At 49.5% G+C, this 71651-nt stretch overlaps 1 protein-coding gene across 2 annotated transcripts; it reads left to right on the top strand.

Annotated features, from left to right (window-relative positions):
* Positions 1-26943: 26943 nt before the first annotated feature.
* LOC147107217 (uncharacterized) lies at positions 26944-35672 on the top strand. 2 transcript variants are annotated; one of them, XM_086008424.1, is made up of 6 exons: positions 26944-27013; positions 29675-29768; positions 30802-30906; positions 31016-31153; positions 33251-33343; positions 35285-35672. In XM_086008424.1, exons 2-6 carry the CDS (start codon positions 29683-29685, stop codon positions 35412-35414), a joined length of 552 nt encoding a protein of 183 aa, XP_085864550.1. In that variant the 5' UTR covers positions 26944-27013; positions 29675-29682; the 3' UTR covers positions 35415-35672. The 2 variants fall into 2 exon arrangements, with proteins under 2 accessions (XP_085864550.1, XP_085864549.1); XM_086008423.1 differs by lacking the exon at positions 26944-27013 and having other exon boundaries at positions 29239-29768.
* Positions 35673-71651: the final 35979 nt, after the last annotated feature.

Raw genomic sequence — 71651 nt, 5'->3', positions numbered from 1 at the left:
CCACTGCAGGAGATGGAATGCCCTCCAGAAATAATGATGGAAATCGAGTCCACACGGGAAGTAAATATATTTTATAAAGAAAAATTCTTAATGTTTTGATTGTCTATGACTGTACCGACTGGTCCAGTCAGGGTGAAGCATTTGTTCAACTTTCAATCCTGTATCGAATCATTTTTGTATTTTTTGATTTTGAAATTAACATTAAATAAGCAGATTGTTGCTTATCACTCGCCCGAGCTGTACGGATATGAACAAGGTGTAATTAAACAATAACTTCTGTTTTCCTAGATCCGATGAGTCAACAGTCCACCTGAGCTGGCGGGACACTGAGGATACTTTCCAAGCTGTTTAATCAAATGATAAATCCCATTATTGAGAAAGGTTGCTTTGTTTTTTAAGAATTAACGACAATCAAAAACATATACTTCCTCCCCATCTTTCCTGAAGGTGTGGCTGAGATCGGGGGTGAGGGGGGAGGGGTGTGAGGGGGAGGGGTGTGAGGGGGAGGGGTGTGAGGGGAGGGGTGTGAGGGGGTATGAGGGGGGAGAGGGGTGTGAGGGGGACGGCTGTGAGGGGGGAGGGGTGTGAGGGGGAGGGGTGTGAGGGGGAGGGGTGTGAAGGGGAGGGGGGTGAGGGGGGTATGAGGGGGGAGGGGTGTGAGGGGGAGGGGTGTGAGGGGGAGGGGTGTGAGGGGGACGGCTGTGAGGGGGGAGGGGTGTGAGGGGGAGGGGTGTGAGGGGGACGGCTGTGAGGGGGGAGGGGTGTGAGGGGACGGCTGTGAGGGGGAGGGGTGTGAGGGGGACGGCTGTGAGGGGGGAGGGGTGTGAGGGGGAGGGGTGTGAGGGGGATGGCTGTGAGGGGGGAGGGGTGTGAGGGGAGGGTTGTGAGGGGGGTATGAGGGGGGAGGGGTGTGAGGGGGTGTGAGAGGGAGAGGGGTGTGAGGGGGAGGGAGTGTGAGGGGGAGGGGGTGTGAGGGGGAGGGGATCTAACTGACGGCACATTTCTTGTGGGAATGGGCTGGTTTCAGTTTCTTTATACAACGGCTTCTCTTCCCGCTCCCGCATTGTTACCTCTGGAGTCCCCCAAGGACCTATCCTTGGCCCCCTCCTATTTCTCATCTCCATGCTGCGGTTGTTCCCAAACTTACCGTCCTACTTGACCCTGAGCCTATCTTCCAAACCGCAAATCCCCTCCATCACCAAGACCGCCTACTTCCACCTCTGTAACATCGCCCGTCTCCGCCCCTGCCTCAGCTCATCTGCTGCTGAAACCCTCAGCCATGCATTTGCCACCTCCAGACTCGACTATTCCAACGCGCTCCTGCCCGGCCTCCCACCTTCCACCCTCTGTGAACTTCATAGAATCATAGAATGGTTACAGCACGGAAGGAGGCCATTCAGCCCGTCGAGCTTGTGCCGGCTCTCTGAAAGAGCACTTCAGCTAGTCCCACTCCCCCGCCCTTTCCCCGGAGTCCTGCCACTTTTTATCCTTCAGGTACTTATCCAACTCTCTTTTGAAAGCCACGATTGAATCTGCCTCCACCACCCTTTCAGGCAGCGCATTCCAGATCCTAACCACTCGCTGTGTAAAAAAGTTTTTCCTCATGTCGCCTTTGGTTCTTTTGTCAATCACCTTAAATCAGTGTCCTCTGGTTCTCGACCCTTCTGCCAATGGGAACAGTTTCTCTCTATCTACTCTGTCCAGACCCCTCATGATTTTGAACACCTCGATCAAATCTCCTCTCAACCTTCTCTGCTCCAAGGAGAACAACCCCAGCTTCTCCAGTCTATCCACATAACTGAAGTCCCTCATCCCTGGAATCATTCTTGTAAATCTTTTCTGCACCCTCTCGGGCCTTCACATCCTTCCTAAAGTGCGGTGCCCAGAATTGGACACAGTACTCCAGTTGAGGCCGGACCAGTGTTGCAGAGAGAATTGCAGACGGAGTGAATACACATGCTGAAGATGGGCTGCTGAGATTTTAGTGTTTTTAGTGTCTAAAGTGGGGAAAAAAAAAGTTTCATTTCATTTCAATTTTTAAAAAGGTTTTAAAATTAAATTTAGTTCTAGTTAAGTTAGTTTAGTTTAGGTTAGTTTAAGTTTAGATTAGTCTAGACAAAGTAGAGAAGGAAAAGACCGCCAGAAAGACTACCAAAGAAAAAAAAAACCCAGAGGAAAATAGAGGAAAAAAAAAAGCCAAAGCAAAAAAAAAAAAGAAACAAGAGAAGAACTACACAAACCAGTGAACGGCAGCCACACGGGGCTTCAGCAGCGGTGGTTGAGTCGGCGGCATCGGGACCGAGTTCGAGGAGGCGAGGTGACTCGGGCCGCAGCCCAGCGGTCCAGCAACCGGCACAGCCGAGGGGACTCGGGCCGCATCCCAGAAATCGGAACGCAGCCCGGCAACGGGCACAGCGGAGAGGACTCGGGCCGCATCCCAGAAATCGGCACAGCCGAGGAGATCCGGAACGCAGCCCGGCAATCGGCACAGCGGAGAGGACTCGGGCCGCATCGCAGAAATCGGCACAGCCGAGGAGATTCGGAACGCAGCCCGGAAATCCAGCAATCAGCACAGCCGAGGGGACTCGGGCCACAGCCCAACAATCCAGCATGGGAAAGGCCCGAGGAGCCAGGCCAGCAGGCACAGAGACCTCTGAGGAGAAGGAGAGCAACCAGAAGGCTCGCAACCAAGACCGTGAGTACAGGGCCCAGGGAGGGAGGCCCAGGGAAAGGCCCGAGGAGCCAGGCCGAAACAGAGGCCCAGAGACCTCTGAGGGGGAGGGGAACAGCCCGAAGGCACCGGGAAACAGTGGCTCACAGACTCAGACCTGAGAAGGGTGAACCCAGGAGCCGAGGCCCAGGGACCACGGGGTCGGAGAGGGGGACCGGGAAAGTTCGCGAACAGGGAGAGGGTAACACCAAACCCGGGGCCCCAGAAAAGCTTATTCTAAGATCAACAATACTTTACCAAAAATGAGCGAATCAGAAGATCCACAACAGCCCCGCTTCCAGATTCCCCCCAACACCACAAAAAAAGCTATAAAAACGATCAAGCATGCTCAGATGAGAGAAAAACCAGAAACTCTCTTTACTGACTGTTACAACAATGGGACAAAAAGTAACCTCATATTCTACTCAGATCAGCCAGCGGCTTGGATCAGAGCAATAAAATCACACTATACCAGTGTTAAGCTAAAAAATACCGCAAATGGGTCCATAATGAAAATTAACACACCAGGAGACAGTTCAATCACGACTGTCAACGCGTACAATACCGGAACAATATTAGTGCAAGGCAACCTTGACAAATTTGCAACGGCCTTCAGGACACTGAAAAGATCAACTACGAGGGGAATGAACAGCCCCAGAGTGGCCCGCACTCCCCCCAACATTGACAACTTACCAGGAGAAAATCTGCATGGTCAAGGGATGAACGAGCCACACAGTTCAAACCAGACACTAACCCCGGGGAACCACAGCCACACGATACAACTGACAAACCCCAGCATAACTACCACGGAGGAAGCCACACATAGTTCCCCCACCATTCCCAGCCCACCAAGAGAAGAGCAGCATAGCCAGGAAGTGAGTGAGCCTTCCAGGGCCGACCAGCTTAGCCAGGAAGTGAGTGAGCCTTCCAGGGCCGACCAGACACATACCCCGGGATCACACAGCCAGATACAACCAAAAGATAAATTTTATCAATTAGAGATAGAGATGGTTAAACTTAGAGAGGAGGTCCTCAAATTGAATGACAAACAAAAGCAGGAGAGGGAGAGACACAAGAGAGAGCTGAATAGACTTGATAACCAGGTGAATCTACTTAAGAATCAGGTGAAAGAGCTGCAGGAAAAAGAAGAGAGCCATAGAGGAGAGAAAACGCCATTAGACCAGCAACCAGAGACTAGAGATAAGACAAGACAGAGCCGGACGGAACGGCTGCACTCCCACACGGAACAAAAGCAACAGACACACAATACAAGGGGTGCCACACAGACCGACCAGCATGCTGACTCGCAATCTTCCCCCACCACCATGGAACCACAAGCGAGCCGCTCACAAGAGGTACGCACACACCAGACACCCCAGCCCAGCACACACACTATGAGTCCAGGCGAAAGCCACCAGACAGTAAACACAAACAAGGCTGACGTCGTAATACTCATAGACTCAAATGGGAAATTTCTATGGGAGAAAAAGCTCTTCCCTAGAAGTAAAGTAGAAAAGATTTGGTGCCCAACAACAGACAGAGCCATGGGATGGCTGACCAAAGCCAGATTAGGCTCCCCCCAACACATAATAATACACACGGGCACAAATGACCTAAAGGCCAAACAGAAAGAGGTAGCAACATCGCTCAGAGCAATGATTAGGAAGGCAAGCAGTACATTTCCAAACACTAGAATCACTGTTTCCACAATATTGCCGAGAACAGACTTCAACAACAACACAATTCATGAGATAAATGCCAGCATAGCAACAGAATGCGAATCAAACCACAACGTACACCTGGCCCAACACCCCACCCTCGATGAAGAATGTCTTTACGACCACGTCCACATCCAAAGGCAAAAAATATCGATCTTTGCTAAAGCCCTGAAGGATGTCGCTTTTAACCGGGTCCATACCCAGACTCCAAGAGGACCCCCCCCCGACCACCAGAGATCAGCGGGGTACATATCAGGAACACTACAAAGACCACCACCACACCAACCGAGACCGGAGAGGATCCCCATGCAAAACAACATTATCAGACCTGCACCACTCCTGTCCCACAGGGGAATAGGACCGCTACCAGCCAGACAGAGGGAGAGATGCACAGGACGTACGCAATACCTCAGACAGAAACAATCCATTAAGAGACAATAAGCAGATGTGCAGCAGCATCTACTTCCGCCTTATGGATCAAGGACTAATTAATAGAAAGAACTGTAACCAAATTGTATTAACTTTTGTAGACAACTGGGGTGATCTTTTTTTTTTCCCCACACTTAGACACGACAAACACGTACCACTCTTTAACCTATCATAGAAAAAGATAAAACTTAACATGAAATCCTTATATATTTCGACCTGGAATATCCAAGGTCTACGCTCTTCACTGCGAGAAGTGAAGAGTAGGACCCCAGAGTTCATAGAGGAAACTAAAGATCTAGATATTATCATTTTACAGGAAACTTGGTATAAAGGAAAAGGACACACCGGCTGTCCCCAAGGGTACACTGAGCTAGTGGTCCCCTCCAATAAATTACCAAGTGTAACCCAAGGCAGAGACTCCGGAGGCATACTGATCTGGTTTAAAACAGAACTTAAGAATTACATCAAATTTATAAAAAAGGGCGAAAACCATATGTGGCTCAAACTTGAGAGGGAGATTATCTCAAACACCCAAGATGTTTACATTTGCGCACTTTATATCCCTCCAATCGATTCCCCGTACTACAAAGAGGACACCTTCTCCAACATGGAGGGGGAAATTATCCAATACCAGGCCCAGGGGAACGTGTTGATCTGTGGGGACCTCAATTCAAGAACGGGCGAAGAACCAGACTTCACCAATAATCAGGGAAACAATTACGTATTCGGGAATAACCACTTTGACATCCCTTCCCTTCCATACAGGCATAACTGCGACAAGCAGTCAAATACCAACGGTAAACAGCTACTACAGCTCTGTCGAAACCTGGGTCTGTACATTGTCAATGGTAGGTTCATAGGAGACCTCCTAGGAAGATCGACCTACTGCTCACCTCTTGGCTGCAGCACAGTAGACTATATGATTACAGACTTGGACCCATCCTCTTTCAGAGCATTCACAGTCAAACCACAAACAACACTGTCAGATCACAGTCAAATTACTATGTTTCTCAAAAAGACAGAAACAAACAACATAGAAACACAACCCAGTAAACTGTACAACACCAAAAAATCGTACAGATGGGCCAAAAACGACACGGAAAAATACCAGAAAACAATTAGCAATGCATCAACTCAAGCTCTCTTAGACACCTTTCTGGATAACATATACACTCACAATAAAGAAGGCGTAAACCGGGCAGTTAGTAAACTAAACAATATTTTTGATAATTTGGCAACAAATGCAAACTTGAAAGCTCGCAAGAACAAACCCAAAACAAAAAACTATGAAAAATGGTTTGACCATGATTGCCATAACATGAGGAAAAAACTTAGAAAACTATCAAACCAAAAACACAGACATCCAGAAAACGAGGAATTACGCCTTACTTATTGTCAGACGCTAACACAATACAGAAACACACTCAGGACCAAAAAAGAGCAATTTATTAAGAATACACTCAGCTCCATGGAGGAATCCATTGAGTCGAATTGTTTCTGGGACAACTTGAAAACACTACACAAAAAACAACACGACGATTTGTCCATTCAAAATGGGGACACATGGGTAAACCACTTTGAAAAATTATACCAGAAAAACACACTAGGACCAGAGCAACACCAAATACGCAAAAAACTTGAAAAGCTTGAAATGGCCATAAAAGATAACCAAAACCCGCTAGACGCCATAATAACAGAAAAAGAACTTCTTGAAAAACTCAAGGACCTGCGACCAGGAAAAGCTTGCGGGACAGACGGCATACTAAACGAGATGATTAAACACGCAGACGACAAACTGAAACTGGCTATCCTAAAACTCTTCAACTTGGTTCTGAGTGTCGGTTATTTCCCTGACATCTGGAACAAAGGACTCATAACACCCATATACAAAAGTGGGGACAAAATCGACCCAAACAACTATCGAGGCATCTGTGTAAACAGTAACCTGGGGAAGGTATTCTGTAGCATCATAAACAAAAGACTTATAAACTTCCTTGAAGAGCACAATGTCTTGAGTAAAAGCCAAATTGGATTCCTGCCAAACTATAGAACATCCGATCATATCTTCACCCTACAGACCCTAATTGACAAACACGTTCACCATAACAAAAGCAAAATCTACGCATGCTTTGTAGATTTCCAGAAGGCTTTCGACTCCATCTGGCATGACGGTTTATTCCTGAAACTTATCGAAAGCGGGGTAGGAGGTAAAACATATGATGTAATTAAATCAATGTATACAAACAATAAATGTGCAGTTAAAATTGGAGACAAACAAACAAAATACTTCCCACAGGGGCGGGGGGTGACGCAGGGCTCGCCAATCTCACCGACACTCTTTAATATTTACATTAATGGATTGGCAAAACTACTTGAACAATCTACAGCACCCGGCCTCACCCTATATGAATCCAAGGTTAAATTCCTCCTCTATGCCGACGACCTGGTTCTGCTGTCACCAACTAAGGAGGGTCTACAGCAGAACCTGGACCTGCTGGAGTCGTACTGCCAGACTTGGGCCCTGACAATAAATCCCCAAAAAACCAAAGTCCTTGTGTTCCAGCAAAGATCCAAACAACATGGACCCACAATAAATTTCACAGTAGGAACAACCAAAATTGAACAAACCACTCACTACACATACTTGGGCTTAAAAATCAGTTCTACGGGAAATTTCAAACTGGCTGTGAATGAACTGAAAGAGAAAGCAAGAAGGGCTTTCTATGCCATCAAAAAATCAATCCAAATAGAAATCCCAATTAGCATTTGGCTCAAAATTTTCAAATCAGTAATTGAACCAATTGCACTCTATGGCAGTGAGGTCTGGGGACCACTAACACAACAAGATTTTGCAAAATGGGACAAACACCCAATTGAGATCCTACATGCGGAATTCTGTAAAAGTATCCTCCGGACTCAAAGGAAAACAGTAAACAACGCATGCAGGGCGGAACTAGGCCAATACCCATTAATAATCACTATCCAAAAAAGAGCCACCAAATTTTGGAATCACCTACAAATGAGCAACCTCCAATGCTATCACTACGACGCCCTGAAATGCCAAGAGCTGACCATAAAGAAGAATACCCTCAGTCAACTAGTCCTGGGACTCAATAAAGTAACTAATAACAATACTAACAATAACCAGCCCCAGGACAGTGACAGGGTAACACAAAGAATTCGACCCAACACAATCGTCGCTAAGCAAAAGGAAAAATATCTGTCATATTGGGCAGAAACAACAAAAACCCAAAGCAAACTCAATTGCTACTTGGCCCTAAACAGACAATACAACATAGCTGATTACCTGACCATGGTAAAGGATAACAAACTGAGAAGAACCTTGACAAGGTACAGACTTAGCGAACATAGCCTAGCGATCGAAAAAGGCAGACACAGGCAGACCAGGCTGCCAAGAGAAGACAGGATATGCTCTCACTGCAGTCAGGGAGTAGTTGAGACAGAGATGCACTTCCTCACAGCCTGTGGAAAATATCAGGGCATCAGAGAGAATTTCTATCAAAAATTCTCACAAATATGCCCTGAATTCAGAAATCTGACTGACAACCAAAAACTCCCATTCCTACTGGGGGAGGAGAGAAGCTGTGTAACACTGGCGGCACACTATGTTACAGCTTGCCATGAACAGAGGGACAACCAGTAAACTAAGACAAGAGTATATATAAACAAGGCGAAAATATATTTATAAACTCAGGGATATACCTGTTTATACACTGTATGAATGGAACCGCGTTTATGTGTTCAACCATAAATGTATTTTGATGCTTTGGCAACATAAGATGTACCTTATCATGCCAATAAAGCGATTTGTATTGTATTATTATTGTATTGTATTGTATTGTTTTATAAAGGTTCTTCTTAACTTCCTTGCTTTTGTACTCTCGGCCTCTATTTATGAAGCCCAGGATCCCGTATGTTTTTTTAACCACTTTCTCAACCTGCCACCCCCAGGTCTCTCTGTTCATGCACCCTCTTTAGGATTGTACCCTTTAGTTTATATTGTCTCTCCTCGTTCTTCCTACCAAAATGTATCACTTCGCACTTTTCTGCATTAAATTTCATCTGCCATGTGTCTGCCCAGTCCACCAGCCTGTCTATGTCCTCTTGAAGTCTATCACTATCCTCCTCACTGTTAACTATACCTCCAAGTTTTGTGTCATCTGCAAATTTTGAAACTGTGCCCTGAACACCCACATCCAAGTCATTAATATATGTTGTAGGAATTAACGAATTCCAACAAATAACGGAGATCGACACAAGAGAACAAGTAAACAGGTCTTTACTCAACGGAGATGCCACGAGGACAGCTCCGGCAGCCCCGTGGTTTGCGACGTGACGTCATCGCGTTTGCCCGCGTTTTCCTGCGCTCTTAAAGGGGCCACGCCCCATACATGCAAACTCTATATACAAAACACAGTAATGTCTAACACAATGGTACAGGTTTAGGCTGGTGTTAGAACATTGTTAAAGAGAATTATATAGTTAGCCAGAGTCATTCAGTGGTTCCGCCACATGCGCCCCCCCAGAAATCGCTTTAACGGACAAAGTCAAACGGTGAGGGGGTCTGACGAGCCTGTCAGAATGACTCCTGTACTCTCGAGGTGGAGGCTGCTGGGCGGCTGGCGGTCTGGCGGGCGGTCGCACTTGGTCTGCCGTAACGACGATGGGTGGCCGACCCCGTCTCGGCGGTTGTGCTTACCGGCCACGTGCTGTATATCCGTGGTGAATTCGGATATGTAGGTTAGTTGACGCTGCTGTCGGGCTGACCACGGTTCGGCAGTCTGGGCCATTGCAAAGGTTAGCGGCTTATGGTCCACAAAGGCGGTGAAAGGACGTCCTTCCAGCAGGAACCGAAAATGGCGGATGGCCAGAAAAAGGGCGAGCAACTCCCGGTCGAACGTGCTGTATGCTCTCTCGTTCTGCCGTAGTTGACGGCTGAAGAATGCCAATGGCTGCCACGTCCCATTCACCCACTGCTGTTGCACAGCACCGACTGCGTAGTCTGACGCGTCGGTGGTGAGGGTGATGGTGGCTCCTGGCAGCGGGTGCGCCAGCATAGTTGCGTTGGCTAAGGCGCTTTTGGTGTCGGCGAACGCTCGGGCCATGTCATCCGTCCAGTCTACCGGGTTCTTGCCAGTCTTGCCCTTGAGGGCCTCGTACAGGGGCTGCATGAGTAGTGCCGCCTTAGGCACGAAACGGTGGTAAAAGTTTACCATGCCTAGGAATTCCTGCAGGACCTATATGTTCTGCGGGTGTGGAAAGGATGTCACCGCCTCTACTTTCGAAGGTAAAGGAACCGCTCCCTCTGAGGTGATGCGATACCCCAGGAAGTCAATTTGGTGCAGGCCAAACTGACACTTGGCCGGGTTGATAATCAGGCCGTGTTGGCTGAGGCGTCGAAAAAGGGTGCGTAGGTGACAGGTATGTTCTTCCTTAGTAGGACTGGCAATTAGAATATCATCCAGGTAGACGAAGAGGAACTTGAGGTCCCGCAGTATGGAGTCCATCAGGCGTTGGAAAGCCTGGGCGGCGTTCTTTAACCCAAACGGCATTCGTAAAAACTTGAAAAGGCCGAATGGGGTGATGACTGCAGTCTTCTGGACGTCTTGTGGATGAACTGGGACCTGGTGGTAGCCCCGGACAAGGTCGACTTTTGAGAACACGGTGTTCCCTGCATGGACTTCAGTAAAGCTTTTGACAAAGTCTCACATAGGAGACTGGTCAAGAAGGTAAGAGCCCATGGGATCCAGGGGGCCTTGGCGCGTTGGATCCTAAACTGGCTGAGTGGCAGGAGGCAGAGGGTGATGGTCGAAGGTTGCTTTTGTGACTGGAAGCCTGTGTCCAGTGGGGTACCTCAGGGATCGGTGCTGGGTCCCTTGCTGTTTGTGATCTACATAAATGATTTGGATGAGAATGTAAAAGGTATGATCAGTAAGTTTGCAGATGACACGAAAATTGGTGGGGTGGTAAATTGCGAGGAGGAAAGCCTCAGGCTACAGGGCGATATAAATGGGTTGGTCAGATGGGCGGAAAAGTGGCAAATGGAATTTAACCCTGAAAAGTGCGAGGTGATGCATTTTGGACGGACAAATAAGGCAAGGGAATACACAATGAGTGGTAGGACCCTAGGAAGTACAGAGGGTCAGAGGGACCTTGGTGTACATGTACATAGATCCCTGAAGGCAGCGGAACAGGTAGATAAGGTGGTTAAAAAGGCATATGGGATACTTGCCTTCATTAGCCGTGGCATAGAATATAAGAGCAGGGAGGTTATGATGGAGCTGTACAAAACGCTGGTGAGGCCACAGCTGGAGTACTGTGTGCAGTTCTGGTCGCCTCACTATAGGAAGGATGTGATTGCTTTGGAGAGGGTGCAGAGAAGATTCACCAGGATGTTACCTGGGATGGAGTGCCTCAGCTATGAAGAAAGACTAAACAGGCTGGGGTTGTTTTCCTTGGAGCAAAGAAGGCTGAGGGGGGACCTGATTGAGGTGTACAAAATGATGAGGGGCATAGATAGGGTAGATAAAGAGGAACTTTTCCCCTTAGTAGGGGGGTCAATAACAAGGGGGCATAGATTCAAGGTAAGGGGCAGGAGGTTTAGAGGGGATTTGAGGAGGAACTTTTTCACCCAGAGGGTGGTTGGAATCTGGAACTCACTGCCTGAAAGGGTGGTAGAGGCAGGAACCCTCATAACATTCAAGAAGCATTTGGATGAGCACTTGAAATGCCATTGCATACAAGGCTATGGACCAAATGCTGGAAAATGGGATTAGACTGGACAGGGATTGATGGTCGGCGCAGACACGATGGGCCGAAGGGCCTCTTTCTGTGCTGTATAACTCTATGGAAAAAAAAAGTGGGCAGCACGGTGGCATAGTGGTTAGCACTGTTGCCTCACAGCGCCAGAGACCTGGGTTCGAATCCGGCCTCGGGCGACTGTCTGTGTGGAGTTTGCACATTCTCCCCGTGTTTGCGTGGGTTTTCTCCGGGTGCTCCGGTTTCCTCCCACAGTCCAAAGATGTGTGGGTTAGGTTGATTGGCTATGATAAATTGACCCTTAGTGTTAGGGGGATTAAATACGTGGGGTTACAGGGATAGGGTGGGATATGTGTTGGTGCAGGCTCGATGGGCCGAAATGGCCTCTATCTGCACTGTGGGGTTTCTGTGATTCTGTGATTCTGTGAAATGGGCAGAGAAATCCTGGATGTGGGGGATCGGGTACCGATCAGGAGTGGTGGCGTCGATAGTCGCCGCATGGCCGCCATCCGCCGCCAGGCTTCGGGACGATATGGAGTGGTGAAGACGAGGGACTATTCAACCGGTGAATAATCCCTAACCGTTCCATGGTTGCGAACTCCGCCTTTGTGACCACCAGCTTGCCAGGTTCCAGGCGCCGGGCCCGCGCGTAGACCGGGGGGGCCGTTGGTGGTGATGTGGTGTTCCACACCATGTTTCATGGCTGTGGAGGAGAACGTGGGTCTTGTCAGGTCGGGGAATTCGCCGAGCAGGCGAGCGAACTCATCAGGAGTCGGGAACGCACAGGAGACGGTGCGTGACGTAGTGTTACTGCGGTAACACGGAAGAGAATTAAAAGTTGCTGCGTTGATCAGCCGTCGGTTCCTGTCGTCGACCAGGAGGCTGTTGGCGCACAGGAAATCCGCGCCGAGGAGGGGCTGGGAAACTCTGGCTGTAACAAACTCCCAGTTAAAAGGTTGCCCCCCGAGGCACACCTCCACTCGCCGTCTGCCGAAGGTCCGAATTGTTCCACCATTGGCCGCTTCAAGGGTGGGGCCGTGATTCCCCGTCTGCACTTCGAGGGTGGACGCGGGTAAAATGCTGCACTGCGCTCCGGTGTCGCACAGAAAACGACGACCGGAGAGAGTATCAGCGATGAACAGCAATTTTCCCGCGTTGCCGATCGCCATTGCAGCCGCGGGGTGCCCGGTAGACCCATTCCTCGGTGGTCGCAGTGTCAGTTGTTGTTTGTTCTTTTGGGGAAAACTGCAGGGAGGGCGGCAACGCTTCGCCTTCGCGCCGAACTGCGCATGGTAGAAACACAGCCCAGCAGGCTGACGAGCTGGGGCGGCGTCCGCGGGGGATGGGTGCCTCATGGCGGTGCAGAACTGCCAAGTTACAGCAAAAATTTTGTCAGCCTCCACAGCGAGTGTTGCGCAGTCCTCAACTTCGGATCTGGCCAGGGCAGTTTGTACCTGTTCTGGGCCCAGGAGTGTGAGCATTTGGCTCATCAACTCTGAAGGCTTGGAGTCCCCGAGCCCGGGCATAGCGAGTAATTGACGGGCGCGCTCCGATTTTGTGAGCCCGAAAACCTGCAGTAACCGCGCTTTGAGGGTTTCATACTTGCGCTCCGTTGGGGGGTTTTCGAGGAGGCTGACGATCCGAGAGGCGGTAGAGCTGTTGAGTGCGGAGACCACATAAAGGTACTTGGTCTGATCCGCATCGATGTTCCTCAGGGCGAACTGGGCCTCGACCTGAATAAACCACGAGGGCGCTTGCTGCTCCCAGAACTGTGGTAGCTTTAGCGAAACGGCGTTCGCTTCCATGCTGTGCTCTTCTTCTGTGAAAACGTTCACAAAAAACGGGAATTAACAAATTCCAACAAATAACGGAGATCGACACAAGAGAACAAGTAAACAGGTCTTTACTCAACGGAGATGCCACGAGGACAGCTCCGGCAGCCCCGTGGTTTGCGACGTGACGTCATCGCGTTTGCCCGCGTTTTCCCGCGCTCTTAAAGGGGCCACGCCCCGTACATGCAAACTCTATATACAAAACACAGTAATGCCTAACACCATGGTACAGGTTTAGGCTGGTGTTAGAACATCGTTAAAGAGAATTATATACAGTTAGCCAGAGTCATTCAGTGGTTCCGCCACAATGTCATGAAAAGCAGTGGTCCGAGTACCGACCCCTGGGGAACACCACTGTATACCTTCCTCCAGTTCGAAAAACAACCGTTTTCCACTACTCTCTGTTTCCTGTCACTTAGCCAATTTCGTATCCATGCTGCCACTGTCCCTTTTATTCCATGGGCTTCAACTTTGCTGGCAATCCTATTATGTGGCACTTTGTCAAACGGCTTTTGGAAATCCATGTACACCACGTCAACCACATTGCCCTCATCAACCCTCTCTGTTACCTCATCAAAAAATTAAGTCATACTTGTCCAAGTGACTTATCTACTTTAAGTACAACCAGCCTTTTTAGTACTTTCTCCTTATCAATTTTTACCCCATCCAGTATCTCCACTCCTCCTCCTTCACTATGACTTTGGCAACATCTTCTTCCTTGGTGAAGACAGATGCAAAGTACTCATTTTGTACCTCAGCCATGGGCTCTGCCTCCATGCATTGGTCTCCTTTTTGGTCCCTAATCGGCCCCACCCCTCCTCTTACTGCCTGTTTACTATTTATATGCCTATAGAAGACTTTTGGAATCCCTTTTATATTGGCTGCCAATCTATTCTCATACTCTCTCTTTGCCCCTCTCATTTTTTTTTTACTTCTCCTCTGACCTTTCTATATATATATCCTGATTGGAGCGAGGCAGCACCGGAGGTAAATAAAAGCGGCGGCGAGGCTCGAGAGGCCCCATAGCGGACCCGACTGGAGCGAGGTAGCACCGGAGGTAAATAAAAGCGGCAGCGAGGCTCAAGAGGCCCCATAGCGGACCTGATTGGAGCGAGGCAGCACCGGAGGTAAATAAAAGCAGCGGCGAGGCTCGAGAGGCCCCATAGTAGACCTGATTGGAGCGAGGCAGCACCGGAGGTAAATAAAAGCGGCGGCGAGGCTCGAGAGGCCCCATAGCGGACCCGACTGGAGCGAGGCAGCACCGGAGGTAAATAAAAGCGGCGGCGAGGCTCGAGAGGCGTACCAGTCTCCGAGCTCAGAGGGAGGGAAGTAAAAAGTAATCAAAGTGTGACGTCACCAGGAAGCAGGTAAGTGATTTGTTGGTGAGTATTTCTCTCTTTTTAAACTTTAACTCTGTGGTTTATAGTTTTTAAGGTCTCTGTGGTGCAGCAGGGACTGTTGGTAAACCAGGCCCCTTAAGTATGTCATTTAATTGTAGTGTAATTGGTGGGATTGATTTGATTTAATTTAATTTCAGTTAATTAAAGGGTAAGTCATGACAGGAGAGCTCGGCCTCGTGGCATGCTCCTCCTGCACTATGTGGGAACTCAGGGACACTTCCTGTGTCCCTGACAACCATGTGTGCGGGAAGTGTATCCAGCTGCAACTACTGGCAGACCGCATTGCGGTGCCGGAGCTCCGATTGGATTCATACTGGACCATTCGCGATGCTGAGGAATTCGAGTTTGAGCAGTTGGTCACACCGCAGGCAAAGGTTGGACAGGCAGAAAGGGAAGAGGTGACCAACAGACAGAGTAGTAGGTGCAGGCAGGTAGTGCAGGGGTCCCCTGTGGACATCCCCCTCTCAAACAGATATAAAGCTTTGGATACTGATGGGGGGGGATAGCTTATCAGGGGAAGGCAGCAACAGCCAACTTCCTGGCACCAGGGGTGGCTCTGCTGCACAGGACGGGAGGAAAAAGAGCGGGAGAGCTATCGTAATAGGGGATTCTATTGTAAGGGGAATAGATAGGTGTTTCTGCGGCCACAAACGAGACTCCAGGATTGTGTGTTGCCTCCCTGGTGCAAGGGTCAAGGATGTCTCAGAGCGGCTGCAGAACATTTCGGAAGGGGAGGGTGAACAGCCAGTTGTCATGGTGCATATAGGTACTAACGATATAGGTAAAAAATGGGATGAGGTTCTAAAAGCTGAATATAGGGAGTTAGGAGGTAAATTAAAAAATAGGACCTCAAAGGTAGTAATCTCAGGATTGCTACCAGTGCCACGTGCTAGTCAGAGTAGAAATAGAAGGATATTTCAGATGAATACGTGGCTAGAGGAATGGTGCCAGGGGGAGGGATTCAAATTCCTGGGACATTGGAACCGGTTCTGGGGGAACTGGGACCAGTTCAAACCGAACGGTTTGCACCTGGGCAGGGCTGGGACCGATGTCCTAGGGGGAGTGTTTGCTAGTGCTCTGGGGGAGGGTTTAAACTAAAATGGCAGGGGGTTGGGAACCTGAACAGGGGGACAGAGGAAAGGGAAACAAGGATAAAAGCAAAAGATAGGAAGGAGAAAAACAAAAGTGGCAGTCAGAGAAATCAACGGTTTAAATCAAACATGGCCACAGTAAATAATAATTCTAATAGGTCTAAGAGCATTAAAAAAACAAGCCTGAAGACAGGGTGTCTTAATGCAAGGAGCATTCGGAATAAGGTGGACGAATTAGCTGCACAAATAGAGGTAAACGAATATGATTTGATTGGGATGACGGAAACATGGCTCCAGGGGGACCAAGGCTGGGATCTCAACATCCAGGGGTATTCAATATTCAGGAAAGATAGGCAAAAAGGAAAGGGAGGTGGGGTAGCGTTGCTGGTTAAAGAAGGGGTTAACACAATTGTAAGGAAAGATATTAGCTCTGATGATGTGGAATCTGTATGGGTAGAACTGAGAAATACCAAAGGGGCAGAAAACGTTAGTGGGAGTGGTATATAGACCTCCAAACAGTAATGCAGAGGTTGGGGATGGCATTAAAAGGGAAATTAGAGAAGTGTGCAATAAGGGCACAGCAGTCATCATGGGTGACTTTAATCTACATATAGATTGGGCTAACCAAATTAGTAACAATACTGTGGAGGAGGAATTCCTGGAGTGTTTACGGGATGGTTTCCTGGACCAATATGTCGAGGAACCAACCAGAGATCAGGCCATCTTAGACTGGGTATTATGTAATGAGAAAGAATTATTGTTGTACGAGGCCCCTTGGGTCAGAGCGATCATAATATGATAGAATTCTTCATTAAGATGGAGAATGAAGTAGTTGACTCAGAGACTAGGGTCCTGAATTTAAATAAAGGGAACTAAGATGGTCTGAGGTGCGAGTTGGGTAGGATTGATTGGGGAATGTCACTCAAAGGGTTGACGGTGGATAGGCAATGGCAAATATTCAAAGACCGCATGGATGAACTACAGAATTTGTTCATCCCAGTTTGGCATAAAAATAAAACAAAAAAGGTGACTCAACCATGGCTAACAAGGGAAATTAGGGATAGCATAAGATCCAAGGAGAGGACATATAAATTGGCCAGAAAAAGCAACAATCCTGAGGATTGGGAGCAGTTTGGGATTCAACAAAGGAGGATAAAGGGATTAATTAAGAAAGGGAAAATAGAATATGAGAGTAAGCTTGCAGGGAACATAAAAACTGACTGCAGAAGCTTTTATAGATATGTGAAGAGAAAAAGATTGGTGAAGTCCATCGTAGGTCCCTTGCAGTCAGAATCAGGGGAATTTATAATGGGGAACAAAGAAATGGCAGACCAATTAAATACATATTTTGGTTCTGTCTTCACAAAGGAGGACACAAATAACCTCCCAGAGATGCCGGGGAACATAGGGTCTGATGAAGGGGAGGAACTGAAAGAAATCAGTATTTGTAGGGAAATGGTGTTAGGGAAATTGATGGGACTGAGGGCCGATAAATCCCCAGGGCTTGATAATCTACATCCTAGGGTACTTAAGGAAGTGGCCCTAGAAATAGTAGATGCATTGCTGATCATCTTCCAACATTCGATGGAATCTGTAACTGTACCCATGGATTGGAGGGTAGCTAATGTTACCCCACTATTCAAAAAAGGTGGTAGGGAGAAAATGGGGAATTACAGACCGGTAAGCCTGACATCAGTAGTGGGGAAAATGCTAGAGTCCATTATAAAAGATGTAATAGCAGAGCACTTGGAAAACAGTGACAGGATCGGACAAAGTCAACATGGATTTACAAAAGGTAAATCGTGCTTGACTAATCTACTGGAATTTTTTGAGGATGTAACTGGTAAAATAGATAAGGGAGAACCAGTGGATGTGGTTCATTTGGACTTTCAGTAGGCTTTCGATAAGGTCCCGCATAAGAGGTTAGCGTGTAAAGTTAAAGCACATGGGATTGGGGGCAAGGTATTGACTTGGATAGAAAACTGGTTGGCAGACAGAAAGCAAAGAGTTGGAATAAACAGGTCTTTTTCCGAGTGGCAGGCAGTGACTAGTGGGGTACCGCAGGGATCGGTCCCTGGACCCCAGCTATTCACAATATATATTAATGATCTAGACGAGGGAACTAGATGTAATATCTCCAAATTTGCAGATGACACAAAGCTGGGTGGGCGTGTGTGCTGTGAGGAGGATGCCGAGAAACTCCAGTATGATTTGGACAGGTTGGGTGATTGGGCAGAAGCATGGCAGATGCAATATAATGTGGATAAATGTGAGGTTATCCACTTTGGTGGCAAAAACAGGAAGGCAGATTATTATCTGAATGACAATAGATTGGGAGAAGGGGAAGTGCAACGAGACCTGGGTGTTCTTGTGCACCAGTTGCTGAAGGTAAGCATGCAGGTGCAGCAGGCGGTTAAGAAGGCAAATGGTATGTTGGCCTTCGTAGCGAGAGGGTTTGAGTACAGGAACAAGGATGTCTTGCTGCAGTTGTACAGGGCCTTAGTGAGACCACATCTTGAGTATTGTGTGCAGTTTTGGTCGCCTTATCTGAGGAAGGATGTTCTTGCCATGGAAGGAGTTCAGCGAAGATTCACCAGGCTGATACCTGGGATGGCAGGTGTGATGTATGAGGAGAGATTGGGTCGATTGGGCTTGTACTCGCTGGAGCTTAGAAGAATGAGAGGGGATCTCATTGAAACTTATAAAATTCTGACAGGACTGGACAGACTAGATGCAGGAAGGATGTTCCCAATGGTCGGGGAGTCCAGAACCAGGGGTCACAGTCTAAGGATAAAGGGTATGCCATTTAGGACAGAAATGAGGAGGAATTTCTTCACCCAGAGAGTGGTGAACCTGTGGAATTCTCTACCACAGAAGGCAGTAGAGGCCAATTCATTAAATATATTCAAGAAGGAGTTGGATATATTTCTTAAGGCTAAAGGGATCAAGGGGTAGGGGGAGAAAGCAGGGACAGGGTACTGAATTTGGATGATCAGCCATGATCACATTGAATGGCGGAGCAGGCTTGAGGGGCCGAATGGCCTACTCCTGCTCCTATCTTCTATGTTTCTATGTATCCTGATTCTCAGATGTATTCTCAACCTGACATCTGTCATACGTGCCCTTTTTCTGCTTCATCTTACTCTCTATCTCTTTCGTCATCCAGGGAGCTCTAACTTTAGTTGCCCTCCCTTTCTCCCTCGTGGGAATGTACCTCGACTGTACCCGAGACATCTCCTCTTTAAAGGCAACCCATTGTTCCATTACAGTTTTGCCTGCCAATCTTTGATTGCAGTTTACCCGGGCTAGATCCATTCTCAACCCACTGAATTTGGCCTTCCTCCAGTTAAGTATTTTTACACTAGATTGCTCCCTGTCCTTTTCCATAGCTAATCTAAACCTTATGATACTATGATCACTGGTCCCTAAATGTTCACCTACTGACACTTGCTCTACTTGACCCACCTTATTCCCCAGAACCAGATCCAGCAATGCCTCCTCCCTCGTTGGGCTGGAAACGTACTGATCAGGAAAGTGTTAAATACGTGAATCTTAAGGTATGGTGTTCTTCAATAAATAGACGGAGACTGCAGATTAACAATCAACAGGTGTTTACTGGATGAGGGTAGTCTAAAGACTAACAGTACAGATCCCTACACAGGGTTTATATACCGGTGTGGTCACTGCCAGTACTACAGTATACAGGAGCTGTAAAAGTAGTTCTCTTTTAAAGGTACATACACTACAGAAAGTTCTCCTGAACACACTTCAGAAATTCTTCCCCCTCTCTGCCCTTTACACTATTACTATCCCAGTCTATATTAGAATAGTTGATGTCCCCCATTAGCACTACTCTATAGCATGTAATCACTCACCAGCAAGTAATCAAAAAAGCAAATGGAATGTTGGCCTTTATTGCAAGTGGGTTGGAATATAAAAGCAGGGAAGTCCTGCTACAACTGTACAGGGTGATGGTGAGACCACACCTGGAGTACTGCGTACAGTTTTGGTCTCCTTATTTAAGGAAGGATATACTTGCATTGGAGGCAGTTCAGAGACGATTCACTAGGTTAATTCCAGAGATATGAGGGTTGACTTATGAGGAAAGGTTGAGCAGGCTGGGCCTATACTCATTGGAATTTAGAAGAATGAGAGGTGATCTTATTGAAACATATCAGATACTGAGGGGGCTTGACAGGGTAGATGCAGAGAGGATGTTTCCCCTCGTGGGGAAATCTAGAACTCGGGGACACAGTTTTAGAATAAAGGGTCGCCCTTTTAGAACTGAGATGAGGAGGAATTTCTTCTCTCAGAGGGTCGTAAATCTGTGGAATTCTCTGCCCCAGAGAGCTGTGGAGGCTGGGTCATTAAATACATTTAAGGTGGAGATAGACAGATTTTTGCAAGATAAGGGAGTGAAGGGTTATGGGGAGCGGGCGGGGAAGTGGCTTTGAGCCCAAGATCAGCCATGATCTTATTGAATGGCGGAGCAGGCTCGAGGGGCCAAGTGGCCTATTCCTGCTCCTATTTCTTATGTTCTTATGTATAGTTCTTGCGTCTCTGTAATTTCCCTGCAAGTTTGCTCCTCTATATTTTTCCCACTAGTTGGTGGTCTATAGAATACACCTAGCAGTGTAATGGCACCTCTATTATTTCTTAACTGTAACCAAATAGATTCTGTCCTTGACCCCTCCAGGACACCCTCTCTCTCCAGCACTGTAACATTCTCCTTAACCAATACTGCCACCCCACCTCCTTTCTTTCCTTCCCTATCTTTCCTGAACACCTTATATCCAGGAATATTTAAAACCCAATCCTGCCCTTTTTTGAGCCAGGTCTCTGTTATCACCATGACATCATATTCCCATGTGGCTATCTGCACCTGCAGCTCACCAACCTTGTTTACCACGCTTCGTGCGTTTACACACACGCCCTGTAAACCTCTCTTAGACCTTCTTGTATTCTCTCTTAGTCTGACCCCACCTAATACCGCACTATTTCTTACTCTGGTGCTATCTGTTTCTCCCAATCCTTTGTGCACTTTGTTTCTCCTTTCCAATGCTACATCCTGGTGCCCATCCCCCTGCCAAATTAGTTTAAATCCTCCCCAACAGCACAAGCAAACCCCCCCGCGAGGACATTGGTCCCGGCTCTGTTGAGGTGCAATCTGTCTGGCCTGGACAGGTCCCACCTCCCCCAGAACCGGTCCCAGTGGCCCAGGAATCTGAAGCCCTCCCTCCTGCACCGTCTCTCCAGCCACGCATTTATCTGCTCTATCCTCCTATTTCCATACTCACTCGCTCGTGACTCCGGGAATAATCCGGAGATTAGTACCTTTGAGGTCCTGCTTTTTAATCTCTTTCCTAGCTCCCTAAAGTCTGCCTGCAGGACCTCATCCCTGTTTTTGCCTATGTCGTTGATACCGATGTGGATAACGACCTCTGACTGTTCACCCTCCCCCCTCAGAATGTTCTGTAGCCGTTCAGTGACATCCTTGACCTTAGCAGCAGGGAGGCAACATACCATCCTGGAGTCACATCTGAATATTGGTTGGAGAGTGAGATGCACTCAGGGGACTCCTGCACTACCTGCCTGGTCCTCCTTGTCTGTCGACACAAAAGTAGGAGGTTTGACAGCGAGGAGGGTAAAATACGGCCAGAAAATATAGTTAGTGGAAAGGGCAGACTGGTGGCAGATGCAGTTTAGTTGGAGAAGTGTGAGGTAATACAATTTGGGAGTAAAAACAAGCACAGGGAGTGAACACTAAATGGAAAGACACTGAAGGGTGAGGATGAACAGAGACACACTGGGGTTCAAATAAAGAATTCCCTGAAAGTACGAGTGCAGGGAGATAAAGTTATAAAAAGGCCAATAAAACTTTGGGTTTTAAAATTACAGGCACAGAATACAAATATAAATGCAATTTATACAAACCAATGTTTGGATCACAGTTGGAGACTGAGTGCAGTGTTGGATACCACATTATCGCAAAGACACAAATTCACTGCGAGCGGACAGAGTAGATGAATCTTCTGGCTCTCACTCAGATACAGTTACATGGACATCCCCTGGAGCCCGGATGGTGAGTGTTGGATATCTATTCACCTTGGATAGCATCACAGGCAAAATTGGTCAAATCCTCAGTTGACACTAACTCACATATTGGACAGTGATCAGGAGCTTTTCACAATCCCTAGACTATTGACTTTGAGGCCAGTTATCGCACTGTCAAGCCAACATTAATTCACAGAGTGCAGGCCTGGGAATAAGCTGGTCTGACTGGTTCAGTTGGCATAAGGCCATGCACTTACCTATCCAGATATTAAGTCTGGTCCATTTTCTGTTTTTCTAACAGTTATTTGCTTTCTCCGAAGCATTAGATAGAGTCAGCCGTGGATCAGTGGGTCTCTCTCTCGCCTTTGAGTCAGAAGGTTGTGGGTTTATTGTCCCACTCCAGGGACTTGAGCACAAAAAACTAGGCTGACACTCCAGTGCAGTATTGAGGGAGCGCCGCACTGTCGGAGGGGCAGTACTGAGGGAGCGCCGCACTGTCAGAGGGCAGAACTGAGGGAGTGCTGCACTGTCGGAGGGGCAGTACTGAGAGAGTGCTGCACTGTCGGAGGGGCAGTACTGAGGGAGTGCCGCACTGTCAGAGGGGCAGTACTGAGGGAGCACCGCACAGTTGGAGGGGTGGTACTGAGGGAGCGCTGCACTGTCGGAGGGGTGGTATTGAGGGAGCGCCGCACTGTTGGAGGGGCAGTACTGAGGGAGCGCTGCACTGTCGGAGGGGCAGTACTGAGGGAGCGCGGCACTGTCAGAGGGGCAGTACTCAGGGAGTGTGCACTGTTGGAGGGGCAGTACTGAGGGAGTGCAGCACTGTCGGAGGGGCGGTCCTGAGGGAGCGCCGGACTGTCGGAGGGTCAGTACTGAGGGAGAGCTGCACACTCGGTGGAGCAGTACTGAGGGAGCGCTACACTGTCGGATGGTCAGTACTGAGGGAGCACTGCACTGTCGGAGGGTCAGTACTGAGGGAGCGCTGCACTGTTGGAGGGGCGGTACTGAGGGAGCGCTACACTGTCGGATGGTCAGTACTGAGGGAGCGTTGCACTGTCGGAGGTGCAGTACTGAGGGAGCGCTGCACTGTCGTAGGAGCATTACTGAGGGAGTGCTGCACTGTCGGAAGGGCAGTACTGAGGAAGCGCTGCACTGTCGGAGGGGCAGTACTGAGGGGGTGCAGCACTGTCAGAGCGGCAGTACTGAGGGGGTGCTGCACTGTCAGGGGGGCAGTACTGAGGGGGCGCTGCACTGTCAGAGGGGCAGTACTGAGGGAGAGCTGCACTGTTGGTGGGTCAGTACTGAGGGAGCGCTGCACTGTCGGAGGGGCAGTACTGAGGGACAGCTGCACTGTCGGAGGGTGAGTACTGAGGGAGCGCCGCACTGTTGGAGGGGCAGTACTGAGGGAGAGCTGCACTGTCGGAGGGGCATTACTGAGGGAGCACCGCATTGTCGGAGGGGCAGTACTGCGTGAGCGCCACACTGTCGGAGGGGCAGTACTGAGGCAGCGCTGCACTGTCGGAGGGGCAGTACTGAGGGAGTGCCGCACTGTTGGAGGGCAGTACTGAGGGAGCGCTGCACTGTCGGAGGGGCAGTACTGAGGGGGCGCTGCACTGTCGGAGGGGCAGTACTGAGGGAGCGCTGCACTGTCGGATGGTCAGTACTGAGGGAGCACTGCACTGTTGGAGGGTCAGTACTGAGGGAGTGCTGCACTGTCGGAGGGGCGGTACTGAGGGCGCGCTACACTGTCGGATGGTCAGTACTGAGGGAGCGCTGCACTGTCAGAGGGGCAGTACTGAGGGGGCGCTGCACTGTCAGAGGGGCAGTACTGAGGGGGCGCTGCACTGCCAGAGGGGCAGTACTGAGGGAGAGCTGCACTGTCGTAGGGGCATTACTGAGGGAGTGCTGCATTGTCGGAGGGGCAGTACTGAGGAAGCGCTGCACTGTCGGAGGGGCAGTACTGAGGGGGCCGTGCACTGTCGGAGGGGCAGTACTGAGGGATCGCCGCACTGTCGGAGGGGCAGTACTGAGGGAGAGCTGCACTGTCGGAGGGGCAGCACTGAGGGAGCACCGCATTGTCGGAGGGGCGGTACTGAGGGAGCGCCGCACTGTCGGAGGGGCAGTACTGAGGGAGCGCTGCACTGTCGGAGGGGCAGTACTGAGGGAGTGCCGCACTGTTGGAGGGCAGTACTGAGGGAGCTCTGCACTGTCGGAGGGGCAGTACTGAGGGAGCGCTGCACTGTCGGAGGGGCAGTACTGAGGGAGTGCTGCACTGTCGGAGGGGCAGTACTGAGGAAGCGCTGCACTGTCGGAGGGGCAGTACTGAGGGGGTGCTGCACTGTCAGAGCGGCAGTACTGAGGGGGTGCTGCACTGTCAGGGGGGCAGTACTGAGGGGGTGCTGCACTGTCAGAGGGGCAGTACTGAGGGAGAGCTGCACTGTTGGTGGGTCAGTGCTGAGGGAGCGCCGCTCTGTTGGAGGGGCAGTACTGAGGGAGAGCTGCACTGTCGGAGGCGCATTACTGTGGGTGCACCGCATTGTCGGAGGGGCAGTACTGAGTGAGCGCCACACTGTCGGAGGGGCAGTACTGAGGGAGCGCTGCACTGTCGGAGGGGCAGTAGTGAGGGAGTGCCGCACTGTTGGAGGGCAGTACTGAGGGAGCGCTGCACTGTCGGAGGGGCAGTACTGAGGGAGCGCTGCACAGTCGGAGGGGCAGTACTGAGGGAGCGCTGCACTGTCAGAGAGGCATTACTGAGGGAGCGCTGCACTGTCGGAGGGGCAGTACTGAGGGAGAGCTGCACTGTCGGAGGGTCAGTACTGAGGGAGCGCTGCACTTTCGAGGGGAAGTACTGAGGGAGCGCTGCACTGTTGGAGGGCAGTACTGAGGGAGCGCTGCACTGTCGGAGGGGCAGTACTGATGGAGCACTGCACTGTCGGAGGGGCGGTATTGAGGGAACACTGCAGTGTCAGAGAGGCATTACTGAGGGAGCGCTGCACTTTCGGAGGGCAGTACTGAGGGAGCGCTGCACTGTCGGAGGGCAGTACTGAGGGAGTGCTGCACTGTCAGAGGGGCAGTACTGAGGGAGCACTGCACTGTTAGAGAGGCATTACTGAGGGAGCGCTGCACTGTCGGAGGGCAATACCGAGGGAGCGCGGCACTGTCGGAGGGGCAGTACTGAGGGAGCACTGCACTGTCAGAGTGGCATTACTGAGGGAGCGCTGCACTGTTGGAGGGCAGTACTGAGGGAGAGATGCACTGTTGGCGGGTGAGTACTGAGGGAGCGACGCACTGTTGGAGGGGCAGTACTGAGGGAGAGCTGCACTGTCGGAGGGGCAGTACTGAGGGAGCACCGCATTGTCGGAGGGGCGGTATTGAGGGAGCGCCGCACTGTTGGAGGGGCAGTACCGAGGGAGCGCTGCACTGTCGGAGGGGCAGTACTGAGGGAGTGCCGCACTGTTGGAGGGCAGTACTGAGGGAGCTCTGCACTGTCGGAGGGGCAGTACTGAGGGAGCGCTGCACTGTCGGAGGGGCAGTACTGAGGGAGCGCTGCACTGTCAGAGAGGCATTACTGAGGGAGCGCTGCACTGTCGGAGGATCAGTACTGAGGGAGCGCCGCACTGTCGGAGGGGCAGTACAGAGGGAGCGCTGCACCGTCGGAGGGGCAGTACTGAGGGAGCACCGCATTGTCGAAGGGGCAGTACTGAGGGATCACCGCACTGTCGGAGGGGCAGTACTGAGGGAGCGCTGCACTGTCGGAGGTGCAGCACTGCGGGAGTGCCGCACTGTTGGAGGGCAGTACTGAGGGAGCGCTGCACTGTCGGAGGTGCAGTGCTGAGGGGCACTGCACTGTCGGAGGGCAGTACTGAGGGAGCGCCGCACTGTCGGAGGGGCAGTACTGAGGCAGCGCCGCACTGTCAGAGGGTCAGTACTGAGGGAGCGCCGCACTGTCAGAGGGCAGTACTGAGGGAGCGCCGCACTGTCGGAGGTGCAGTAGTGAGGAGCACTGCACTGTCAGAGGGCAGTACTGAGGGAGCGCCGCACTGTCAGAGGGCAGTACTGAGGGAGTGCTGCACTTTCAGAGGTGTCGTCTTTTGGATGAGACGTTAAACCAACTGCTTTCTTAGGTGAAAGTAAAAGGTCCCACGATACTATTTGGAAGAAGAGCAGGGGAGATCTCCCCGGTGTCCTGGGGCCAATATTTCACCCTCAATCAACATCACTATAACAGATGATCCAGTCATTATCACATTGCTGTCTGTGGGATCTTGCTGTGCACAAATTGGCCGCCGTGTTTCCTACATTCCAACAGTGACTCCACTTCAAAAGTACTTCATTGGCTGTAAAACGCTTTGGGACGTCCGGTGGTCGTGACTGGCGCGGGAGAAATGTGAGTCATTTTGTTTTCTTTTTTTTAATCACTTCCGGATTTGGATTGTTCAGAGTTACCGTGACACAGACAATTATTAGTTTAGTTTCGGGGACACTGATGTAATTCAGTGAGTTAAGGGCGAGTCATCACCCATTCATAGTCATTAGGCTCGGTGCGGTCGTAGCTTTGGGTTTTGCAATAAACGCTAACATAATAGACACAAAATAATTTAATCATTTCCAATCTGGGATGATTTACATTTCAGAAATAAAAACATAAAAATTTGCAAGAAGGGAAATTAAAAAGTGTTGGGAGAAAACATTAGCCGAGGGGATCAGTGGTAGTCGGCAATGATTGATAATCAAACTCTGATCAGATTGCAATGCGACAATATTAACAATACTGAATAAACAACGTGTCCCACAAACTGTTAATGAAATAATACCAGTGACAAGATGATGTCAACAATTTGACTTAAGTAAATTTAAGCAGTTATGCTAACAAATACCGGCCTATCGCCATCTGTGTTCAAGATAAGAGAGAGTATTTAAGAGATGGGTTGGACCAAGAGTTTGCTGAGCTGTTAGAAAGAATATCTCTCACCTGAGGCCATTCATCACTGCAGACCAGGTGAGTGTCAGAGAGCGGGGAGTAATTTCAGGTGAGTGTGAGAGAGCGGGGAGTAATCACAGGTGAGTGTGAGAGAGCGGGGAGTAATCACAGGTGAGTGTGAGAGAGCGGGGAGTAATCACAGGTAAGTGTGAGAGAGCGGGGAGTAATCACAGGTGAGTGTGAGAGAGCGGGGAGTAATCACAGGTAAGTGTGAGAGAGCAGGGAGTAATCACAGGTGAGTGTGAGAGAGCGGGGAGCATTCACAGGTGAGTGTGAGAGAGCGGGGAGCATTCACAGGTGAGTGTGAGAGAGCGGGGAGTAATCACAGGTGAGTGTGAGAGAGTGGAGAGTAATCGCAGGTGAGTGTGAGAGAGCGGGGAGTAATCACAGGTGAGTGTGAGAGTGGAGAGTAATCACAGGTAAGTGTGAGAGAGCGGGAGTAATCACAGGTAAGTGTGAGAGAGTGGAGAATAATCACAGGTGAGTGTGAGAGAGCGGGGAGTAATCACAGGTGAGTGTGAGAGAGCGGGGAGTAATCACAGGTGAGTGTGAGAGAGCGGAGAGTAATCACAGGTGAGTGTGAGAGTGGAGAGTAATCACAGGTGAGTGTGAGAGAGCGGGGAGTAATCACAGGTGAGTGTGAGAGAGCGGGGAGTAATCACAGGTGAGTGTGAGAGAGCGGGGAGTAATCACAGGTGAGTGTGAGAGAGCGGGGAGTAATCACAGGTGAGTGTGAGAGTGGAGAGTGATCACAGGTAAGTGTGAGAGAGTGGAGAATAATCACAGGTGAGTGTGAGAGAGCGGGGAGTAATCACAGGTGAGTGTGAGAGTGGAGAGAAATCACAGGTAAGTGTGAGAGAGCGGGGAGTAATCACAGGTGAGTGTGAGAGAGCGGGGAGTAATCACAGGTGAGTGTGAGAGAGCGGGGAGTAATCACAGGTGAGTGTGAGAGAGCGGGGAGTAATCACAGGTGAGTGTGAGAGTGGAGAGTAATCACAGGTAAGTGTGAGAGAGTGGGGAGTAATCACAGGTAAGTGTGACAGAGTGGAGAATAATCACAGGTGAGTGTGAGAGAGCGGGGAGTAATCACAGGTGAGTGTGAGAGTGGAGAGAAATCACAGGTAAGTGTGAGAGAGCGGGGAGTAATCACAGGTGAGTGTGAGAGAGCGGGGAGTAATCACAGGTGAGTGTGAGAGAGCGGGGAGTAATCACAGGTGAGTGTGAGAGAGTGGGGAGTAATCACAGGTGAGTGAGAGAGAGCGGGGAGTGATCACAGGTGAGTGTGAGAGAGCGGGGAGTAATCACAGGTGAGTGTGAGGGAGCGGGGAGTAATCACAGGTGAGTGTGAGAGAGCGGGGAGTAATCACAGGTGAGTGTGAGAGAGCCGGGAGTAATCACAGGTGAGTGTGAGAGAGCGGGGAGTAATCACAGGTGAGTGTGAGAGCAAGGAGTAATCACAGGTGAGTGTGAGAGAGCGGGGAGTAATCACCGGTGAGTGTGAGAGCGAGGAGTAATCACAGGTGAGTGTGAGAGAGCGGGGAGTAATCACAGGTGAGTGTGAGAGAGCCGGGAGTAATCACAGGTGAGTGTGAGAGAGCGGGGAGTAATCACAGGTGAGTGTGAGAGCGAGGAGTAATCACAGGTGAGTGTGAGAGAGCGGGGAGTAATCACAGGTGAGTGTGAGAGCGAGGAGTAATCACAGGTGAGTGTGAGAGAGCGGGGAGTAATCACAGGTGAGTGTGAGAGAGCCGGGAGTAATCACAGGTGAGTGTGAGAGCGAGGAGTAATCACAGGTGAGTGTGAGAGAGCGGGGAGTAATCACAGGTGAGTGTGAGAGAGCGGGGAGTAATCACAGGTGAGTGTGAGAGAGCGGGGAGTAATCACAGGTGAGTGTGAGAGAGCGGGGAGTAATCACAGGTGAGTGTGAGAGAGCGGGGAGTAATCACAGGTGAGTGTGAGAGAGCGGGGAGTGATCACAGGTGAGTGTGAGAGAGCGGGGAGTGATCACAGGTGAGTGTGAGAGAGCGGGGAGTAATCACAGGTGAGTGTGAGAGAGCGGGGAGTAATCACAGGTGAGTGTGAGAGAGCCAGGAGTAACCACAGGTGAGTGTGAGAGAGCGGGGAGTGATCACAGGTGAGTGCGAGAGCGGGGAGTAATCACAGGTGAGTGCGAGAGAGCGGGGAGTGATCACAGGTGAGTGTGAGAGAGCGGGGAGTAATCACAGGTGAGTGTGAGAGAGCGGGGAGTAATCACAGGTGAGTGTGAGATTCTAGATCAATTGTTAATTTTAAATCTGAGATTGATAGATTTTTGCTAATCCATGGTATTAAGGGATATGGGCCAAAGGAGTTAGATCACAGATCAGCCATGATCTCATTGGATGGTGGCACAGGCTCGAGGGGCTGAATGGCCTCCTCCTGCTCCTATGAGATATCGGGGAGTAAGCACAGGTGACGATCAGGAATGGGATCCCTGGCTGATTTCTGACCCTCCTTCTCCTGGGGCTGTGAGATCTGCTCCAGCACTGCCCGGCTATCAGAGAGAGAGAGCAGTCCAGGGTCGAGTTGTGTGACGGGGCGACTAGTGTTTCTCCACCAGGAGGGTGGGAACCCAAGATTTACATTATAAAAGTACCTAAGTTCCCATGTGCCGTTACATATTAATTGTTCTTTATTTAGGAGGAAGGATGACGTGCATCGCTGCCCGAGCTGGACCCTGCATCTTAATACTCGCCGCTCTTGTAGGAACTGAAGCATTGGCACCATTGGACAGGTACCGTGTGGTAGGCCAGAGCCAGGAGCGGGGCTTTCCCTGATAGGCCCCGACAGTTTACCTCGATACTAAATATTACCGACTTAACCTGGTGTCAAAGTCACCCATCAGCGATCGTGAAAAGGCTTGTTCACAATCGGTAACACAGCAATAGTTGGCAAATGATCAGGGATCAGCTAGTACCATTGTGTCAGTGTCTCTCATTGGTTCCACTCGGAGTCCCTGAGGGGCTCGGGGCCATGTGTCCGCCGTGTCTCAGTGAGGAACACCCTCGTCTTTGAATCAGAAGGTCATGGGTTCTTAGTCCCACTCCAGAGACTTGAGCACAAGATCCAGGCTGACACTCCCTTTATTCAATTGTTGGAGCTCTGTATTCAGTGTCCACACTGAGCTCATCATCCAGCAGCATTAGAGACAGTTCGCAAAATGTTTAGTAACTGGCACCATTTCTGCAGCACACCCAACTATCCCAGCTCAGTCGTTACATCGCCGTCTGAGGGCATCTCGGGGTGGGCAACAGCATCACACACATCAAGCTCCCAAACTCAGGGCAGCCTCGAGTAGGATCGTATCCATCCCAGATGTTGGATGGAGTGTAATTTCATCCATCCCAGATGTTGGATGGAGTGGAATCGCTTCAATCCCAGATGTTGGATGGAGTGGAATCGCTTCAATCCCAGATGTTGGATGGAGTGGAATCGCTTCAATCCCAGATGTTGGATGGAGTGGAATCGCTTCAATCCCAGATGTTGGATGGAGTGGAATCGCTTCAATCCCAGATGTTGGATGGAGTGGAATCGCTTCAATCCCAGATGTTGGATGGAGTTAGAACCTCCTGTTATCCTCCTACTTGTGAGGACAATTATTTTTCACCTGGTTGACTAACCCATTAAAGACAGATAGCAACACAGTAAAGGGAGTATTTTTTTATTCGTTTACGGGATGTGGGATTCGCTGGCAAGGCCAGCATTTATTGCCCATCCCTAATTGCCCTTGAGAAGGTGGTAAATGTTTAAATATGTTGTTGTAACAGGAAGAAGAGACACATTGATGGATTCTTCAGCAGTGAGCTCAGCAAGGTGCGAGCAAACCTCGCTGCCAGAGACTTTATAAATTCACTCCTAATGTCTAGAAGAAGGTGAGAACCATTACTGTACAATACTGTAAAACTCTGGCAGAGCTGGCTGTTGGTGAGTGAACGAGACATCGACCAATCTGTCCTGACATTCTGTTACTTTCTCACCCAGTTTAGAGACTGATGAAATGAGAAATGCCCAACTGGGAGACACTGTGTTCACCTCCAGATACTCCGATTATCTCCGGACACAAGGCAAGGTGGAACAGCTGGCAGCTTTATTACAAAGGATTCAATCTGTCAAAAGAAGGTAATGTTAATGTCATTAATTGTCAAACTGTAGACGTACAGTCCTATACATTACAGGGGAAATTCTTATCGTCCATCTGAATTGTCTTAAAATATTATTAGAACCGTGTCACAGAAAATGATTTTGAAGAGGTACCAGAGAGAGTAGACAAGGGTAATGTAGTAGATGTAATTTATCTAGATTTTCAAAACGCCTTTGATAAGGTACCCCATAATCGACTGACGAACAAGGTCAGAGAATACGGAATCAAGGGAAAAGTAGCAGAATGGATTGCTGGCTGGGTTCAAGACAGAAAGCAGAGAGTAGGGGTAAAGGGTAGCTATTCAGAGTGGCAGAAGGTGGGTAATGGTGTTCCACAAAGATCAGTGCTGGGACCACTGTTGTTCACAATTTATATTAACGATTTAGACCTTGGAATCAAAAACACAATTTCTAAATTTGTGGATGATACCAAATTGGGGGGGATAGTCAATACTGAGGAGGACTGCAACAAATTACAGGAGGACATTAATAAACTTGCAGAATGGGCATATAATTGGCAAATGAAGTTCAACACAGATAAATGTGAGGTATTACATTTTGGTAGGAAGAATAGGCAGGTCACTTATCACTTGGAGGGTGTGAGTCTGGGTGGGGTAGAGGAACAAAGGGATCTCGGAGTACAAATACACAAATCACTAAAAGTTGCGACACAGGTTAACAAGGCCATAAAAAAAGCAAACCAAGCACTAGGGTTTATTTCTAGAGGGATAGAATTGAAAAGTAGGGAAGTTATGCTAAACCTGTATCGAACCTTGGTTAGACCACACTTGGAGCACTGCGTACAGTTCTGGTCGCCATATTATAAAAAGGATATAGAGACACTGGAGAGGGCGCAGAGAAGATTTACAAGGATGATACCAGAAATGCGAGGGTTTACATATCAGGAAAGGATGAACAGGCTGGGTCTCCTTTCTCTTTAAAAAAGAAGGCTGAGGGGTGACCTAATAGAGGTCTTTAAAATTATGAAAGGTTTTGATAGAGTGGATACAGAGAGAATGTTTCCACTTGTGGGGAAGAGCACAACTAGGGGCCATCAATATAAGATAGTCACCAAGAAATCCAATCAGGAATTCAGAATAAACTTCTTTACCCAGAGAGTGGTGAGAATGTGGAACTCGCTACCACAGGGAGTGGTTGAAGCGAATAGTATCGATACATTTAAGGGGAGGCTGGACAAGCACATGAGGGAGAAGGGAATAGAGGGTTATGCGGATAGGGTTAGATGATGAAAGACAGGAGGAGGCTCGAGTGGAGCATAAACGCCGGCATGGACTGGTTGGGCCGAACGGCCTGTTTCTGTGCCGTATATCCTTTGTAATCCTGTGTAAAATGTTTTGAGTTGATTGTTTTCCCGTATTCTGTGTCAGTGTTTCTGGTAACTCAATGAGGATAGTAATGACCCTCTCATTCCGTACTGAAGAATCGCCTAGTTCTGGGAGGAGACAAACTTTGCAGCCACAATATTTTTGTTCATTGTCCCGTATCCATCGCTACACAGACTGTACCTCTTCCATAAACCCATCGAGCCAATTCCCCGGCAAACTGGCAGTGTGCTGCATGATGGGGGAGGGGACGAGGACTCAACAGGGATCCACAGGTACCTGTGTGTGCAGGTTCTGGGCCTTATGCAGTTTGTGGGAGCTTGCTGTGCGCAAATTGGCTGCTGTGTTTCCTACATTACAACAGTGACGACACTTCAAAAGTACTTCATTGGCTGTAAAGCGCTTTGTTACGTCCTGGGGCCGTGAAAGGCGCGGGAGAAATGCAAGCCTTTCTTTATATGTGCAGCCCCTGAATCTGCCCACCCAGTATCATCTCTGCTACAAAGCATACATTTCACAAGGAAAAGCTATTTCATCCTTTAAACAGACCACTCCCTCCTATGGGACAATCTAATGTTTGATAATATCACCCATCTTTGCTTCTGTGACACTTAAACTCCACACAAATACAACTAACTCCAACTGAACCAGAGTCAATGTAAATATCGACAATTATTCCAACATAGTTTCATAATCAGTCAAACCACAAATAATTTATGCTCAATGTTTTCAGTGATGAAGAGAATCCCGCGGCTGTCGAATGGGCGGACACTGGAATGAACAAGTTTTGTATCAACTGGTTCCACAGATATTTGCTCAGCACAAGGTGTAACTTCTAAAACCATTTCACTTCTCTTCATAATGTACAATGATGTAATACAGTGTGTGGCTCGGTGAAGTAGAATTTTCATCAGTGACTAGCAGATATTCAGACACATGCTACATCCCAAAACCTCTTTCCCCAATTGTCCCAGATTTCCACAGCCGCTCCTCCAGTACTTCCACACTGGGCAACCATCCCTCAGTTCCCCAATCCCGTCAACCTTGTACCAATTGCCCCATATATCAGTGCCCCCTCCCAATAGTCCCATACCCACATAGTCTCTTGCCCAATGCTCCCAGTGTCCGGTCTTGAATGCTGCTCCTAAACTCCTCCGTCCACCTTCCACTGGTTCCAGCACCCAACAGACTCTTCACCCGCTGCTCCCATACCTAACAACCCCCTTCCCAACACTTCCACGCTCCGAATGCACCACTCGCAGAGACCCCACACCCTGGCATTCCCTCTCCTGCTACTTCCAGATGTAAGAACCCCATTCCCCAATATGTTTTTGTCTTATTTTCCAGACACAAAAGAGAGACTGAAGTGGCCCCACTGCCTCCTGATTGCAGTCGCTCTCCCTCTGTTTTGCTGGAGAGCAAGAAAAGGAGAGGGAGCAGAAAGGAAAGGAGGCTGAATGCCAGCTCACACAACATCCCAGAGCAGTGTAGATTGGGAATGGAGACACAAGGAGCGACATAGCTGGCAAGGGCTCCAGAGGAACAGGAGCTCGAACACAAACTGTTATCAGAGCCACTGACCCACCGGAGATTCACAGTAGATGACTGAGGGTCAGAAGGTCGATTAACTGTAGACAGGCAGAATATCCAGTGATGAAGGTGCTAAGATGATCAAATTAAATCGGACACACTGAGCACTGGTGCACATATTCCCGCCTCAGAGTGAGGAGGTGAAGGGTTCGAGCCCCACTTCAGACAGCCACAGCAAGTGGAGACTGGGATGCGGTCTCTAAATACTGGGTGGACATCCAGCGGGGGTACTCGCATCTGGACAGACTCGCATCTGGCTCAGGGGTCATATTCCCACCTCGGAGTCAGAAGGGTTGGGTTTGAGCCCCACTCCAGACAGCCCCAGCAAGCGAGACCGGAGCAGTCGTTCTGAAAACTGGGCTGACATCTAACGGGGATACTGGTGTCGGATGGGAGCGGGCAGTGTGGTCAAGGCTAGGTGGGGCTCTTTATCCTTGGTTGCAGCCCACCTAGAGGACGATACTCTGAAGGTGAAAACCATGAGGGAGGCAATGGGGAACCACCTCAGCTACTCTTCCCCATTGAGTGGCTCATTAAAAGCAGTCCAGAGAAGGTTTACTAGACTAATACCTGGAATGGGCAGGTTGTCTTATGAGGAAAGGTTGGACAGGCTAGGCTTGTATCCGCTGGAGTTTAGAAGAGTAAGAGGTGACTTGATTGAAACATATAAGATCCTGAGGGATCTGGACAGGGTGGATGTGGAGCGGATGTTTCCTCTTGTGGGAGAATCTAGAACTAGGGGTCACTGTTTAAAAATAAGGGGTCGCCCATTTAAGACAGAGATGAGGAGAAATTTTTTCTCACAGAGGGTCGTGAGTCTTTGGAACTCTCTTCCTCAGAGGGTGGTGGAAGCAGAGTCTTTGAATATTTTTAAAGCAGAGGTAGATAGATTCTTGGTAACCAAGGGGGTGAAAGATTACCGGGGTAGGCGGGAATGTGGAGTAATCGGATCAGCCATGATCTTATTGAATGGTGGAGCAGGCTCGAGGGGCCGAGTGGCCGACTCCTGCTCCTAATTTGTATGTTCGTATGTATGTTCAAGGATCTCATGTGTTGAGTTAGGACCTGCCCTAGGGGCAGAACCCCACGGTTGGACACAGATTGTCAAACAGTGTCCGCATTTATGATACATGGATATTACCAAGGTGATAACTCTAAAATATTTTCGTTTCTACAGTCTGTCCGAGGTGGAAGCGAGGGAAATGGACCATCTGACTGGCGAGTTTCTGTGCCCAGTTTTCACCCAGATGATTGGTGATATGAGACCAGATACCGTCCCAATAACTCCCAATCTGTCAAAGAAATAGTTGTGATTAACCTCAGCTGAAGCTGGTGCTGGAGTTGCTTATTTCTCTGTCTATGTCAAGCTCAATCATTCACTCTTTGTCATTTTCTTTGTTAGAATGCAGACCAATAGGTCATGGCTCACGTGTTGCTTAGTGGTGCCTCTTATTTGACTCTTTCAAACTCGGTTTATATTCACCTTCAGATGGAGGTTTCTGTATTTCAGGATTTTTTTTCTGTTACTGAACTCAGACATGTAATAATAAATATAAAACTATTCTTAGCAACATTCGATTGGTTTCTGATTTATTGGGCCCTGCTTATAGCAGGTAATGAGCGTAGAATCTATCCTGATATATTAAACACCATGGGATGAAAATAAGTCTGGGCCCGTTTCTGGGCTCGTATTTCCACAAGCTTTGCAGAAGGACCCTTGTTTGCATATCTCGATTGAGCCCCCCGGACCTCGCCCCCAGGACCTCGCCCCCCGGACCTCGTCCCCAGGGACCTCGCGCACAGGGACCTCGCGCACAGGGACCTCACCCTCAGGGCCTCACCCCAAGGACCTCGCCCCCAGGAACCTCGCCCCCAGGACGTCGCCGCCAGGACCTCGCCCCCAGAACCTCGCGCACAGGGACATTGCCCCCAGGAACCTCACCCCCAGGACCTCGCCCTAGGGACCTCGCCCCCAGGACCTCGCCCCCAGGAACCTCGCCCCCAGGACCTCGCCCTAGGGACCTTGCCTCCAGGACCTCATGCACAGGGACCTCGCTCACAGGGACCTCGCCCCCAGGACCTCGCGCACAGGGATACCGCCCCCAGGAACCTTGCCCCCAGGACCTCGCCCTAGGGACCTTGCCCCCAGGACCTCGCGCACAGGGACCTCGCTCACAGGGACCTCGCCCCCAGGGACCTCGCCCCCAGGACCTCGCCCCCAGGACCTCGCCCCCAGGACCTCGCGCACAGGGATACCGCCCCCAGGAACCTCGCCCCCAGGACCTCGCCCAAGGGACCTCGCCCCCAGGACCTCATGCACAGGGACCTCACTCATAGGGACCTCGCCCCCAGGAGCTCGCGCACAGGGACCTCGCTCACAGGGACCTCGCCCCCAGGACCTCGCCCCAATAGGGACCTCGCCCCCAGGGACCTCGCCCCCAGGATCCCGCCCCCAGTACCTCGCCACCAGGGCCCTCGCCCCCAGGACCTCGCCCCCAGGACCTCACCCCCAGGGACCTTGCGGACAGGACCTCGCCCCCAGGATCTCGCCCCCAGGGACCTCGCGCCCAGGGACCTCGCCCCCAGGACCTCGTCCTAGGGACCTCGCCCCCAGGACCTCGCCCCTATAGGGACCTCGCCCCAGGGACCTCGCGCACAGGACCCCGCCCCCAGGGACCTTGCGCACAGGACCTCGCCCCCAGGACCTCGCCACCAGGGACCTCGCACCCAGAGAACTCGCCCCCAGGGACCTCGCCCCCCAGGACCTCGCGCACAGGGACATCGCCCCCAGGAACCTCACCCCCAGGACCTCGCTCTAGGGACCTCACCCCAGGACCTCGCCCTAGGGACCTCGCCCTAGGGACCTCGCCCCCAGGGCCTCGCCCCTAGGACCTCGCCCTCAGGACCTCGCCCCCAGGGACCTCGCGCACAGGACCTCACCACCAGGGACCTCGCGCCCAGGGACCTTGCCCCCAGGGACCTCACCCCCAGGACCTCGCTCTAGGGACCTCGCCCCAGGACCTCGCCCTAGGGACCTCGCCCCCAGGACCTCGCCCTTGGGAACTCGCCCCCAGGACCTCGCCCCCAAGACCTCGCCCTCAGGACCTCGCCCCCAGGGACCTCGCGCCCAGGGACCTCGCGCCCAGGGACCTCGCCCCCAGGAACCTCGCCTCCAGGAATTCGCCCTAGGGACCTCGCCCTAGAGACCTCGCCCTAGAGACCTCGCCCCCAGGACGTTGCCCTAGGGACCTCGCCCCCCAGTGTAATGATATCAGCAAATAGTGATGATATTTGTCTGTGTTTGATTACTTATGCCTTACAGCATATTTGTCTGTGTTTTTGATTACTTGTGCCTGACCAGTAGAGGTCATGTGAGAGACAAGCAGTCCAGAGGAGTTTTACTTTCAGTTTCATTCTAGATGCATCACAGCATAGTGTGTTCTGTAAAAAGCTGTAGAAAGTCTTGAACAAGACTTTAGATTAAACAACATTCTCTTTCAGAAATGAGTCTTTATTGAACCCAAAAAGAAATCAAAACACCCAGGACCTCGCCCTCCAGGGACCTCGCCCCCAGGAGCTCACCCCCAGGGACCTCGCCCCCTGGACCTCGCCCCCTGGACCTCATCCCCAGGGACCTCACCCCCAGGACCTCGCCCTCCAGGGACCTCACTCACAGGGACCTCGCCCCCAGGAACCTCGCCCCCTGACCTCGTCCCCAGGACCTCGCCCCCAGGGACCTCGCACCCAGGGACCTCGCACCCAGGGACCTCGCCCCCAGGAGCTCACCTCCAGGGACCTCGCCCCCTGGACCTCGCCCCCAGGACCTCATCCCCAGGGACCTCACCCCCAGGACCTCGCGCACAGGACCTCGCCTCCTGGACCTCGCTCTAGGGACCTCGTCCCCAGGACCTCGCCCCCAGGAACTTCGCCCCCAGGACCTCGCCCCCAGGACCTTGTCCCCAGGACCTCATCCCCAGGGACCTCGCCCCCAGGACCTCACGCACAGGACCTCACCCCCAGGACCTCACCCCCCAGGAGTCTTGCAAATAAGGTGGATGAACTGAAGGTGTTGATAAACACATGGGAGTATGATATTGTTGCTATCATGGAGACATGGTTGAGGGAGGGGCAAGACTGGCAGCTCAATATTCCGGGGTACAGAATCTTCAGGCGAGACAGAGGGGGAGGTATAAGAGGAGGGGGTGTCGCAATATTAATTAAGGAGTCAATTACTGCAGTAAGGAGGGATGATATAGTAGCAGGTTCCTCTAATGAGGCCATATGGGTGGAGCTTAAAAACAAAAAGGGGGCAAGCACTTTGCTGGGAGTGTACTATAGGCCTCCAAACAGTCAGGGGGAGATAGAGGAACAGATATGTAGGCAAATCTCAGAGAAATGTGCAAATAATAGGGTAATAATAATGGGGGATTTCAACTTCCCCAATATTAACTGGGATAGTCAGAGTGTGAAAGGCTCAGAGGGTGTAGAATTCGTAAAGTGCATCCAGGAGAGCTTTTTGAGCCAGCATGTAGAAAGTCCTACAAGAGAGGGGGCGGTACTGGACCTAATTCTAGGGAATGTGGCCAGCCAAGTGGAAAAAGTGCTCGTTGGTGAGTACTTTGGTGATAGTGACCATAATATGGTAAGATTTAAGGTGGTCATGGAAAAGGACAGGGATGGGCCGGAAATAAAGGTTCTAAATTGGGGGAAGGCCGATTTTAATAGGATAAGGCAGGATCTGGCCAAAATGGACTGGGATCAGCTACTTGTAGGAAAATCCGCATCGGAGCAATGGGAGGCTTTCTGAAGGGAGATTGAGATCATACAATGGCAACATGTTCCCGTAAAGGTCAAGAGTGGTTCCAAAAACCACAGGAAACCTTGGATGTCAGGGGATATACAAGAATGGATTAGGAAAAAAAGGAGGGCTTTTGGTAGATACAAAAGGCTAAAGACGGAGGAAGCCCTAGAGGAGTACAAAAAGTGCAGGGGGATACTTAAAAAAGAAATTAGGAGATCAAGGAGGGGCCATGAAATAACACTGGCGAGCAAAATAAAGGAAAATCCTAAGATGTTTTATAAGTATATTAAGGGTAAGAGGATAACTAGGGAAAAAATAGGGCCCATTAGGGACAAAAGTGGCAATCTGTGTGTGGAGCCGGAAGATGTAGGAGGGGTTCTAAATGAATTTTTTGCATCTGTTTTCACTATGGAGAAGGACGATGTAGACATAGAAATAGGGCGGGGGGACTGTGATATGCTCGAACATATTAACATCGAGAGGGAGGAGGTATTGGCGGTTTTAGCTGGCCTAAAAATGGATAAATCCCCAGGCCCGGATGAAATGTATCCCAGGCTGCTGTGTGAGGCAAAGGAAGAGATTGCGGGGGCTCTAACACATATATTCAGGACCTCTCTGGCCACAGGGGATGTGCCAGAGGACTGGAGAACTGCTAATGTAGTACCATTATTCAAGAAGGGTAGTAAGGAAAAACCGGGGAACTACAGGCCAGTGAGCCTAACATCAGTGGTAGGAAAATTATTGGAAAAAATTCTGAGGGACAAAATTTGTCTCCACTTGGAGAGGCAAGGATTAATCAGGGATAGTCAACATGGCTTTGTCAAGGGAAGATCATGTCTGACTAATTTGATTGAATTTTTTGAGGGGGTGACTAGGTGTGTGGATGAGGGTAACGCAGTGGATGTGGTATACATGGATTTCAGTAAGGCCTTCGATAAAGTCCCGCACAGGAGACTGGTCAAGAAGGTAAGAGCCCATGGAATCCAGGGTGCCTTGGCACATTGGATACAAAACTGGCTTAGTGGCAGAAGGCAGAGGGTGATGGTCGAAGGTTGTTTTTGTGACTGGAAGCCTGTGGCCAGTGGGGTACCACAGGGATCGGTGCTGGGTCCCTTGCTGTTTGTGGTCTACATTAATGACTTGGATATGAATGTAAAAGGTATGATCAGTAAGTTCGCGGATGATACAAAAATTGGTAGGGTGGTAAATAGCGAGCAGGGTAGCCTCAGTCTGCAGGATGATATAGATGGGTTGGTCAGATGGGCGGAACAGTGGCAAATGGAATTTAACCCGGAAAAGTGCGAGGTGATGCACTTTGGGGGGACTAACAAGGCAAGGGAATACACAATGAATGGAAAGACCCTAGGCAAGACGGAGGGTCAGAGGGATCTGGATGTGCAAGAACACAGATCCCTGAAGGCGGCGGAACAGGTGGATAAGGTGGTAAAAAAGGCATATGGGATACTTGCCTTCATTAGCCGAGGCATTGAATATAAGAGCAAGGAGGTTATGATGGAGCTGTATAAAACACTGGTTAGGCCACAGCTGGAATACTGTGTGCAGTTCTGGTCGCCACACTACAGGAAGGATGTGATCGCGTTAGAGAGGGTGCAGAGGAGGTTCACCAGGATGTTACCAGGGCTGGAGCGCTTCAGCTATGAAGAGAGACTGGGCAGATTGGGTTTGTTTTCCTTGGAGCAGAGGAGGCTGAGGGGGGACATGATTGAGGTGTACAAAATTATGAGGGGCATAGATAGGATGGATGCTGAGGAGCTTTTTCCCTTAGTAGAGGGGTCAATAACTAGGGGGCATAGATTCAAGGTAAAGGGCGGGAGGTTTAGAGGGGATTTGAGAAAGAACTTTTTCACCCAGAGGGTGGTTGGAGTCTGGAACTCACTGCCTGAAAGGGTTGTGGAGGCAGAAACCCTCACAACATTTAAGAAGCATTTGGATGAGCACTTGAAATGCCATAGCATACAAGGCTACGGACCAAATGCTGGAATATGGGATTAGACAGGGCTTGATGGCCGGCGCGGACACGATGGGCCTCTATCCGTGCTGTATTACTCTATGACTCTATGACCTTGCCCCCAGGGACCTCGCCCCCAGGACCTCGCGCACAGGGACCTCGCCCCCCGGACCTCTCGCAAAGGGACCTTGTACCCAGGGGCCTCGCTCACAGGGACCTCGCCCCCAGGACCTCGCCCCCAGGGGCCTCGCTCACAGGGACCTCGCCCCCCGGACCTCGCGCACAGGGACCTCGCCCCCAGGGGCCTCGCTCACAGGGACCTCGCCCCCCGGACCTCGCGCAAAGGGACCTTGTACCCAGGGGCCTCGCTCACAGGGACCTCGCCCCCAGGACCTCATGCACAGGGACCTCGCCCCCAGGGGCCTCGCTCACAGGACCTCGTAAATCCATGTTGACTTTGTCCGATCCAGTCACTGTTTTCCAAGTGCTCTTCTATTACATCTTTTATAATGGACTCTAGCATTTTCCCCACTACCGATGTCAGGCTTAATTAAGTATAATTCCCCGTTTTCTCTCTACAGGAAACTTTTTTTTATCCGGCACGGACGGGACCGATGTGGTGCCGGTTCATCAAAAATTCCGGATAACCGAAAGCTATTGTAAAAGATACGGGGCTGAGAGCTCCGTATAAAGCAACAAACCCTGTTGCTTAGCAACAGGTTCAGAACAATGGCCACAAGTTGTAAGTGTCTCTGTAGCTTAGCAACAGCTGCAGCCACACCCTTGCACAGCAACACATGGAGGAAGACAAGTCATAAAAGTTACTTGAATCTACTCCTGAATTTTGCCGGTTAACCGAGATTTCTGGTTATTTAGGTGCCGGTAAATCGAAAGTTTCCTGTACCACCTTTTTTGAATAGTGGGGTAACATTAGCTACCCTCCAGTCCATGGGAACTGTTCCAGAATCTATAGAAGTTTGGAAGATGACCAGCAATGCATCTACTAATTCTAGGGCCACTTCCTTAAGTACCCTAGGATGTAGATTATCAGGCCACGGGGATTTATCGCCCTTCAATCCCGCCAATTTCCCTAACACCATTTCCCTACAAATACTGATTTCATTCAGTTCCTCCCTCTCATTAGGCCCTATGGCCTAGAAATTCGGTGGCGCGCCGGGGCGCTGGAAGTACCACCCCAGAAGTAGTCACGAGCGCCCGCCGGAAATTCAGTTTGAGCGCCCCAAACAGAAGCGCGGTGCTACTTGAGGCGCCCCGCATCCGTCTTGGGGCGCTGCAACTGAAGTTTGCAGCGCAACGTGCCGCAGTGCCACATTCTGCGGCACAGCGCGCTGCGGTACTGCAGGCCTTCCTCCCCTTCTTAAAGGGGAGGGGCCTGCTGCAGCGCGATCTAAGATCGCGAGTGCCGGCAAAAGAGCCCGGCACTTCTCCTCGGTGCTGGGCTCTTGGGAGACAGCCGGCACAACGCGGGGGGGTGGTGCTCAGGAGGCTGGGGACGGCTGCGTGAAGAGGTGCTGGCAGGCGGCCATCAAAAAAAATGGCCGCCCCGGACCTCAGCGCCTCTACCGCAGCAGGGTGCGCTACCAAATTTGGCGATCGGGGCGGTAGTGGGGTGCTGCGCACACCGATGATGTCATCTGTGGCGGCGCAGCGCAAACGGCTAGCGCCGCCATTAGCGCCCCGCTAAATTTCGCGGGAGGCATGGCCAGTGGCGCTGAACCCACTAAGTGCCCTCTTTGGGTGCTAACTGGTGGTGCAGCCCACCGAATTTCTAGGCCTATGTTCCCCGACATCTCTGGGAAGTTATTTGTGTCCTCCTTTGTGAAGACAGAACCAAAGTGTGTATTTAATTGGTCTGCCATTTCTTTGTTCCCCATTATAAATTCCCCTGATTCTGACTGCAAGGGACCTACGCTTGACTTCACCAATCTTTTTCTCTTCACATATCTATAGAAGCTTTTACAGTCAGTTTTTATGTTCCCTGAAAGCTTACTCTCATACTCTATTTTCCCCCTCTTAATTAATCCCTTTGTCCTCCTTTGCGGAATCCTGATCTGCTCCCAATCCTCAGGTTTACTGCTTTTTCTGGCCAATTTATATGTCCTCTCCTTGGATCTTATGCTATCCCTAATTTCCCTTGTTAGCCACGGCTGAGTCACCTTTTTTGTTTTATTTTTATGCCAAACAGGGATGAACAAATTCTGTAGTTCATCCATGCGATATTTAAATGTTTGCCATTGCCTATCCACCGTCAACCCTATGAGTAACATTCCCCAATCAATCCTACCCAACTCATGCCTCATACCATTGTAATTTTCTTTATGTAAATTCAGGACCCTAGTCTCTGAGTCAACTCCTTCACTTTCCATCTTAATGAAGAATTCTATCATATTATGATCGCTCCGCACCAAGGGGCCTCGCACAACAAGATTGGTAATTAATCCTTTCTCATTACATAATACCCAGTCTAAGATGGCCGGATCTCTAGTTGGTTCCTCAACATATTGGTCCAGGAAACCATCTCGTATACACTCCAGGAATTCCTCCTCCACAGTATTGTTACTAATTTGGTTAGTCCAATCTATATGTAGATCACTAATTTGGTTAGCCCAATCTATATGTAGATCACTAATTTGGTTAGCCCAATCTATATGTAGATCACTAATTTGGTTAGCCCAATCTATATGTAGATAAAATAAACTAATCCAACTCAGGATAAAACCCTTGGTCCAGATGGATTGCATCCACACATTTTAAAAGAATCTAGGGAGGAGATAGCAGTGGCATTACTACACATATTTAATAATTTGTTAGAAAAAGGTGTAGTGCCAGAAGACTGGTGAATAGCTAACGTAATACCGATATTTAAGAAGGGATATAGAACATGTTCAGGGAATTATAGACCAGTCAGCTTAACATCGGTGGTAGGAAAAATAATTGAATCCCTACTAAAGGAAGAAATAGAAGAAATCTAGAAACCAAAAACATAGTAATGAATAGTCAACATGGATTTCAAAAGGGAAAGTCTTGCTTTCCCAACCGTATAGAATTTTTTGAAGAGGTAAGAGAGAGATTAGACAAGGGTAATGCAGTAGATATAATTTATCTAGATTTTCAAAAAGCCTTCAATAAGATACCCCATAATAGACTAATGAATAAGGTCAGAGAATGCGGAGTCAGGAGACAAGTAGCAGAATGGATTGCTGGCTGGCTTCAAGACAGAAAGCAGAGAGTGGGAGTAAGGGGTAGCTATTCTGAGTGGCAGAAGGTGGGTAGTGGTGTTCCACAAGGATCAGTACTGGGACCACTGCTGTTCACAATTTATATTAATTTAGACTTTGGAATCAAAAACACAGTTTCTAAATTTGTGGATGACACCAAATTGGGGGGGATAGTCAATACTGAGGAGGACTGCAACAAGTTACAGGAGGACATTAATAAACTTGCAGAATGGGCAAATGAAGATCAACACATATAATTGTGAGGTATTACATTTTGGTAGGAAGAATAGGGAGGTCACTTATTACTTGGAGGGTGCGAGTCTGGGTGGGGTAGAGGAACAAAGGGATCTCGGAGTACAAATACACAAATCACTAAAAGTTGTGACACAGGTTAGCAAGGCCATAAAAAATGCAAACCAAGCACTAGGGTTTATTTCTAGAGGGATAGAATTGAAAAGTAGGGAAGTTATGCTAAACCTGTATCGAACCTTGGTTAGACCACACTTGGAGTACTGCGTACAGTTCTGGTCACCATATTATAAAAAGGATATAGAGACACTGGAGAGGGTGCAGAGAAGATTTAAAAGGATGATACCAGAAATGTGAGGGTCTACATATCAGGAAAGGATGAACAGGCTGGATCTCTTTTCTCTTGAAAAAAGAGGTCTTTAAAATTATGAAAGGTTTTGATAGAGTGGATACAGAGAGAGTGTTTCCACTTGTGGGGAAGAGCATAACTAGAGGCCATCAATATAAGATAGTCACCAAGAAATCCAATAGTGAATTCAGAAGAAACTTCTTTACCCAGAGAGTGGTGAGAATGCGGAACTCGCTACCACAGGGAGTGGTTGAAGCGAATAGTATAGATGCATTTAAGGGGAGGCTGGACAAGCACACGAGGGAGAAGGGAATAGAGGGTTACGCTGATAGAGTTAGATGGGGAAAGACGGGAGGAGGCTCGAGTGGAGCATAAACACCGGCATGGACTGGTTGGGCCGAATGGCCTGTTTCTTTGCCATGTAATCCTATGTATATTTATAAGTTTGTGTCTATTTGCAACACCAAAGTTCTGATTGGTCCCCTTGGATGACAAGACCTGATTGCTGATTGGTTCCTTTGGATGTCAAGCACACCAAGCAGTTCCTCTGGAATGTGTAATTAGATCCTCCCTGCCTCAGTAATCAGTTACTTTGCAAAGAGGAATTCAAGCCATTGTGACTGCCGACTCCAGACAGAACAGAGCTCACTTGGAAGAGACAGGGCTCACCCTCGTGGGCTAAGACCTTCCCCCACCCTCCAAACAAGTTTCTGACCTTCCCCCACCCCTCCCCCGGCCATAGATGGGTCATTGTGTGTGGGTCACGGATTGTCAACAGGTTTATGGTGTATGAAGTGAATAGTGACAGTGTCATCATTTCCGGATATCGTCCAGTCCAATTATGTCACTTGCCACACACGCACCGAGAAATCAACCAGGTCTAGGGGGAGGAGAGAGGGAACATGGGCGGGTGTAAAGGGGGTGGGGTTGGAAGAACGTGATCCTTCTTACCATCTGGATCACATTGTTCCACCATCCCCACTGTGCTCTTTACCCACCCATCCCCCCAAGTTCCTGACCTCCTCTCTCACCCCGCCCCCCTCTCCACCCTCCTCTCTCTCTCCCCTCCTCTCTCTCTCCACCCTCCTCTCTCTCTCCACCCTCCTCTCTCTCTCCCCTCCTCTCTCTCTCCACCCTCCTCTCTCTCTCCACCCTCCTCTCTCTCCCCTCCTCTCTCTCTCCACCCTCCTCTCTCTCCACCCTCCTCTCTCTCTCCACCCTCCTCTCTCTCTCTCTCCACCCTCCTCTCTCTCTCCAGCCTCCTCTCTCAATTTTCAATTCAATTCAATTCAAATCGCTTTATTGGCATGATAAGGTACATCTTATGTTGCCAAAGCATCAAAATACATTTATGGTTGAACACATAAACGCAGTTCTATTCATACAGTGTATAAACAGGTATATCCCTGAGTGTATAAATATACATTCGCATTATTTATATATACTCTTTTCTTAGGTTTACTGGTTGTCCCTCTGTTCATGGCAAGCTGTAACATAGTGTGCCGCCAGTGCTACACAGCTTCTCTCCTCCCCCAGTAGGTATGGGAGTTTTTGGTCGTCATTCAGATTTCTGAATTCAGGGCATATTTGTGAGAATTTTTGGTAGAAATTCTCCCTGATGCCCTGATATTTTCCACAGGCTGTGAGGAAGTGCATCTCTGTCTCCACTACTCCCTGACTGCAGTGAGAGCATATCCTGTCCTCTCTTGGCAGCCTGGTCGGCCTGTGTCTGCCTTTTTCGATCGCTAGGCTATGTTCGCTAAGTCTGTACCTTGTCAAGGTTTTTCTCAGTTTGTTATCCTTTACCATGGTCAGGTACTCAGCCATGTTGTATTGTCTGTTTAGGGCCAAGTAGCAATTGAGTTTGCTTTGGGTTTTTGTTGTTTCTGCCCAATATGACAGGTATTTTTCCTTTTGTTTAGTGACAATTGTGTTGGGTCGAATTCTCTCTGCTACGATGTCACTGTCCTGGGGCTGGTTATTGTTAGTAGTGTTAGTGGTTGCTTCACTGAGTCCCAGGACTAGTTGACCACCCTCCTCTCTCTCTCCTCCCTCCTCTCTCTCTCTCCACCCTCCTCTCTCTCTCCACCCTCTCCTCTCTCTCTCCACCCTCCTCTCTCTCTCCACCCTCCTCTCTCTCTCTCCCCCTCCTCTCTCTCTCCACCCTCTCCTCTCTCTCCACCCTCCTCTCTCTCTCCACCCTCTCCTCTCTCTCTCCACCCTCCTCTCTCTCTCTCCACCCTCTCCTCTCTCTCCACCCTCCTCTCTCTCTCCTCTCCTCTCTCTCTCCACCCTCCTCTCTCTCTCCACCCTCTCCTCTCTCTCTCCACCCTCCTCTCTCTCTCTCCCCTCCTCTCTCTCTCCAAGAGAGCTTGGACCTGTGGGAGAGCAGCAGCGCGACCGGCGGCACTTAAAACCGGTGGATTCAGCAGAGGCGAGGTCAGAGAGCTTGGACCTGTGGGAGAGCAGCAGCGCGACCGGCGGCACTTAAAACCGACGGATTCAGCGAGGCGTACCAAATCAACAGCAGAGGAGAGAGGTAAAAAGTAATCAGAGTGTGACGTCACCAGGGAGCAGGTAAGTGATTGGTTGGTGAGTATTTCTCTTTTTTAAACTTTAACTCTGTAGTTTATAGTTACTAGGGTCTTTTCTGGTGTAGCAGGGACTGTTGGTAGACTATACAAGCGCCTTAGAGATATTTTTAATTGGTGACAGTAAATTAATTTAAATTAATTAAAGGGAAGGTCATGCTAGGTGAGCCCAGCCCCGTGATATGCTCCTCTTGCTCTATGTGGGAATTCAGGGACCCCGGTGCCCCTGATGACCATGTGTGCCAGAGATGCATCCATCTGCAGCTACTAGCAAACCGCATTGAGGCGCTGGAGCTGCGGGTGGATGGGTTGTTGAGCATTCACGATGCTGAGAGGGTCGTGGATAGCACGTTTAGTGAGTTGGTCACACCGCAGGGAAGGGCTGCACAGGAAGAAAGGAAATGGGTGACCACCAGGCGGAGCAATAGAAGCAGGCAGGTAGTGCAGGAGACCCCTGTGACCATTCCCCTCTCAAACAAGTATACCGATTTGGATACTGTTGAGGGGGATGACTCACCAGGGGAAGGCAGCAGCAGCCAACTTCCTGGCACTGGGGGTGCTCCTGCTGCCCAGGAAGGGGGGAAAAAGAGTGGGAGAGCAATAGTGGTAGGGGATTCTATAGTAAGGGGAACAGATAGGCGTTTCTGTGGCCGTAGACGTGAATCCAGGATGGTTTGTTGCCTCCCTGGTGCCAGGGTCAAGGATATCACTGAGCGGCTGCAGGGCATTCTGGAGGGGGAGGGTGAACAGCCAGAGGTCGTGGTCCACATTGGTACCAACGACATAGGTAAAAAGAGGGATGAGGTCCTGCAGCAAGAATTTAGGGAGCTAGGTGAAGGATTAAAGAGCAGGACCTCAAAGGTTGTAATCTCTGGATTACTCCCGGTGCCACGTGCTAGTGGGTATAGGAATAGGAAGATAGAACAGATGAATGCGTGGCTAAAGGGATGGTGCAGGGGGGAGGGCTTTAGTTTCCTGGATCACTGGGTCTGCTTCTGGGAAAGGTGGGACTTGTACAAGTCGGACGGTTTACACCTGAACCAGAGGGGAACCAATATCCTTGCGGGGAGGTTTGCTAGCACTGCTGGGGGTGGTTTAAACTAACTTGGTAGGGGGATGGGGTACAGAGTGGAGCTATAGTAGGGGGTGATTTACAGCCAAATACAGAGGAAAAAACAAGTCGGCTGGGAAGGCAGAGCAAATATGTGAAGGCAAAAGGGAATATGGCAGGGCTGGAAGGCATTTATTTTAATGCAAGGAGTCTTGCAAATAAGGTGGATGAACTGAAGTTGTTGTTGAACACATGGGAGTACGATATTGTTGCTATCACGGAGACATGGTTGAGGGAGGGTCAGGACTGGCAGCTCAATATTCCGGGGTATAGAATCTTCAGGCGAGACAGAGGGGGGTGTAAAAGGGGAGGGGGTGTTGCAATATTAATTAAGGAGTCAATTACTGCTGTAAGGAGGGATGATATATTAGCGGGTTCCTCTAATGAGGCCATATGGGTAGAACTTAAAAACAAAAAGGGGGCAAGCACTTTGCTGGGAGTGTACTATAGGCCCCCAAACAGTCAGGGGGAGATAGAGGAACAGATATGTAGGCAAATCTCAGAGAAGTGTGAAAATAATAGGGTAGTAATAGTGGAGGATTTCAACTTCCCCAATATAAATTGGGATAGTCAGAGTGTGAAAGGCTTAGAGGGTGCAGAATTCTTAAAGTGCATCCAGGAGAGCTTTTTGAGCCAACATGTAGAAAGTCCTACAAGAGAGGGGGCGGTACTGGACCTAATTCTGGGGAATGTAGCCAGGCAAGTGGTGGAAGTATCAGTAGGAGAGCATTTTGGCGACAGTGACCATAATTCAGTGAGATTTAAGGTGGTCATGGAAAAAGACAAAGACGGCCCGGAAATAAGGGTTCTAAATTGGGGGAAGGCCGATTTTAATATGATAAGGCAGGATCTGGCCAAAGAGGACTGGGAGCAGCTACTTATAGGAAAATCCACATCAAAACAGTGGGAGACTTTCAGAAGGGAAATAGAGAGAGTACAACGCCAACATGTTCCTGTAAAGGTCAAGGGTGGGACCAACAAGCAAAGGGAACCTTGGATGACAAGGGATATACAAAAATGCATTAGAAATAAAAGGGGGGCTTTTGGCAGTTACAAAAGACTAAAGACGGAAGAAGCCCTAGAGGAGTATAAAAAGTGCAGGGGCATACTTAAAAAAGAAATTAGGAGGGCGAGGAGGGGCCATGAAATAACACTGGCGAGCAAAATAAAGGAAAATCCTAAGATGTTTTATAAGTATATTAAGGGCAAGAGGATAACCAGGGAAAGGGTAGGGCCCATTAGGGACCAAAGTGGCAATCTGTGTGTAGAGCCAGATGATGTAGGCAGGGTTTTAAATGAATTTTTTGCATCTGTGTTCACTATGGAGAAAGACGATGCAGACATAGAAATCAGGCAAGGGGACTGTGACATACTTGAACATATTAGCATCGAGAGGGAGGAGGTGCTAGCGGTTTTAGCAGGCCAAAAAGTGGATAAATCCCCAGGCCCGGACGAGATGTATCCCAGGCTGCTGTGGGAGGCAAAGGAGGAGATTGCAGGGGCTCTGACACAAATTTTCAGAACCTCTCTGGCCACAGGGGATGTACCAGAGGACTGGAGAACAGCTAATGTAGTACCATTATACAAGAAGGGTAGCAGGGATTGTTAAGTATGTGTATTGTATTGAACAATTAACACAAAGACTTAAACGTATAACTCAAACAGGTCTTTACTGGTTGGAGGTAGGGACTGCACGTAGGTTTTTACTTCATGCCCACAGGCGGGAACTGAGGGGAGATCAGTACCCACAGTACTATTTATACCCCTATGGCCAGGAGTGGTACTGCGTATCACTACGCCCTACAAGTAGTGCAGTCCTGTCCATAGGTTCAAAGTAGCACACATATTACATACACAACATTCCTCCCTTCTTAGCTTTACAGTCATCTCCCCATTTAACATAACGTAATAACATATATACATATATAACTTCAGGTTTACATAACAGAATAACATAGATACATAGATAACTTCATGTCAAAACAGATCACAGATTCAGTCTCTGCGGAAAACAGTTCACAGATTCAATCTCTGTTGTAGTCGGTTCACGTTGCTGGAGTGACTCATTCAATAGTCCTTCCATGGATTTAACAGTTTGAACTTCCGAACTGAATTGGCTCCGTTCGGAGGGACCACGTGTGTGATCTGGTAGAGGTAATAATGGTTCAGATGGGTCATCTTCTGTTTCGACTTTTCCTTTTCTGCTTCTTGGAGACTCTCTGGGCTCCACTGTCAGCTGCCAGCTGCATGCGCAGTTCCTCCTTCTCTTCCTCCTTTTTCCATAGTAGAGCCACCTTCTCCCGATGTTCCGTAGACTTTCGGTGCTCCTCCATGATTTCTGTATGGTGGGAGTCGAAGTTACAAGTTGGGCAGGACAGGACATAGTAATATTCGGTGTCGTCCTGATCTAGGCCAGCGAGAGGGTCTTCTATTTCCTCCATACCCAGCTGGGCGTTAGCCAGCTTTTGTTCCAAGTCCAGACATCTTTCCTGAAGAGACTTCTTCATGCGTACCTCTTCATCCAGCTTTTTCTGGGCTTTCAGCAAGTCGTTTACTAATGACCTCATTTGAGATTTTACTACTTCAACTTCTTTTGGAGATTGATTGATCGGACTATTCAATCCCTCTACCGGAGCAGCTGTTTCAGCGGTCTGTTGTTCTACGTTGACGTGAGTCAGCGTACTTTTGGCATCCAAGGGCTGCTCTGTTGCAGTCATCTCAGTCTGTGTTGCCACCTCAGCTCTTCCAATAACCTTTGAGAGCTCCGAACCCCTTTTGTTTGAATATTGAAGTTCGTGTTCAAGTTTTTCCCATTTCAGAGTCCTGTCCTTCAGCATATGCAGGAGTTGGCTGACCGTTAACTCCTCTGACATCAGACGTTTTGTGTGCTCCTGCTCCATTTGCTCCAGCAGCTGCTTCTGTTGTCTTTCCAGATGTTCCCACTCTATATCAAAGAACTCTTTCGTCGCATTCATCTCTTGCTCAAAACGGCGAATCATTTGTTCTAATTGCTGTTGCAGTTTGAAATGGAGTTGAGTTCGAGCCCGGTGTCCCTCAGAAATGTGCATGTCAGTAGACTGGACAGACTCAGAATTCTCTATCTCAGTGGAATTCCGTGCTGAAACTTTGTCTTTTGCACACGGGTTGGTCTTACCATCATCAGTTCCAGAGTCTGGGTTGATTATGTTCACCGAGTTCTCACTCGTTATTGTTTGTAGGAAATGCCAGTCGATATTCATTTTCCTAATCCACTCCCGTCCTAGTAGTGGAGGACCTCCTTCAGATAGCACATATAAGTCCATTATTTGACTTTCTTCGCCCTTGTGGACCACTGTGACCTCAATTTTCCCGATGGGGTACACTCTTTGCCCCGTGTATGTTTTCAATATGAGCTCCGTATCCTGTAGGGGAATATGTTGGAATAACCTTCCATAATCTTTCTTATTTATGACCGTCAATGCCGATCCAGTGTCCAATTCCAGTTTTACTTGGACTCCTTCTATCTGAAGAGTGACCCAAATTGTCTGGAGGTCTGCATCCTTACCAACGTTGAGTACCCTTAAGCTAGCCAGTTCAATACTGCTTAAGCCAGCCAGTTCATTACTGCTAGCGTCTGAATCGGACTCCTGTTCGGCCACCTTGTGTACTTTTGCGTATTTTCCTTGCGGTGACTTCTTGTTGCTGGTCTTCTTCCCTGACCTGCATACTCTAGCTATGTGTCCAAGCCTACCACAAGTTCTACATTCTTGGTTTTTAAACCAACACTGGTTCTGATCATGCGTTGTCTTTCCACAATGATAACATTTGCCAGAACTCACACCCAATTTGTGTGCACTGAGCTCCGGTGACCGTAGCTGCATTACTGCCGTGCCTCTCGCTGCGGCTTCGTGTGCTGCTGCCATAGTGACCGCCTTCTCAAGCGTCAGCTCATTCTCCTCGAGCAGTCGCTTTTGTGTATCCTGTTTAAATAAACCACACACAAATTTGTCTCGTAGTGCATCTGTCAGTCCCGTTCCAAACTGGCAATATTTCGCTAATTTACGCAATTCCAGCAAATATTCAGCATTGCTTTCATGCTGTAGCTGCCTTCTGTCGTAAAATTTAAATCGTTCCGCTAGCATCAGCGGCGTGGGGTTTAGATGATCTTTCAGGACAGTAACAATCTCATCGAACGTCTTATCCGCCGGTTCATCTGGTGATAACAGGTGTTTCAATTGCCCGTATGTCTTCGCACCCATTAAATTTAATAATGTTAGAGCTTTATCTTGGTCACGAATTTTATTGGCCTTACAATAATTTTTTACTCTTTCAACATATATGGCCCAATCTTCGAGGTCACTATCAAAGGTGCTAATATTCCCGTGTTTAGGCATTGTAGATTTGCAATTTCTCAGATTTTATTTTCTTTACTTGTTATCAAAGATGGCGGCTTCCCGCTCTTGCCGTCGTCCTCCGCCCACAAAATGGCGGTTTTCCCGCGCTTGGCGGTCTTCACCCGTCCCCTGACGCCGTCTCCCTTCAGCCCCCGAGTGCGGCCCTTATCTTCGCCGCGATCGCCCGAGTGCGGCCCTTATCAGCGGATGCGATCGCTGGATCGCGAAGTGGCTCCCAACCGAAGCGGCTCTCGGCCTTATCTTCTGTGCGATCGATAGCCCGCGCTGTGCACCGCGGCTCTCGCACCTTGAGATTCTGCAGCCGCTGCGCCTTTCAGTCCGAGTGCGGCCCTTATCTTTGGTCCCGATCGCTGGCCCGCGCTGCGCCTCGCACTTGAAGGCGGCCCGGCCTTATCTCCGATCGCGATCGATGTCCCTTATCTGCTCCGACTTCCCCAGCCCTGTCTTTGCAGCCAACGCTGCACGGCTTACCCCACCACCTAGGTTGAACAAGGAAACTGCAGAAAGACTTCTGTCAGTCGCTGGAAGCTGTCAGGATGGCTGCTGCACTCCAGTGCTCAGTCGCTGATGGAGGCTTCAGAGTCCTAAGCCTGTCGCTTCTAGTGGGGTGGTGAGGTTTGAAACCTCTCTTCAACTGCCGCAGGGTAAGAACCTGACTCGTCGCCAGTGTTAAGTATGTGTATTGTATTGAACAATTAACACAAAGACTTAAACGTATAACTCAAACAGGTCTTTACTGGTTGGAGGTAGGGACTACACGTAGGTTTTTACTTCATGCCCACAGGCGGGAACTGAGGGGAGATCAGTACCCACAGTACTATTTATACCCCTATGGCCAGGAGTGCTACTGCGTATCACTACGCCCTACAAGTAGTGCAGTCCTGTCCAAAGGTTCAAAGTAGCACACATATTACATACACAACAGGGATAAACCAGGGAATTACAGGCCAGTGAGCCTAACATCTGTGGTAGGGAAATTATTGGAAAAAATTCTGATGGACAAAATTAGTCTCCACTTGGAGAGGCAAGGATTAATCGGGGATAGTCAGCATGGCTTTGTCAAGGGTAAATCATGTCTGACAAATCTGATTGAATTTTTCAAGGGGGTGACTAGGGGGGTGGATGAGGGAAATGCTGTGGATGTGGTTTACATGGACTTCAGTAAAGCTTTTGACAAAGTCCCGCATAGGAGACTGGTCAAGAAGGTAAGAGCCCATGGGATCCAGGGTGCCTTGGCGCGTTGGATCCTAAACTGGCTGAGTGGCAGGAGGCAGAGGGTGATGGTCGAAGGTTGCTTTTGTGACTGGAAGCCTGTGTCCAGTGGGGTACCTCAGGGATCGGTGCTGGGTCCCTTGTTGTTTGTGATCTACATAAATGATTTGGATGAGAATGTAAAAGGTATGATCAGTAAGTTCGCAGATGACACGAAAATTGGTGGGGTGGTAAATTGCGAGGAGGAAAGCCTCAGGCTACAGGACGATATAAACGGGTTGGTCAGATGGGCGGAAAAGTGGCAAATGGAATTTAACCCTGAAAAGTGCGAGGTGATGCATTTTGGACGGACAAATAAGGCAAGGGAATACACAATGAGTGGTAGGACCCTAGGAAGTACAGAGGGTCAGAGGGACCTTGGTGTACATGTACATAGATCCCTGAAGGCAGCGGAACAGGTAGATAAGGTGGTTAAAAAGGCATATGGGATACTTGCCTTCATTAGCCGAGGCATAGAATATAAGAGCAGGGAGGTTATGATGGAGCTGTACAAAACGCTGGTGAGGCCACAGCTGGAGTACTGTGTGCAGTTCTGGTCGCCTCACTACAGGAAGGATGTGATTGCTTTGGAGAGGGTGCAGAGAAGATTCACCAGGATGTTACCTGGGATGGAGCGCCTCAGCTATGAAGAAAGACTAAACAGGCTGGGGTTGTTTTCCTTGGAGCAAAGAAGGCTGAGGGGGGACCTGATTGAGGTGTACAAAATGATGAGGGGCATAGATAGGGTAGACAAAGAGGAACTTTTCCCCTTAGTAGGGGGGTCAATAACAAGGGGGCATAGATTCAGGGTAAGGGGCAGGAGATTTAGAGGGGATTTGAGGAGGAACTTTTTCACCCAGAGGGTGGTTGGAATGTGGAACTCAATGCCTAAAAGGGTGGTAGAGGCAGGAACCCTCACAACATTCAAGAAGCATTTGGATGAGCACTTGAAATGCCATTGCATACAAGGCTATGGACCAAATGCTGGAAAATGGGATTAGACTGGACAGGGAGGGATGGGCGGCGCAGACACGATGGGCCGAAGGGCCTCTTTCTGTGCTGTAAAACTCTATGACTCTATGACCCTCCTCTCTCTCTCCCCCGCCTCTCTTTCTCTCCGCCATCCTCTCTCTCTCTCCACCCTCCTTTCTCTCTCCACCCTCTTCTCTCTCTCCACCCTCTCTCTCCCCGCCTCTCTCTCTCTCCGCCCTCCTCTCTCTCTCCCCTCCTCTCTCTCTCCGCCCTCCTCTCTCTCTCTCTCCCCTCCTCTCTCTCTCCACCCTCCTCTCTCTCTCTCCCCTCCTCTCTCTCTCCACCCTCCTCTCTCTCTCTCTCCCCCTCCTCTCTCTTTCTCCCCCTCCTCTCTCTCTCCGCCCTCCTCTCTCTCTCCCCCGCCTCTCTCTCTCTCTGCCCTACTCTCTCTCTCCCCTCCTCTCTCTCTCTCTCCACCCTCCTAGAACATAAGAACATAAGAAATAGGAGCAGGAGTAGGCCAATCGGCCCCTCGAGTCTGCTCCGCCATTCAATAAGATCATGGCTGATCTGATCCTAACCGCCAATCCACTATCACAGAACCATCTCCTGAATCTAACAGAATTAAACACACAAAATAGGAGCAGGATCAGGCTACACGGCCCCTGGGCCCGCTCCGCTACCCACAGGGCCATGACCGATCCGGACCTAGACTCATGTCCAAATTCCTGCCCGCTCCCCATAACCCTTAATTCCCTTTACTTCTAGGAAACTGTCTATTTCTGTTTTAAATTTATGTAATGATGTAGCTTCTACAGCTTTTTGAGGCAGCATATTCCATGGACCTACCACCCTCTGAGTGAAGTAGTTCCTCCTAATCTCAGTTTTGAAAGAGCAGCCCCTTATTCTAAGACTATGCCCCCTAGTTCTAGTTTCACCCATCATCGGGAACATCTTCCCCGCATCCACCCGATCCAACCCCTTCACAATCTTATATGTTTCTGTTGTGTATGTACCTTTAAGAGAATAACTGGTCTCAGACTGCAGTACCGGCAGTGACCACCCCTGTATAAAAGGCGCTAGAGAGCCTCTGTTGTTTAGATTCGTTATGGACTTCCACCAGTAAACATCTCTCTGTTTTCACTCCTGCTAGTCCGTGTCTAAATCATTCACGGACTTAACAGTTTCAATAAGATCGCCTCTCATTCTTCTGAACTCCAATGAGTAGAGTCCCAATCTACTCAACCTCTCCTCATATGTCCATCCCCTCATCCCCGGGATTAACCGAGTGAACCTTCTTTGTACTGACTCGAGAGCAAGTATGTCCTTTCTCAAGTATGGACACCAAAACTGCACGCAGTATTCCAGGTGCGGTCTCACCAATACCTTGTACAACTGAAGCAATACCTCCCTATTTTTATATTCTATCCCCCTAGCAATGAAAGCCAACATTCCATTGGCCTTCTTAATCACTTGCTGCACCTGCATACTAACCTTTTGAGTTTTGAGTTTCGTGCACCAGGACCCCCAGATCTCTTTGTACTTCAATACTTTCCAGTTTCTTGCCATTAAGATAATAACTTGCTCTACGATTTTTCCTGCCAAAGTGCATAACCTCACACTTTCCAGTATTGTATTCCATCTGCCAAATCTCTGCTCACTTACTTAGCCTGTCGATGTCCCCTTGCAGGTTTTTTATGTCCTCCTCACTCACTACTTTCCCTCCCATCTTAGTATCATCTGCAAACTTTGATATGTTACACTCGGTCCCCTCCTCCAAATCGTTAATATAGATTGTAAAGAGTTGGGGACCCAGCACTGACCCTGCGGAACACCACTAGTTACTGATTGCCAGTCTGAGAATGAACCATTTATCCCAACTCTCTGCCTTCTGTTAGATAGCCAATCCTCTATCCATGCCAGAATATTACCCCCAATCCCGTGATTTTTTATCTTAAGCAATAATCTTTTGTGTGGCACCTTGTCAAATGCCTTTTGGAAGTCTAAATACACTACGTCCACTGGTTCCCCTTTATCCACCCTATACGTTACTTCCTCAAAGAACTCCAGCAAATTTGTCAAACATGACTTCCCCTTCATAAAACCATGCTGACTTTGTCCTATTAAATTATGATTATCCAAATGTCCTGTTACTGTCTCCTTAATAATGGACTCCAAAATTTTACCTACCACAGATGTTAGGCTAACCGGTCTATAGTTTCCAGCCTTCTGTCTACTGCCCTTTTTAAATAAGGGTGTTACATTAGCAGTTTTCCAGTCTGCCGGGACCTTTGCCGAGTCCAGGGAGTTTTGGAAAATTATTACCAATGCATCCACAATCCCTACCGCCACTTCCCTCAAGACCCTAGGATGTAAGCCATCAGGTCAGGTGATTTATCCGCCTTGAGTCCCATTATTTTACCAAGTACCACTTCCTTAGTGATTTTGATCGTGTTTAGCTCCTCCCCCCCTTTAGCCCCCTGTTTGTCCAGTGTTGGGATATTCTTAGTGTCTTCTACTGTAAAGACTGATGTAAAATATTCATTCAGTGTTTTGCCATCTCCATAATTCCCACCATAATTTCCCGGTCTCATCCTCTAAGGGACCAACATTTTCTTTAGCCACCCTTTTTCTTTTTATATAACTATAAAAACTCTTACTATCTGTTTTTATATTTTTGCTAATTTACTTTCATAATCTATCTTCCCTTTCTTAATCAATCTTTTTGTTATTTTTGCTGTCTTTTAAAGTTTTCCCAATCCTCTATCCTCCCACTAGATTTGGCTACCCTATATGCCCTCCTCTCTCCTCCTCTCTCTCTCCCCCTCCTCTCTCTCTCCCCTCCTCTCTCTCCCCCTCCTCTCTCTCTCTCTCCCCTCCTCTCTCTCTCCCCCTCCTCTCTCTCTCTCTCTCTCCCCTCCCCTCTCTCTCTCTCTCCCCTCCTCTCTCTCTCTCTCCCCCTCCTCTCTCTCTCTCTCCCCCTCCTCTCTCTCTCTCCCCTCTTCTCTCTCTCTCTCCCTCCTCTCTCTCTCCCCCTCCTCTCTCTCTCCCCCTCCTCTCTCTCTCCCCCTCCTCTCTCTCTCTCTCTCCCCTCCTCTCTCTCTCTCTCTCCCCTCCTCTCTCTCTCTCTCTCCCCTCCTCTCTCTCTCTCCCCCTCCTCTCTCTCTCTCTCCCTCCTCTCTCTCTCTCTCCCCTCCTCTCTCTCTCTCTCCCCTCCTCTCTCTCTCTCTCCCCTCCTCTCTCTCTCTCCCCCTCCTCTCTCTCTCTCCCCTCCTCTCTCTCCCCTCCTCTCTCTCTCTCCACCCTCCTCTCTCTCTCCGCCCTCCTCCCTCTCTCGCCCTCCTCTCTCTCTCTCCCCTCCTCTCTCTCTCTCTCCCCCTCCTCTCCCTCTCTCTCTCCCCTCCTCTCTCTCTCTCCTCTCTCCCCCCCTCCTCTCTCTCTCCCCCTCCTCTCTCTCTCTCCCCTCCTCTCTCTCTCTGCCCTCCTCTCTCTCTCTCTGCCCTCCTCTTTCTCTCTCTCCCCTCCTCTCTCTCTCCTCCTCTCTCTCTCCCCCCTCCTCTCTCTCTCTCCCTCCCCCTCCTCTTTCTCTCTCTCTCCCCTCCTCTCTCTCTCTCCCCTCCTCTCTCTCTCTCCCCTCCTCTCTCTCTCTCCCCTCCTCTCTCTCTCCCCCTCCTCTCTCTCTCTCCCCTCCTCTTTCTCTCTCTCTCCCCCTCCTCTTTCTCTCTCCCCTCCTCTCTCTCTCTCCCCTCCTCTCTCTCTCTCCCCTCCTCTCTCTCTCTCCCCCTCCTCTCTCTCTCTCCCCCTCCTCTCTCTCTCTCCCCTCCTCTCTCTCTCTCTCTCCCCTCCTCTCTCTCCCCTCCTCTCTCTCTCCACTCGTCTCTCTCTCTCTCCCCTCCTCTCTCTCTCCCCCTCCTCTCTCTCTCTCACCCTCCTCTCTCTCTGCCCTCCTCTCTCTCTCTCTCTCACCCTCCTCTCTCTCGCTCCCCCTCCTCTCTCTCTCCCCCTCCTCTCTCTCTCTCCCCCTCCTCTCTCTCTCTCCCCCTCCTCTCTCTCTCTGCCCTCCTCTCTCTCTCTGCCCTCCTCTCTCTCTCTCTCCACCCTCCTCTCTCTCTCCACCCTCCTCTCTCTCTCTCCCCTCCTCTTTCCCTCTCTCCCCCTCCTCTCTCTCTTCTCTCCACCCTCCTCTCTCCCATGGAGCCGATGAAAACCTGGCCCATGGTGCACGCCACAACTGTTGGGCAATGCGCCTGCGTGGCTCCGGGATACCACTCACATGCACAGACGGCCGTGCAGAATGTTTATCAAATAATCACTCCACATTTCTAATGAGAACTGGCTATGTAAACTTGTCACACTGTAATTACACCCTCCCACCAGTGGCAGCGCAGCATAAGTGCTTATAATGGGAAAATATGAAATAAGTTCAGTATGGGGTAGAAATTGTGATGCACTGTGCCAAGACTGGATATTGGACAAGCAGTCTGACAACACAGTGGCCGTTCAGGGGTTGAGAGAGGTGGGGGAGAGGTAGAGCTGGGTATTGCCAGTGGACATGCGGAACCTGACCCCAGGTCTATGGATGATGTCGCTGAGGTGGAACATGTAGATGAGGACGAGTAGACAGATCCTTTGGGGGACTCTAGAGGTGAAGTCATTGCAGGAGCTGCTCTATGCACGATCAGTGGAACCAGACGAAGGCAGAGCCACCGAGCCGGGCAGCAGAGGAGAGGCGATGGAGGAGAATGGTGTGGTCGACTGTGTCAGAGGCTGCTGGCATGTTGAGGAGTTAGAAGAGGGATAGTTCACCGCAGTCAGAGACAATGGGGGAAAAGATCGTGTTCGCCAGAAAAGTGGCCGGTGTTACCGGCAACTGCAGTTAACGGCCACTGGACATGGCCGCAACACTAACCGAGTGAAATTGGTCTGGGGTGGTGAGGGGGGGTGGGTGGTGGAGACAGGAGACGCAGCGCTCCACCTTCCATGCGACGCCGTCCTGGGGGTGCTGCTGGAGGATCCGGGACAAAGTTTCTGTCCAGGTCCGGCGATGCAGCTTCCCACAGCCAAGGGGAGCGAAGCTGTGGAGCTTGCAGGGAATTGTGGGCAATAAAGAGGTCTGAGAATTAAAGGGGCCACGCACACTGAAGCAATACAAAATAAAATGCAGTGAATCAATGCATTTTTCAGCCCTTCCTGCCTTTTGAAAATATTCAACATTTAAAAGAAGTCCCAAAAGTGAATATTCAGCTGAATGACCTTCCTAACCTCAACAAATGGGAAAACTGCCTCAACACTAACACAACTGGCTCAGCAAGCCAGGGGAGGGGCACCCAGGGTCTCACACACAGCACTCCAGCTTTGTGCAGGGGTTCAACATTGCAAGAGAGGTCCTCTACCCACAGGGGCCAGGACGCCCTCCAGAAAGAACAATGTGGGACTACATCACCGAGGCCGTCACTGCCAGCAGTGTCACCCCACCACCTGGCTCCAGTGGCCAAAGAAGCTTCATGGCCTCAGACCACAGGTCAAGGAATGTATCTTCAAAAGCCGTCTCCTACCAACTGCACCACTCGCCTCACACACTGCTCAATGCAGGACCACGAATCACTCACCTACCAACAATCTGCACCAATGACGAGGCACACCTCCCATTCCTAGCCTCACCTCACCCCCTTGGAGGAGACGGTGCAGGCCATTCTTGGTGGGGGCATGGCTGAGCCCTTCGCCAGCGGTGGGGCAGAAAGGATACAAGATGCGGGTATCCTCATACATTACCCTCCTTCTGGCCTGCACCTCTTGCTTTCCCGCCCTCCCGTCAGCACAACTCCACACTTGTGCCTTCCTCATTTCATGCACCCAAGAAATGCAGCCTGCCCAGCCAGTGGGTCAACAAGAGGCAGCCTGCCCAGCCCATGGGTCAACAAGAGGCAGCCTGCCCAGCCCGTGGGTCAACAAGAAGAGGCAGCCTGCCCAGCCCGTGGGTCAACAAGAGGCAGCCTGCCCAGCCCGTGGGTCAACAAGAAGAGGCAGCCTGCCCAGCCCGTGGGTCAACAAGAGGCAGCCTGCCCAGCCCATGGGTCAACAAGAGGCAGCCTGCCCAGCCCATGGGTCAACAAGAAGAGGCAGCCTGCCCAGCCCGTGGGTCAACAAGAAGAGGCAGCCTGCCCAGCCCGTGGGTCAACAAGAGGAGGCAGCCTGCCCAGCCCATGGGTCAACAAGAGGCAGCCTGCCTAGCCCATGGGTCAACAAGAGGCAGCCTGCCCAGCCCATGGGTCAACAAGAGGCAGCCTGCCCAGCCCATGGGTCAACAAGAAGAGGCAGCCTGCCCAGCCCGTGGGTCAACAAGAAGAGGCAGCCTGCCCAGCCCGTGGGTCAACGATAGGCAGCCTGCCCAGCCCATGGGTCAACAAGAGGCAGCCTGCCCAGCCCATGGGTCAACAAGAGTCAGCCTGCCCAGCCCGTGGGTCAACAAGAGGCAGCCTGCACAGCCAATGGGTCAACAAGAGGCAGCCTGCCCAGCCAGTGGGTCAACAAGAAGAGGCAGCCTGCCCAGCCAGTGAGACTGCAGGCAGATGATTCCATCCCAGATATCCCGGCCACAAAGGGGCTGTCTGGGATGCATCTTTCTGTCTGATTCCTCCTCTTCGGCTTCCTCCTCTTCTGCATCTTCCTCTTCCCTCTGCAAGCGGATGCTGTAAATGTGAAATGACAACATAAAATGCTGGAAATGCTCAATTGGTCAGGCAGCATGTCGACCTGAGATGTGAACTCTGTTTTCTGTCCACGGATGTTGCATGACCTGCTGAGTATTCTCAGCATGTTCTGTCTTCTCAAAGGCTTTCATTTACCATCCAAGCTCTTGCAAGCATCCAGCAGCACTCCCTACTCACATAAAAATCTTTTCACATCTATTGTAGCAAGCCACCACTTCAACAAAATCAAAAGAACCCAGTCCAAACCCTTAAATTCAAACTTACCTGAATGATGTGTGTGTCCCTATAGAAGCTGCAGACGTCGCCACTGTCAGCCTGCTTGCAACCTGGCATGCTTAGGACCCAGCGCTAGGGTCAAAGTTCGCATCGGTGACGTTGAGTTGGCGTTGCACGCTGATTGACGTCACCATGCCGCCATTTTCTTTCCAGGGCGTTACTGGCAGCACAAAATGTAGCTGCAGACAGTCAAAACCAGTTTTCACTAAGTTTTGATAACAAACACCCACAGACTGTAAGTGAAGGTCAAATCATTAAATTGCTTAGAAAAACATATTATAATATACTGAATAGAACTTTCGCTTAACGAAACTAATTGTAACAATATTTAAAGGAAAATTAGTATAAATTCCAATCCAATAAATGAGAGAGATCATGGAAGTTAAGGCACTTATCTGGTAGATTAAAGTGAGATAGTTTGGATATATCAAGACTAGTGAAACAGCGCTGAATTTCAGGGTACTGAATTTGGATGATCAGCCTTAGAGGGAACATTGGCAAGGAGCTCATGGACTTCTTTGTCTCTAAGATTGAGACCATCCGTTCATCTGCCTCTGCCATTTCCCTTCCATCCCCTAGCCTACCAGGCCAAACGTCCTCTAAGGGTCCCCCCTGCGCTAGCCCTGAACTCACATCTTTCTCCAGTTTCTCTCCGATCTCCCCTCATGACCTCTCCATGCTCATCCTATCCATGAGACCCACTTCCTGCTCCCTCAACCCTATTCCCATCAAACTGCTGACCACCCAGCTTCCTTTTCTGGCTCCTATGTTAGCTGACATTGTTAACGGTTCTCTCTCCTCAGCACTGTCCCCCTCTCCCTCAAATCTGCCGTCATAGAAACATAGAAGATAGGAGCAGGAGAAGGGCATTTGGCCCCTCAAGTCTACTCCGCCATTTAATGAGAACATGGCTGATCATCCAGATTCAGTACCCTGCCCCTGTTTTCTCCCCATATCCCTTGATACCTTTAGCCTCAAGAAATATATCCAACTCCTTCTTGAATATATTTAATGAATTGGCCTCCACTGCCTTCTGTGGTAGAGAATTCCACAGGTTCACCACTCTCTGGGTGAAGAAATTCCTCCTCATCTCTGTCCTAAATCTTATCCTTATCCTTAGCCTGTGACCCCTGGTTCTGGACTACCCGATCTTTGGGAACATCCTTCCAGCGTCTAGTCTGTCTAGTCCTGTTAGAATGTTATAAGTTTCAATGAGATCCCCTCTCATTCTTCTAAACTCCAGCGAATATAAACCTAATCGACCCAATCTCTCCTCATACGTCATTCCTGCCATCCCAGGTATCAGTCTGGTGAATCTTCACTGCACTCTCTCCATGGCAAGAACATCCTTCCTCAGATAAGGCGACCAAAACTGCACACAATACTCAAGGTGCGGTCTCACCAAGGCCCTGTACAACTGCAGCAAGACCTCCTTGCTCCTGTACTCAAATCCTCTCACTATGAAGGCCAACATACCATTTGCCTTCGTAACCACCTGCTGCACCTGCATGCTTCCCTTCAACGACTGGTGCACAAGGATACCCAGGTCTCGTTGCACTTCCCCTTTTCCCAATCTATTGCCGTTCAGATAATAATCTGTCTTCCTGTTTTTGCCACCAAAGTGGATAACCTAGCATTTATCCACATTATACTTCATTTGCCATGCATCTGCCCAATCACCCAACCTGTCCAAATTGTACTGGAGTTTCTCTGCATCCTCCTCACAGCACACACACCCACCCAGCTTTGTGCCATCTGCAAACTTGGAGATATTACATCTAGTTCCCTCGTCTAGATCATTTATATATATTGTGAATAGCTGGGGTCCTAGGACTGATGCCTGCGGTACCCCACTAGTCACTGACTGCCACTCGGAAAAAGACCCGTTTATTCCAACTCTTTGCTTCCTGTCTGCCAACCAGTTCTCTATCCAAGACAGTACCTTACCCCCAATCCCATGTGCTTTAACTTTACACGCTAATCTCTTATGCGGGACCTTATCGAAAGCCTTCTGAAAGTCCAAATACAACACATCCCTGGTTCTCCCTTATCTATTCTACCAGTTACATCCTCAAAAAATTCCAGTAGATTAGTCAAGCATGATTTACCTTTTGTAACTCCATGTTGACTTTGTCCGATCCTGTCACTGTTTTCCAAGTGCGCTGCTATTACATCTTTTATAATGGATTCTAGCATTCTCCCCATGACCGATGTTAGGCTTACCGGTCTATAATTCCCCATTTTCTCTCTACCACCTTTTTTGAATAGTGGGGTTACATTAGCTATTCTCTAATCCATGGGAACTGTTCCAGAGTCTATAGAATTTTGGAAGATGACCAGCAATGCATCTACTATATCTAGGGCCACTTCCTTAAGTACCCTAGGATGTAGATTATCAGGCCCTGGGGATTTATCGGCCTTCAATCTCTAAGATTGAGACCATCCGTTCATCTGCCTCTGCCATTTCCTTTCCATCCCCTAGCCTACCAGGCCAAACTTCCTCTAAGGGTCCCCCCTGCACTAGCCCTGAACTCACATCTTTCTCCAGTTTCTCTCCGATCTCCCCTCATGACCTCTCCATGCTCATCCTGTCCATGACACCCACCTCCTGCTCCCTCAACCCTATTCCCATCAAACTGCTGACCACCCAACTTCCTTTTCTGGCTCCCATGTTAGCTGACATTGTTAACGGTTCTCTCTCATCAGGTACTGTCTGTTAGATCCGTGGTTCAGTGGATAAAGAATTACACGGATGCTGTACATAAACAAACAACAGGTCTTTACTGGAGGAGGGTCATCTCTAGACTGGAGTACAGAGGCATGCGCACAGTTTATATACCGGTGTGGTTACTGCTGGTACTACAGTATACAGCAGCTGTAAAAAGTAGTTCTGACTTAAAGCACATACACTACAATTCCTCCCTTTTTAGATTAATAATACCCACTTAATATTCAAATAACAATTACATTTTTACATGTACATTCAACAACAAAAAGTCCATTATAGATTCAGTCTTTGGGGCGGCTTCCTGACCCTTTCGGGATAGCGCCTTTCCGGAGGTTCTTGTTCTTGGTGCAGAGGCGATTCTGACCCCTTTTCATCGGGTAGTTCATCGGGTTCCACTGCTGCTGGGTCTGAAGTAGATGCTACCGGTATGTCGGGTTCATCCCCAGGTACTCGAGACATGGGGTTGACGCCTTCCTGTGACGCTAAGATCTGATCAACGTGGTGTCTCACAATGTTCTCCCCGACATCCACTGTGTACATTAATGGCCCCTGCCTTGTACATATCGTTCCGGGTTGCCACTTCTCTGTTCGATAGTCACGGGCCAAGACTGGTTGCCCTACATTGAAGCTCCTTGTCGGCTTCTCGTTGATGTGCTGGAATTGTTTGTCCTCAACATTTCTTCGCACATTTGGTCTGAGCAAGCCCAGACGAGATCTCAACCTTCGGTTAAAGAACATCATGGCCGGGGTCTGGTTGGTAACTGTATGTGTCGCGTTCCGTTAGGCTAATAAGAAATTGTCCATCTTATGCTGTAGTGGAATTTCCTCGTCGCACATGGCCTTTATTGCCTTCTTAAAGGTTTGTACGAACCTCTCAGCCAATCCATTGGTGGCTGGATGATACGGGGCGGATGTGTAATGCCTTACCCCATTCCTTTTCATGAATTTTTGGAACTCGTCGGACACAAACTGTGGTCCATTATCAGAGCAGATCTGCTCTGGCAAACCATTTCTGGCAAATATGGTCCGTAGGACTGCAATCGTTTTCTCTGTAGTGGTTGAAGACATCTTTATCACCTCAGGCCACTTGGAATGAGCATCCACTGCTATTAAGAACATTGAGTCCATGAATGGACCAGCGAAATCAATGTGCACCCGTTGCCATGGAGAGGAGGGCCACTCCTATGGGTGTAGAGGGGCATGTGGTGGTGCATTTTGGACCTTCTGGCATCCTAAGCAGCTCTTAGTTAGGTCTTCGATTTGTTGATTAATTCCCGGCCACCACACATGAGCCCTAGCAAGGCTTTTCATTTTCACTCCCCCCAGATGACCTTCATGTAGCTCCTTTAGCACTCTCTCCCTTAACTTAGGTGGAATCACCACTCTGGATCCACACATCACTGCCCCCTGGCATACTGACAGCTGTTCTCTTCTGGATGAGAATGCTGGCAACAGTGAGTCGCCATGTGTTGGCCATCCCGTCACCGTCAATTCATATACCCGTGACAGCGTCGGATCATTGCGGGTCTCCTTCTCTATATCCGCGTTTGTTACTGGCAATCGTTCAATTATCGACGAATAAAATATCTCGATAGGGTCCACTGCTGGTGCTTCCTCCACCGTAGGCAGTGGCAGGCACGATAGCCCATCAGCGTTCCCATGCTGTTTCGTGCCTTTATATTCTATTTCATATTGATCCGCCCCTAGAAACAGAGACAATTTTTGTAACCGTTGTGCAGTCATTACTGGCACGCCCTTCTTAGGATTAAAGATGGAGACAAGTGGTTGGTGGTCAGTCAGCAAGGTGAACTTCTGCCCATGCAGATAATGGTTGAATTTTTTTACTCCCCATACTAGGCTGAGGGCCTCTCTGTCAATCTGGGCGTAGTTGCGCTCGGCTGAGGTTAGTGACCGAGACGCAAAGGCCACTGGCCTCTCCAACCCGTCTGGGAATTTGTGCGACAGCACCGCTCCAATGCCGTAGGGTGATGCATCACATGCCAAACGAATTGGTAGTGCTGGGTTGAAATGGGCCAACACCTTTTTGATGTGATCAATTCTTTACACTTCTGGAAAGCTCGTCTACGTTCGTCATCCCACTTCCATGGTACCCCTGTTTGCAGTAGGGTGTTCAGCGGGTGTAGTACCGTAGACAAATTTGGTAAGAACTTGTGGTAATAGTTTACCAGCCCGAGGAACGACCTCAGTTGTGACACATTTTCCGGTGCTGGAGCCTTGACTACTGCCTCAATCTTGTCAGGGGACTTATGTAACCCCTCTTCATCGATGACGTGGCTGCAATACGAGATCTGTTTCTGGAAAAACTCGCACTTGTGGCGATTAGCTCGTAGCCCATATTCCTTTAATCTGGCGAGCACCTTTTCCAAGTTAGCGAGGTGATCACCGTCATTTTCGCCCGTGACCAAGATGTTGTCCAAATAACACTGGGTCCCTGGAATCCCTTGCAGGACCTGATCCATCGCCCTTTGCCAGATGGCCGGAGCCGAGGCTACTCCAAACACCAGCCGGTTGTATTGATAGAGACCTTTATGGGTGTTGATCGTAAGGTAATGTTTCGAAGCTTCTTCTACCTCCATTTGCAAGTACGCCTGGGCTAGATCAATTTTGGTGAAACGTTTACCACCAGATAGCGAGGCGTAAATATCCTCAATTCGTGGAAGCGGATATTGCACCGTGTGAAGGACTGGGTTCACTGTCACCTTAAAATCCCCACAGATGCGGACCTTCCTTGGTTCCCCAGGCGTATTACTCAACGACCTCTTCATTACAGGGACGATGGGTGTAGCCCACTCGCTCCAATCCACTTTGGACAGTACTCCTGAACGTTCCAACCCTTCTAGCTCTGCTTCAACCGCTGGTCTGATCGCATAAGGCACTGGTCTGGCCTTCAGAAACTTTGGGCTTGCATTATCCTTTATTTTAATTGTTGCTGTTATTCCTTTTAGTGTTCCGAGTCCCTCCTGGAACACTTCTTTTGCGTCAGTTAGCATTTTTGACAGTCGTCCAGGTGTGACATCGTCATCCTTTTTGGCCTCCACCTTCAGTGCCTGTATGGAATGCCAATCTAAATGTATCTTCCGGATCCACTCACATCCTAGCAGTGGTGGTCCTCCATTTGGCAATACATATATATCCATTTTAGGTATTTCCTGACCTTTATATGTCACTTTCACCCTTATTTTCCCTTTGGGGTAGACTTTTTGCCCCGTATACGTCTTCAAGACAATCTCTGTAGCTTTCAAGGGTATGTGTGAAAATAGCCGCTTGTAGTCTCTTTGATTTATGACTGTTAGAGCTGACCCTGTGTCCAATTCCATTTCCACTTGGACTCCGTCTATCTTGAGTGTAACCCAGATAGTCTGGCGATCCTCTATTTCGGTTACATTATGTAGTTTCAGACAACCCAGCTCCTTGCTTCCGGAGTCTGTGTCACTTTTCTGTTCGTCTGAACCACTGTCCATCACCTGGTGTACCTTTTTGTACTTCTCCTGTGGAGATTTCTTACTGTTGGTTTTCTTCCCAGACCTGCAGACTCTTGCTATGTGTCCTGCTTTCCCACACTGTCTGCACACTTGGTCCTTGAACCAACAATCTTTCTGGTCATGTGTTGTTCTGCCGCAGCAATAGCACTTCCCTGTTCCATAGGTCATTTCGTTGGTGCCGTATTCTTGCGGTCTCCGTTGTATCTCTGCAGCGCCCCTTGCGGCTGCTTCGTGTGATACTGCCATATTGAAAGCTTTGTCCAGCGTAAGGTCCTTTTCTGATAGAAGCCGTTTCTGCGTTCCTTCACTTTGTAGCCCACACACAAACTTGTTCCTTAATGTGTCTGCTAGTCCCGCTCCAAACTGGCAGTATTTCGATAGCTTGCGCAGTTCCGTTAGGTACTCAGCATTGCTTTCGTCTTTGTGTTGGTTCCTTTTATGGAACTTAAATCGTTCTGCTATCAGCAGCGGTGTGGGGCTTAAGTGGTCCTGTAGGATTTCTACTATGCTTCCAAAATCCTTGTTTACCGGCTTCTCTGGGGTTATTAGATTTCGCAGTAACCCATAAGTTTTTGCACCCATGGAGTTTAACAGAACCAGTGATTTATTAGCATCTGGCACTTCATTCGCCCTGCAGTACACCTCAATACGTTCCACATATGTCGCCCAATCTTTGACTTCATTGTCGAACGTAGAGATACTGCCACTCTTCGGCATCCTTGGTTGTGCATTAACTATCCCCAATGGCGCCTCCCGCGCTTCCCCTTCTTCTCCGCTGGCACAAAATGGCGTCTCCCGCGCTTTCCTTCCTTCTTCTCCGCGACTCAATGGCGCCTCCCGCGCTCTCCCTGCTTCTCCGCGGCTCAATGGCACCTCCCGTGCTCTCCCTGCTTCTCCACGGCTCAATGGCGTCTCCCCTTGCTCCGCCCCGCGGACCCTGATCAGCCCGTGATCCCTGGCTGTGTTCTGCGCGTTCTTCTCTTGATATTTGTCGACGCCGCTCAGTCTAGAACCCGGCTGTTTCTTACCCTCTCTCTCTCTCCGGTTTGCAGTATTTTTCCTCGACGCCGCTCGGTGATCAATCCCCGGCTGCGCCCTGCTCTCTTCACCCTCTTTCTTACCCCGTCGACGCTGCCCGGCTCTCTCTCTCTGCCGTCGGTCGGCTCCAGCCGCCGCTGCTCGGGAAGGGTCTGCTCAGGACCTGTCGTCAGTCTCTTACTGCTCGTTGTGGCTGGGGAACCAAGCCCGGCTCTCCACAGCCTCCCCAGCGAAGTTGGGTCTCTGCCTGACTGCTGGGCGGTTGCTCACGGTTGACGCCCGTGTTCCTGGACTCGACTATTTTTTTTTTTTAATGTTGCAGGTAGATTTGCATCAACACTCGTCGCCACTGTTAGATCCGTGGTTCAGTGGATAAAGAATTACACGGATGCTGCACATAAACAAACAACAGGTCTTTACTGGAGGAGGGTCATCTCTAGACTGGAGTACAGAGGCATGCGCACAGCTTATATACCGGTGTGGTTACTGCCGGTACTACAGTATACAGGAGCTGTAAAAAGCAGTTCTGACTAAAAGCACATACATTACACTATCCCGCTCTCCCTCAAATCTGCCGTCATAGAAAGACAGAAGATAGAATTTTGCTAACACCATTTCCCTACAAATACTGATTTCATTCAATTCCTCCCTCTCATTAGAACCTATGTTCCCCCACATCTCTGGGAGATTATTTGTGTCCTTTGTGAAGACAGAACCAAAGTATGTATTTAATTGGTCTGCCATTTCTTTGTTCCCCATTATAAATTCCCCTGATTCTGACTGCAAGGGACCTGCGCTTGACTTCACCAATCTTTTTCTCTTCACATACCTATAAAAGCTTTTACAGTCAGTTTTTATGTTCCCTGAAAGCTTACTCTCATACTCTATTTTCCCCCTCTTAATTAATCCCTTTGTCCTCCTTTGTTGAATCCTAAACTGCTCCCAATCCTCAGGCGTGCTGCTTTTTCTGGCCAATTTATATGTCCTCTCTTTGGATCTTATGCTATCCCTAATTTCCCTTGTTAGCCACGGTTGAGTCACCTTTTTTGTTTTATTTTTATGCCAAACAAGGATGAACAAATTCTGTAGTTCATCCATGTGATCTTTAAGCATTTGCCATTGCCTATTCACCATCAACCCTTTAAGTAACGTTCCCCATTCCATCCTAGCCAACTCGTGCCTCATACCATCGCAGTTTCCTTTATTTAAATTCAGGACCCTAGTCTCTGAGTCAACTACTTCACTCTCCACTTTAACGAAGAATTCTATCATATTATGATTGCTCCTCCCCAAGGGGCCTCGCACAACAAGATTGCTAATGAATCCTTTCTCATTACATAATACCCAGTCTAAGATGGCCTGATCTCTAGTTGGTTCCTCAAGATATTGGTCCAGGAAACCATCCTGTGTACACTCCAGGAATTCCTCCTCCACAATATTGTTACTAATTTGGTTAGCCCAATCTATATGTAGATTAAAGTCACCCATGATGACTGCTGTGCCCTTATTGCACGCGTCTCTAATTTCCCGTTTAATGCCATCCCCAACTTCCGCATTACTGTTTGGGAGGTCTGTATACAACTCCCACTAACGTTTTCTGCCCCTTGGTATTTCTGAGCTTGGCCCATACAGATTCCACATCATCAGAGCTAATATCCTTCCTTACAATTGTGTTAAATCTCCTCTTTAACCAGCAATGCTACCCCACCTCCTTTTCCTTTTTTTCCTGTCCTTCCTGAATATTGAATACCCCTGGATGTTGAATTCCCAGTCTTAGTCACCCTGGAGCCATGTTTCCGTATTCCCAATTATATCATATCACCCCTCTCCTCAAAAAAAACCCTCGACCCCTCTGTCCTTACAAACTACCGCCTCATCTCCAACCTTCCTCTCCTCTCCAAAGTCCTTGAACATGTTGTCGCCTCCCAAATCCATGCTCATCTTTCCCGGAACGCCATGTTTGAATCCCTCCAATCAGATTTCCACCCTTGCCACAGTACCGAAACGGCTCTCATCAAAGCTACAAATGACTTCCTTTGTGACTGTGACAAAGGTAAACTATCCCTCCTCATCCTTGACCACTCCATCCTTCTCCAACGCCTCTCCACGGTCGTCCGGCTGGGTGGGACTGCACTCACCTGGTTCCATTCTTATCTATCTAATCGTAACCAGAGAATCACCTGTAACGGCTTCTCTTCCCACTCCTGCATCGTTACCTCTGGTGTCCCCCAAGGATCTATCCTTGGCCCCTCCTATTTCTCATCTACATGTTGCCCCTTGGTGACATCATCCAAAAACACAGCGTCAGTTTCCACATGTACGCTGACGACACCCAGCTCTACCTCACCACCACTTCTCTCGAC

The sequence above is a fragment of the Somniosus microcephalus genome, chromosome 15 (assembly GCF_052327205.1).
Source record: "Somniosus microcephalus isolate GS21.2 chromosome 15, FLI_Smic_1.0, whole genome shotgun sequence".
Classification (NCBI taxonomy): Eukaryota; Metazoa; Chordata; class Chondrichthyes; order Squaliformes; family Somniosidae; genus Somniosus; species Somniosus microcephalus.
The sequence above is the reverse complement of the archived record's forward strand: the minus strand, read 5'-3'. Positions and strand labels throughout refer to the sequence as shown.

Excerpts from the sequence above, each read along its gene's own strand:
- LOC147107217 (XM_086008423.1), top strand. The coding sequence starts at position 29,641 with ATGTGCCGTTACATATTAATTGTTCTTTATTTAGGAGGAAGGATGACG. Across the intron at positions 30,907-31,015 it reads CTCCTAATGTCTAGAAGAAG|TTTAGAGACTGATGAAATGA; the intron begins GTGAGAACCATT and ends TTTCTCACCCAG. Across the intron at positions 31,154-33,250 it reads ATTCAATCTGTCAAAAGAAG|TGATGAAGAGAATCCCGCGG; the intron begins GTAATGTTAATG and ends CAATGTTTTCAG.